Raw genomic sequence first — 72,089 nt, forward strand, 5'->3', positions numbered from 1 at the left:
GTTTTAATCTCTCTGCCTTCAGTCGGCAGCATGTGCATGGGCACATCCTAATTCTCTTCCATATTTGCTCATCTCTCTGGCCGTCTTGTCTACACCAGGAGCTTACAGCCCTCAGTGGTTCACTAGATGGTACCTTAAAACATTCAGAGATGTTATCCCAGGCAAAGAGCTGCCTCAAAGCTATTTTAAACTGCTTTTTATAGTTAAAGCAATTCTCAACTTCATCTTTCTCCAGTTATTTTTTAGGAACCGTTGCCTCTTTTACCCTGCAAATGCCAGAATCTCTGGCTTCTCTCTATTCCCCAGTTGTAGAATAATTCTCCTCCAGGGTCATCTTTCCCCATTGTACCTGGTCTGGTATGGCCAAGAGTCACCGGCACGCATGAGTCACCGTCCCGTGTCACGGCAGCACTGCCTGAAGTGGCTGACCTGCTCAGTGCATTGTCTTCCTTCCATGGGGCAGGGCAGGAACGACTGTATCAAAGCTCCCCAAGTGCATGAGCGAGTCCCCCTCTCCCCAGCCTCTGCTGGCACTTCCCTTGCTGCTAACCACGGGGCTCTGGGGCCAGTCTCACCAGGGGCAGGACGTTTATTAGACTAGTGACCAGAACCGGTAAACGGTGCATGTAGCAGCCATCAGCCGGTGGCGCCGCGGTGGCGCCGCGGTGGCCAACACCCTGCAGACCTTAGCGAGCTGCTGCCGCAGCCGAGTGTGGTGCCTTGCTCGCTTCTCCGCTGGCTCTGCAGGGCGTGCGACGTGGCTGCAGACATCGTCCTCTTTCTGGGATCTGGGCCAGAGAGGCGGCTCCTCCCCGGGACATGAGCTTCTCACAGGAAACCTGTTATGGCCAACGTATATCAGGGGATGGTTTAATCCACAGCTTCCTCTCCAGACTGGGAGCTCTTTGAGGGCTGGGCTGTGATCCTTAGCATTTTATCTAGCACATTCTAAGTAAGTCTGTGAGAGCAGTCAGTAAGTTGATGGCTCAGGGGTTTATATAGCAATGGAAAGCAGAAATGTATTATGTTTCTTGGGGGTCCTTAAGAACACGAATAATAATAAGACAGGGTAAAAAAAATGGGGAATGTGGAACGTTCATTTTTAAACCTAAGTACCTAAATACTCTGCCAAGAAGACCATGAGCTTGACCTGGTCAGAGCACAGCGCCCCTGTTGCTTCAGCACACATTTATCGACCACCTGCCGTGGGCCAGACAGTCCCAAGGGCCTCAAATTCATTGTCACCGGGGCCCACGTCAGCCTCTCCATTGCCTTCAAAGGGCCGAATGTCATGTTAGGACTGTGTACATGTAACTGCTCCTTAACTAGGGGCCAGGAGCTCGGCGCTGCTGCCGGGTGGAAACAAGGTGGAGGGCCGGGTTCGGCCCACACACGGGCCTTGTATGTGCCGCCTGTGGAAGGAATGAGCAGGCCTCATCCATTTTACTCTTCCAGAAATCATTTTCATCTCTTTTCCTTTGCTCTCCATTCCAAAAGTCACAAGGCAAGGACACGTTTTTAAAAGGCACAGCGACGTTTCCAAAAAAGGATGGGCCGGCGGCAGCCCCATCTTTGCATCCACAGGACACCTAGCTACCTGGGCAAAAGGCGCGGGGGCTTTCGTGCCACAGAAACCTGCAGAGCGACCTCGGAGGGCTGGGGCCAGAGGAGGCAGCCAGGGCTGAAACAGATCTAAATAGGAAGCCGTTCCGTTATAGAAGTCTCCTTTCAAGAGGTGCCTGGTATGAAAATGTGTATGCTTACATTCTAGGCTTCTATTATATAATTCGCAGCACTGCCCTTAATTTCTTTTCCCCCCAGTCTATCCTCAAAAGCACTTCAGTCGGCCATCTGGAGGGCCCTTAACTCGGGCCCCGGGTGAAGCTGTGGTTCTGAAGACACGGCCTCCAGGGGACCTAACTGCTGTCCTCGGAGGAGGGAGGGACGTCGGGGGAGGGAGGGCAGTGGGAGGGGAGAACAAGACGAAGAAGCACCAACCGACAGAATCGAAGCTGTTTTTTGAGGAACTCTGTTCCCTATGCAAAGAAAAGTTTTCAGCTTTCTAAATGCGATTTCCAAGATTGAAAAAGTTGTTTATACAAAAAAAGAAGTTATATTTCTAGTTTGCACGGAATTAACTTCAAGGAGAGAGACAGGCGTGTTTCTCATCTTTCTCCAAGGCATTTTAGGGAAAAATATTTAAGTCACTTCCAGACGTTTCTCAGACTACTAGGTTGGCAAAAGGGAGTATGTGAATATTCGCATTTATTTTCATTAACAAAATCTGAGGGAAATGTTTCAACTGAAAACCCTGCTTGCTCTATAAATACAGGGGTGGGCAGAAATAGGTTTACAGCTGTGAATACGCGAAACACGGAGTTTATTATTTTGCCCTACTGCCTATAATGGTATTCTTTTGCCCATCCTGTATTACTTTCCCTACCCTATAAAATGATACTTATTTTCTGTGGGAATAGATTACCTTTTTTATCGTTGGAACTGAGGAGTTCAGCCGCAAGGACAATTAACAGTTCAGGCTGAAAGTGCTAGAACATGAAGGTGAAAAATTGTGAGCTTCGCCGAGTTTCTCTCGCTTCTTTTTCTCACCTCCAGTGTTGCACTTCAGGGAGTGAAGACAGATGAGAGAGAAGCGTTTTCCCAGACGCTTCCCATACGCTTTCGATAATCAGAATAGTTACATGCAAACACCCTGTTTCTCTTGTTGCGCAATAGCCAGACATACTCCACATGAAGAGTGGGATGTGCGTAGGAAAATATTTTTCTTCTAATATGTCACTTAAAGTATAAAGAGATCGTGCAAAAGCATCCTGTTGGTTATAATTTAGTGTTTCAGTAATTGTTGTCATGTATATACTTGGGCATTAATAAAGAATTTCTTGTAAGAAAAGCTGGGGTTAAAAAAAGCCAATCGATTAGATTTCAGTACTATGTCTTTGGTAAGAGATGCCCCAAATAATGTGCTCAAAGTCTATAAATCAAAGTTATATTATTCAATATTTTAAAATAATGTAAAATCATTTTAAATTTCATTTTCTTCCCATAGGTGGGATGAACTTCAAATTTTTTGCCTAATAGATCACAGCTTAATTTATCATTTGCAATAGCCAGTTTCGATGTTATCTTTCTTATCGGGCTGGGCACGGGGTGACAAGCTTATCACAATGATAGGAGACTGTGGGATGGCTCACGTGCAAGAGGCAGAGGGGGCCGTGGACGACATGGAAGGACTTGGGCTTGCAGGACACAGGACAGAATGCTCTCGAGTTGCCCCAGCCCCCATCTCAAGGGACACGGAAGCTGCGACACTTGAACTCCAACCTCCATTCCTGACCAGCCTACTCTCAGGAGTGTTCCTCTCTCTGCATCTCAGGCTGGCTTGTGTATGAACTGAGAAGGATTCTTTCGTCCCAGCCTCAGGGACACCAGGAGCCTGTCCTGGCTGGGGCTGTCGGGAGGCCCTGGCTGGGGCACCGAAGGACCCGCGGTATAGGATGCTCCTCCAAACCGTTCGCTTTCCGGTAGTGCGTTCGCCCCGAGCAGGACGCGCTGGGCGGGGCCACGCGGAAGGGGGACCCGCCACGAGGGTCTTCCCTCCCACGCTTGCTCGGACGTGTGACTGTTGATAACCAGCTGCTGAGGCCTCGCGACTCTGCTCGCATTCACAGTCGTAAGCATTCCCAAAAGCACAAACCTGCGCCATGCATCCTAAAGAATCTGGTTTCTTAATTTCCTCAATACCCTTCCCTGTCTGCATAACAGTGTCTCTCAGCCCAGAGTATCCTGAGTGCATTAGCTTTCCGAAGTCAAGTAAGTGCACTGGCTTTGCCCAACGTTTTGATTTTTAGTTCAACCAAAATCCAAATGCCTATAAACATGTAGTGTCTTGCTCCTCATACATGTATGAAATTCTAGGAGTCATTGTTAATATTTGGAAAACAGCGGTATCACATCTGATATTCTTGATGTATAAAAAAATTCGACCTTGGGAAGGTCTGCCAGGGGAACCCGGTACCTGGGAAACTGTGGCGGGGGGGGGGGGGGGGGGGCAGTGACGTCGTCATCTGTGAGCCGCAGCAGGGGTTCGGGATATGCAACGCCGGGGCCAAAACCCTGTTTCTGTCTCTTAGTGGCTGCGTGACCCGAGGACGTACGTCACCTCCCTGTGCCCCGGGTCCTTTGCCTGTCCTCACAAAACCTTTACAGACTTCAGTGAAATGGTATTTATAAAGGACTCAACCGTGCGCCTGGTCCACGGAATAACTGAGCCCATTAAAATCGGCCTGTGATGCATACTTGGAGTGAGCGCTCACAGATGTTTGGGGTCGGTACCAGTCACCTGGACCTGGGGCAGAAATGCACTCCAGTACAGTCAGAAGATACCGGAAATGTAAAATCTCACCGTGCAAATGGCAGAGGGCGCCTCGCAAGCAAAGCGACAGGTGGGCTCGCTGTCTGCTGAGAACGTTGGAGGGGGAGGGGTCTCCCTGGCTAGAGGGTGAGGGCAGCTCAGATCCTGGGGTTGGGCCAACGCCGTCCTTTCTTTTACATAAATCAGATATATTTATTTCCATCTGCATCCATATTGTAGGCAAAGTACCAGGAATATTAATGAAACGTACAATTTGTGCCTTCTATAAACTCATTCAGAGAATGAAATCCTCAGATCACTTTATGTGGACAGTAAAACTTTGATGTGAAAAGTTAGCAGAGATACAAGAAAAGAAAATAATGGGCAATGTCACTTATAAATATGGATGCAAAATTATGAACAAATAGAAAACCAAATGCATCCATGTGTGAATAGACACATATGTAGCATGTCTGCACATGTCAACAGAGAGGCATACATATGTATGTGTGTTCATCATTTTAAGCAACCTACATCACACATTTTACAAACTTAAAAATATTGACTATATATATCATCATCCTGGTCAATACAAGAGACATCAACAAATTTCAACAATAACAGGATATTTTTAAATCCTCCGATAAAACTAGTAATAAATGGGAATTTCCTTAACTGGGTAAAATAGACTATTATATCTCAGCAAATGTGTTTTCAAAGATGCATGGGAATCATTTCCTTTAAAAATCAAGAATGAGATGACTAGCAACACTAATTCTATCGTTTTTTTTTCAATATTGCCCTGCATGTTTTAAAAGACACATTCAACTAAAAAAAAAAGAAATAAGGTTATGCAATGACTGGAAAGAAAGGAAAGCAATCGCCATTATTTGCATATAAGATGATTTTCCATATAAACAGTCCCATAGAACCACAAACTATTAGAACCAATAAAAAAAGGTTAGCAAGGTTTCTGAAACAAAATCAGTAATGAATAGTAAAGTTCATTCTACAAATCAGCTTTTTAAAACATTAGAAATTGTACAGGCACACACAGATGTATAAGCAACCAAACATTTTTAAGTCCCAATAATACATCTAATATAAATGTGTGAGGGGGGGATACCTTGGAGAATTCTGGAGAACGAGATGTAGATCTATGCTACCAGACATAGGAGTCACCCTAACTCTACGGTAATTAGCTCTCGACAAACAGGTCCACATGCTGGGAATGGCGGCCGCACACCAGACCTGTGCGTGCGTGCCGGAATCCACGCACACGACACGGGCGCATTGCAATTCAGGGAGGAAAGACAGGCTTTCGGGATTCCATCAGTAGCACCTGGGCAATTATTTTATTTGCATGGAGAAAAAATAAACATGAGTTCCCATGCTTTTCTATACATCTAGTTGCACTGCCATTAAAATAAACACCAAAATATGCAAACTGAAATTTTTAAAATCTTTTTAAATCAAGAAAATATGATATACTTATGATTGCTCATAAATAAAGGATTTTTTAAAGTGTGTACTAAATAATACGTGAGGGAGGTAAGAAAGTACAAATAAATAAATAGAGGGTTCTTATCGCTGCACACGTGTGAAATGACAGGCTCGCGAGGCTACTCACTGCCGCAGAGTTTCCAACAGCAAAACACAATGCGAGCCCGGGGTCTCATGTCTCACCCTCCGGGGAGTCCAGGAGAAGAGCTCTGGTCTGAATGTACACGTCCTTACACACCTATTGTGTCCCCCCACCTACAGCTCTCCAGCAGGACGGCGTCGGTGCCAGCCACGGAGGAGGCATTTTTCTTGACCTTTTTATGTCGTTCTTTATTTTACTTAACGCTTGGTGCCACCCCCTCCCGGGGCGATTGTCTGTGTGCCCTGGATTCCATATGGCTGGGGGGAGGGTCTAAGTGACAAGGACCGAAAGTAAATAGAGGCAATGCATGGACAGCAGACAATAATTAATATGGAGGCTGTATTTTAAAAAACTGCTACAAATAGGAAAAAGATGATACAACCAAGGGCAAAACATGTGAAGGCCTTTCAAACAGGAGGAAATTAGATAGGTGTAGTATGTATTTAATGTATATATAGCATAACACATACTTGTTCATCCCCATTAGAATGTCAAAACACTGACAAACCTACAGTGTCAAAATTGGTTAAGTATCTGGAACTGCAGGGACTCATATGTTCTGAGTTGGCTTAAACATCTTTAGCATCTTTGAAGAGCAGTTAGTCAATATCTGGGAGAATCGAAGAACCGTATCTTCTTGGGTCAGCAATATATTACCAGACGCTCATTTCAGAGAAAGCACTGTGTTTGTGTAAAAGAAATATCCATCCAAGAACGTTTATGGTTTCACAGATTATAGTTGCGGAATATCAGAAGCACTCTACATTATTTATGTGTGGAAAGAATAAATAAGTGACAGCAGCATGGAATACTCTAAAGTGGATAAAGCGGATGATCTGGAAAAGGAGGTACCGTTAATACGCCTCGAAGCAAAATACGGAGCCCGAACAGCAGAGCGGGCTCCGAGGATGCTTCTACACTCGACTGGAAACGTGGAAAGCAACCACGCAGAACTTCTGCTCGTGTAGGTGTACAGCGAGTAGTTAAAACACGCACAACAACAATAAAGGCCAGAGCAGGCCAGGGAAGGAGGACTTTCCACGGGGGGGGGCGTGGAGTTTTATCATGATGTTTCATTTTTAGGAAATAAGCAGATACGGCCAGTGCTGTGGCTGACGAAGCCAGGCGGTAGCTGTGTGGGCACGTTTTCTTCATTGTTTTTTATGTATTTTTGGACGTGGAAATCATTTCATCATAAAGGATTACTAACAGCCAAAAAAGACAGGGGTCAGGGAAAGGGTTCGGAGGAGAAGAGCCACATTTTGAGGGACCATTTTGGGCTGGTGGAAATATTCTGTATGGTAGTCACATAACTTCACGTATTGTCGAATGTCATGGAATGATCCACTTAATGGTGGTGACTTAATTGTGAATTACACTTCGTGAAGCAAATTAAAAAGAAAAATCTTCTCAGGCTTTCTAACTGTCCCCAAAGATCGCTCTCCCTCCTTCTCTTACTCCTTTCCTCTCACAGACTTTTCTCTGGTTTTCTTTCTCCCCACCCCACCCCTTTGTCTCTCTCTGTCTGTGTGCTGGTCACTCAGCAACTGCCTGTCCCGTCTTCTCTCTCTCTCTCTCTGTCTTCCACTGCCCCAACTGTCACGGAAACACTCAAATAATTTCACAGGGCCTTCACCCCCTTTTCTGCCTGGTGCCCCCACCACGGTCTGCAGCACAGACCCACGAGACAAGGTGTGTGGGGGGGGACCCAACCGGCCTCCTCTCTAAGGGAAGAGACGCAGTGGGAAGGACCGGGGTGATACGCTGGGTTGGAGAACAATCCTAACTTGACAGGGACATTTTTGGACATTGTGCATGATGAGGAAAACACGGAGAAACCATGTCCTTACTGGTAATCATGGCACAGACAAAGCAGAATCATCAGCTCTTCCCTGAAACTCCCCATCACCACCTAGAGCAGGAATGGCTGCCGCGAGAATGCCAAGTTCATTCTGAATCCTGTGCGTTCACACCTTGCCCCAGTGCCAGTGCCTTCGCATCCCACCAGCTGCTTGGCGTATTAGCCCTGCCTCCAGCTGTTACACTGTGCGCTGCTCGCTCGCTCACTCTCTGTTCTGCGACTTCGCCTCTTCACCCAGGGCTTAAAGTCAATACAACCAGCATGTGCCCCGGGCACATTCCGGGTACTGGGATGGAGGGGAGAGAGCTCACTGGGATGGAGACACTGTTTTTAGCCTTAACTCCCCCCGCAGTCTGGCGGGGAGATGCACTCCCTCTCCTCACCGTGACTGTGAGACACTCGGGTTAGCAGCGGTGTTTGCCGTCTCTGACTGACCTCTGCAGTGCCCCCTTAAGACGCGTCCCCCAGTAAACCCAGTTGTCATTCTGGGGAGACACTCGGGTTATAATGAGTGAAGTGTTCAAGAAGAGTAACCATGACACCAACTAATTTCGTTGCTTTCAGATTCTGATGTAGTATGACGGAGGGAAAAATTAGTAAATTGGATGGGGATTAAGGCCAGGGCTTAGGACCGGCACAAAGAAATCATCTCTTGATTGCCTTTTGCTTCCAAAGCCTATCACCCCCATTTATCCTCTCACTGCTCCCCCTCTTCATTGAATTCCTTTGATTATGCCTTAAATGTATTAGCTGGAAACTGAGACCAAGAAGGTGTGAACAATTTACTGGATTTGGGCATGACTGTTCTACTCCACAGCAGACACACGATGTACAAGTGTTTTTATAGACTTTAAAAATATTAAACCTGTCACGGACTACCTTTTAGAGAATACTTTTCAGTATGAACTATAATTCTGTATATGGTTTTCAATAAAAAGTAAAATGCTATCCATAAGCAAAATAAAAAGAAACACAAAAGTTTACCTTTTCTTTAAGCATTATAATGACCACAATAAAAGAGAGAGAGAAAATAAATAACTGTGACTGTAGTAGCAGTATTAGCTTATTAATTTTCTCAATTTCAAAATCATCATTTTTAGCTATGTGCACTCATTTGTGTTAACTTAAATCTCCTTTAAAAATTACTGACATGAATGTAAGCATACCATGGTTTTTCTTAATTAATAGGATTATAGCTGTTAAGGCACAGGCATTTGTGGAAAGGAAAAAGATCAACTCTAGGTAACTTTTATTTTTATTTTTAGCAGTGGCTCACATTAATTAGAGAGTTTGATTAATTTTCCATGTAAACTTCATCTCAAGAAAAACCCACAACGTTGTTCTAAAGAAAGCCACTGCATACTGTCTAACTTTATCTGCCACATTTTTATATTAAAATCATAACTTTTCAGAATCCCCAAACTTGATTGCGTTTAATTTTATATTAATTGAACTCAACTATTTCACAGGGAATGTGCTAGCTAAATTGTTACAAATTTCTAAAGAAGAAAGCCTCTATGCTATGACTATTAAAAATAGCACTATCGGATCTCAGTCTTCTGATGTTATAAAAGCTAATTAGAAGTGACACATCATCCCTCACTGTGATAGTAACATGCGCTTCTTGCCAAGATCGGGCATGGATAGATTGTGGTATATGTTAGAACGTGTGAATTTGAAAATTGTGTTTAGAACGTAGATCAGGGTGTATAGAAATAACAAACACGGCAGCAACTGTTCCCACAGCATCACTGTACTTACTGGGGCCATCTCTGTCTGTCGGCCGTGTTCGGCACAGCCGTCAGGCTCCGCAGTTCAGTATTCTGGAGAAGCCTCCCCTTGGCGTTTACGGCGCAGGGACATAGAGCAAACGCACTGGAAGTCACGTCACAGTAGTTTGTTCGGTTTGGTGTCTGGTCACAACTCTCCATATTAATGAAATAAAACGTTTGTTATAGATCAGCTCCTAAGAGACCCGGGGCCCGGATTTCGGAGCCACAAAGTCTGATGAAACCAGAGAAAGGGTGTAGCATGATCGCGGGGTCTCCGACGGCTGGCCAGCCAGCTCATCTTCCCTAACAGCTTGGCTCTTAGCTCCGGTAATGTGCCCCCTATTTGATCACAGCTCTGAAACGAGAGACGCATATCTGAACACTCAGCCACAGATCAATTCAATTTACTGTATGTCTTTAGCCGCTAAACTCGGGATGAAGCTCCTGTTTATATAAAACACATACGCAAAGTCAGCAGTGTGCTTTTACTTTGACTCCAAATAAAATTATACGGATATTTAACTGGATAATAATTCCAGGATAGGAAATTTGAAATTCAAGAGACTTTTGATGGAAATAGATTGCTTTTATTGACTTTTACTATTTGCAATTCTGAGTCACGTTAATGTAATCCGCCATCTGAAATTTCATTCCTATACATCTTGAGCGTGCATAAAACTGCTCAGTTGAAAAATGTATTTTTATCAAACTATATATTCTACGCATGCTTTCAAAGAAAGAGATACTGTTCTTACCTTCGAGTCTAGCGAGAAGAACACGAAGCCCATGTATTTAAGGTTAGTTAGCTCTTTAGCGGGGAGACATATTGTCACCACAGTTTGTCCCCAGGAGAAAGTGCTCTGGGTGCGAGCAGTTGTCACATCTGAGGCGCTGCGAGGGGTGAGGCAGCCAGGATTGATAGATTGTGGATGAGACGCCTCAGCCGGGGGTTAGGCACGCTCGCCCAAGCCCCCTCACGGTACTTGGAAAGGATTGTACTTGCTCAGAGATGTTTCCCAGAGTGCCGGGGGCAGAGCCTGAAACATTTGCCCTTGACCTGTGAAACTGAAGTTCTAAGACGTGGGCACAAGCACCCGATGTAAAAGAGTGGATCAGGAAAGGAAGACAATTTCAGAGAGGGCGATATTCTGCTCTAATAAACCGGCCGCAACCCATTTTTACAACGTAACTATATTTAAACGTGGATCCGTCCAAAGCATGCAGCACAAAAAGTGACCACAGGCTCCGAATCACCTGATCACTCAGTAAAGGTACATGATATGAGGTTTATTACCTTTTTGTATTTTCATTCAAAGATAAAGTGTGTGGAAAGGGCCCATACTTAAAGCACCCATATTTGGTCTTCTCCAAGAGTCATGTATCCCAAGGCTGTGATATAAACAAAATCTACCTTGTAAACCAGGGCAAGGATCAGCCACAGGGCATATCAAATCTCCTGCAGTGGCGGTTCTCAGTGGCGGCACCCAGTTAACAGGGACGAGTCTGTTTCTCAACCAGTAACTAAAAGGGAGATGAGTGTGAACACCTTTCCCGCCGTTCGTTTACCTTCACATTCTGCTTATCCTTCGATTGCTCTTCTCCTTTTATGGAACTATCTCTTCTGTCAAAATGTCTCCAGTACTGAACGCTAACATTCTTTTCATTCATTCACTTAATGAATATTTAACAGTGCCTACAATGGGTCAGGTCCCGTGCTAAACAAGACTTACAAAGATGAGCAATTATGTTCTTGTCACTGCCGAGCTGACCGTCTCCTCGCTGGGACCGGAAACCTGACTGCATGTCAAAGAATGCGCTTTGATGCACAGTGATCACGAGCCATGCCCAACAGCCAAACAGGTTCAAGCATATCTCGGGATCCGTCAGGTCTGACTAGCGGTCCCTGTGCCCTTACATTGCCTGGGCGCCTACGGGGAGAGCAGGAGAGGAAGGAAGGGGAGAGACACGAGGAGAAAATCCATGGAGCGAGGAAGCCGATCCTTCTCTGTGCGCATGAGCTCGCGGTGGGAGGAAATGGAGCGGTGCAGAGCAGGTGACTGGGGAAGCACTATCGCCGCATAAACTGAGGGAGCAGAAATAGCTAAGAAAAATCTATCATTAGTGTTAAGCTACTTGGCAAAATAAAACTGAAATAATAATGGAATGGCTACTCGTGAAAGTGTGTATGTGTAGTTAATTCTCTAAATGAGGTCGAATTCACCTCATTGGACTCTTCATGTCTATAACCCATCTCTGTTCATCTCACTGTGTTTTTACATACATTTCAAAGCTTAAACGCCTATTCTTCGGGTTGCTGATATTTATGGAAGTGGAAATTTTAAGTCCTATGTTCTTCACTTGGCTTAATTTTGCTTTTAATAGTTTTTTTTATCATGTAAGTTTCAGTGGTACCACATTATAGTTCAACATCTGTAAATACCACAAAGTTATCAAACCAAAAAGTCTAGTTACTGCTGAACATTTTTATTGTGGTATAGTCGACACAAAATTGAAGCATACAAATCTGATATGTTTGAAGATGCAGATGCACCCTTGACACCATTATTGCAATCAAAGCAGCGAATATACCCATCGCCCCTGCAAGGTGCTTCATGCTCCTTGACAATGCCTCCTAATTCCCTCTCCCCCACTCCAGGCGACCGCTCATCTGCTTTCCGTCACTGTGGATTCCTTTGTATTTGCTAGAACTCAAATAAATACAGTCATTAAAACTGTACTTTTTATGTCTTCTTATAGTCGGCATAAGTATTGTGAGATTTATTCATGCTGTTTTTAACAGTTCATTATTTTGTCCCTGGGTACCATTCCATTGTACGGATACGTCTTGTTTACTTCTGCAGCTGTTGGTAGACCTTTAGATTGTTTTGAATTTTTGGATATTCTAAATAAGTATGTTGTGCAAATTCATATGTAAGTCTCTGTGTGGACATGCATGGTCACTCCTGATAGGTAAGTAGCCGGCAGTGGAAACGCTGGGTCATTGGATGATTTTCTGATTTACTCTTTGAGGAACCGTGTTCCAGAATTGCATTTTACACTCTCACTGGCAGGGGCTCCACAGACTTGCCAACGCTCACTTTGATAAATCTTTTAAATTCTGTCTGCTCTTATAAGTGTGTAATAATGCCTCATGATGTTTTATTTTGCCTTTTCCAATGAGTCATGGTGAGAGTGCCTCAGATCCCTTTATGTAATGATTTATCATCTCGTTGGCTTCTTAGATGAAATGTCTGTTCCAATTCTCTGCCCATCTCTGTATTAGGTTGTTTGTTTTTATGCTAATTTGGTTTGACAGTTCCCTGTACACTCTGTACATAAGGCCCTCATCAGATTAGTGATTTGAAATTATTTTCTTTCAGTCTGCAATGTTGCATCTTACAGCTTCAAAATTAATTTTTAAAAAACCTGATACAATGCAAGAGAAATAAATCTGCAAGTATCCTGGAAGCTTTTAATAGCCCTTTCTCAAAACTAGCAGAACAGCGCACAGGTAACCAGGGAGGACAGAGAAGACCTGAACAGCATTATTGGACAACCTGACCCGTGTGGCGTTCTCAGCACATTCTACCCAACAGCAGGGAAATACACATTCCGCTCAAAAGCCGTGGTACAGAAGAGACCAAAATTTGGCCCATACATTGTCTTTCAATAAATTAAAAATATTCAACTTATACTTAGGATGTTCTCTGAATTAGTAATCAGTGGCAAACAGATGTCTGGAGATCCCCCTTCAGAAATTTGGAAAACAAAGATAGAACCCTAAACAGCCTGGTGGGAAGCATTTCGTAGTGAATGGCAATGAAAACATAACCTGCCAGGCAGAGGGGAATTTACAGCCCTAAGTGCCTGGCTTAGAAAGGAAGCCAGGTCACAAATCAATGGCCTCATCTACCACCTTAAAATATAGAAAAATTCAAGAGAATTCATTTCAAAGTAAGCAATACAAAGAAAACGAGAAAGGTCAGACGGAGCAAAAATCATATGAACAGAAAATAGAAAAACAATAATTAAAATAAATAAAGCCAAAGCTGTTTGTTTCTCTGAGATTAATAAAATTGATAAAAAACTTAACCAGACTGATTAGGGAAAAATATATCAATATCAGGAATAACAGTGGCATTATCACGCCAGGTTCTACAGACATTAAAAGGATAATCAGGGACTGTTATGAACAATTTATAACAATATATTTATTAACTTAAAGTGGTCAATTGCTCGAACAATGCAGTCAAAGCTTACTCAGGAAGAAATGCATACAGTAAATAGCCCCAAATATCCATTAAATAATTACGTTGAACATCTTCCCATAAAGAAAATTCAAGACCCACATGGAAAAGGAAGGGATACCAATTCTAAACAATGCTTCCAAAAATGCAAGAGCCAGAGTACTCCCAGCTCATTTCATGAGATCCTCCTCACTCTGATATCAAACCATATAAAGTGCCACAAGTGAAGGAAACTACCAACAATGACCATCATAAACCTGGATGCAAAACTTCTAAAGAAAATTCTAGCTAATTCAGTCCAACAATATGTAAATAGAATAAAACATTATGACTAGGTGGGACATATCCAATCCCCATTCTATTTTTTACATCAATAAACAAAAAAAAACCTGTTGGGAAACTAACAATAAAAAAGAACTTCTGTCTCGTAACGGACACCTACTGATACTATTGAGCTAACATCATGCTTCATGTCAAAAGACCGGATGCTTTCCCTCGAAAATTAGCAACGAGACAAGGATGTCTGTTCTCAACGCCCCTGTTCGACATTGTACTGAACTCTCTCATCACTGAAATCAGGTATCAACAAAACACGCGCTACAAAACTTTAAAAAGAAGTGACGAAATGTTATTTGCATAGGGCGTTATTGTCAACATTCAAGGAAAGGTACTAGAATGAGTTTAGTTAGCGAAGTGGCCGGGTAGAACATCAAATATGTGGAAGTTCTGCCCCATCTTTATGGTAGCAGTGAGCAGTCAGAAACTGAACTGAACAGTGGTATTTTCAGTCGCATCCAGTCTGACGGCTCTGGACCAGCCTGACAAGACACGGAACGCACGTTGAAAACACTGGGGGGTCATTCAGAGAAGACCCCAGTGTGCAGGGACGTGTCGCCATGTCCCTGGTTCGGCGAACTCCGTGTACGACACAATTGTCCCCAGACTGCTCTGTAAATTCCACACAGATCTGCTGGTAGAAATCTCAGCAGGATCTTTTGTAGAAATCAACATTATTTTTTTTCTCAAATTCAAATGGAAAATCCGAGGATCTTGAACAGTTGAAATAACTTTGAGAAGTGGAGGACCAGAATAAAGCAACAGTAATAAAAAAGTTGTGGTTTTTGCCTTAAATGTAGTCAAATAGATCAAAGAAAAATAGATGCTCTAGAAATAAATCCACATATATATGAGCAGCTTAGTTTTGGAAATGTAAAGGCAATTCAGGATGAAAAGATAATGATTCTCAACAAATGGTACTGTAACCATTGAAAAACTGTACCAACAAAATTAGTACCACAACAAAAAACAACTTCAATTAGTATCTTGCGCTACACACAAAAATGAACTCTAAATAGATCATAGATGCAAATGCCAAACCTAAACTATAAAAATGCTAAAATAAAATGTGGAACATTTTTTTTTCTTACCTTGGCTTATGCTAAGATTCTTTAGCTACAGCACCAAGAGATTAATTCATTATAGAAAATTTTTGATGAAATGCACTTTCTAAAAATACAAACTTATGCTTTTAAAAGGAAATAAAAAGACCAGCCAGAGACAGAGAGCATACTCACTAAGCGTGTTTCTCATATCCAGAATCTGTAAGCAAACTCTCAACTCAATGAGCAAACAATTTTTTAAATTAACATAGGCAGAAAATTTGAAAAGACACCTCACTAAATAAGATCACAGATAGCAAAATCCATAGGAAAAGATGCTCAGTGTGGTCAGGAAAAAAGCAAATTCAGACCTCAATGAGATGTATCTTCGCACGTACGTGGATGAATGAAATTAAAAACTGCACCCAGTAGGGGGACCCCTCTGGACAATGGGGAACTCACCCTGCTGGCGAGAAGATAAAATGCTACAACTACCGGGAAAAACAGTTGAACCGTTTCCTAGAAGTGAATCCTATACATTCTGTATGACTTGGCCAGTCTACTCTTGCGTATTTACCTATGAGGGGAGAAAAGCGTATGTCCATACCAACAAGTGTGCACAAATATTTATGGCAGCATTATTTGTAATAGCTAAAAGCTGAAAAACAGCACAAACATGTGTCGTGGAGGGACGGACAAACACACTGTGGAACAGCCCGTCCTCATTATCTGTGAATTCTGTTACTGGCTAAAACTGGCGAGTAACCCCCAAATCAGTACTTGTGGGGACGCGTGTGAGTGCAGAGCCGTGAGACATTGGAGGTCAGACAAGGGGACACTCCGTGACCACCTCGTTTCAGCGCTCGTACCAGAAACAGGCTTTTTTGCTGTCTGTTTAGTACCATGGTTTTTTGCATTTTTATGGAGGTTTTTTGGGGGCTGATTTTGCTGTTTAAAATGGCATCCAAATACATTGCTAAAGTGACATCGAATGCCATGCCTTTTAGAGAAGACACGTGTGTCAGATAAGCTTCTTCAGGCATGAGGTGCAGTCCAGTTGACCATAAATTCAATGTTCATGAGTCAAATAAATAAGGTGCTCTTAAACAGAAGCACTCATAGAGCAGGCTTACGTATTGATTGGGTGGTGAAAACGCTGGGACCGGAGGCTGACAGGGGCAGTGACTCAGTATTTGCTCATTCAGTCTTTTCTGGAAATTTATAGAATGGTAACTACCATGAAGAATGAAGGATTTGCTGTATTTCCTACCACGGACTGCTACCTGCAATGAACCAGAATGAACTGAACTATTGATATACACAACAAGCTAAATCTCATAATGATTATGCTGAGTGAAGGAAGTCAGGGGGAAATGAGTAAATACATAATGATTCTATTTGTATGAAACTCTAGACAGCGCAAACTAATCTTCTGGCGACAAAGCAGGTCAGTGGTGGCCTGGGGAAGCAGGGGCAGGTGACGCAGGAGAGAGCCACAGGGAGGGTGTTGAAGATGGGACCGTCTTGATTTGGGTGATGGTTTCACAGATGTATTCACACATAAGCAAAAAAAGCACTTCCTGTAAAAAATATGCATATGTCAATTACACTACAGTGGAGCAGTTTAAAAGAAAGAATGGGTGTTTCATAGGGTTCTAATACAGAGACAAGAGTCTAATTATATAATTATATAAAGCCACGAAGACCTGGACTTTGGGATGGTTGTATAATAGCTGAATCTCATATGTTAAAACACAGCCTTCAGCTCCTGCTGGAGTCGTGTTTCTTAGCACTTCCTTGTTGCCGGGTTTTCAATGTTGTTGCTCTCCGTTTTGGTGTGCTGCCGTGTTATCTCCGCTTCTTCGTTTTTTGGATGTCCCCAGTGAAGCAGAGCATGCTTTTAAGTTTAAAATAATCCTCTTTAGAAAAAATTAACATTACGATAGTCAGATTAATTTGCTACATTTATGCAAAATTTGTTATGTAAGCTACTATGTGTTAATTGCATGTAGAGGCAAAACTGCATTGTTCAACAAAAAAAAATGAGATATTTATATAGGCATTTTCCCCCTTACCTTTCTGGTTGCATTGGGCTGACCCAAAAGTTCATTTTGTTCCATAAGATAATCCTAGTTGTGCATTGTTGTCTCTAACTTCATTTGAAATAACTTTGTCAGATTGTATTGTGACAGCTGTCATATCAGCGTGCATTTAAAAAAAATCAAAATTGGTGAATTTTTGTGTAGCCATTTTAATATTAAGATGGAAGAAAAGATGCAATATTCTCAGCGTATTATGCTTTCTTATTTCAAGAAGAGAGAAAATGCAACTGAAATGCAAAAAAAAGAGATCTGTGCAGTGTATGGAGAAGGTGCTGTGACTGAGTGAATGTGTCAAAAGTGGTTCTCGAAGTTTCCTGCTGCACATTTCTCGCTGGATGATGCTCCATAGTGGGTTAGACCAGTTGAAGTTGATGGTGATCAAATTGAGACATTAATTGAGAACAACCAACATTATACCATGCAAGAGATAGCAGATATACTCAAAGTATCCAAATCAATAAAGTTGTTGGTGAAAGTGTTGGTTTAAAATGGAAGAAATGAAAAATGTTTCTTTTATTTTACAGAAAATGAAAAATAATAATTTCATTATTTAAAAAAAAAAGAAGCAAAGAGAATCCACTTGTGCTAAAATCATGTCAGGTCTGCTGATATTTTACATCTATGGAAAGAAAATATTATTCTTTGTATTTTGATCCTGTAGGATAATAAGGAAACTGAATCACTCCAGTTTCATCTGAAAACGTCCATGTTGAGAGGCTTGCCGGAAGACACAAACATTACGGAAGCCTGTGGAGTGAGAAAAAATAGGTTAGGTAGCCTCAAAAGCCAAATGCTGAAATTGAGAACCCATAAAAAATATCTCACCGTTGGGCTTCACAGCGAATATTTGGCGTCGGAGAACAGGCTAGATCTAAGAAGAGAGACGTCATGCGCGCAGTGGGGGTAATAAAGTTGTTGGCGGTCTCTGTGCTGGCAACTGGTCTGTCACCTCCAGCGCTCCTTTCTTTAACGATATCTGCAGCCAAAAAACATCTCTCAAGTGAATTTATTGACTAAAACCAGTCCCACAGAACCAATTAGTATCTTACACAGGCTGCCCTGTGAGGCTTATGAGGCTATCCATCACCTGTCCACTTAACTATTTAGCATTTGTCCCAGCAATTTGTCACCGTGTCAGAGTGCTAGCATTTCAGAAGGAGAGTTTTTGGTGGAGAGAAATCTAACTCAGATACGATAGCTATCTCTCCTTTAAAAACACTTGCAGAAGAATTAGGTTTCTATCATATTTCATCTTAAACATCTTCTCTGGGGGGTGAGGTTAATTCTTTGTACTGCAAACCCTTCAAATTGAAATCATATGTTTTATGTGAATTTAAAAATATGCAAAATGGGTTTTTTTTGTAGTTTAACAATATAATTCAGAGTGCTACCTTTGCAAAGTACCTTTCCCCAGGGCTTCAGTGATTACATTTTATTACTTTTCCAAGTCAGTTATTTGCTTTTACATTCATTTCTTATTCCTTTCTTCATTTCACACTACTGGGTGAATTACATTGTATTTATCACTGAATTAAAGACAAAATATCTGCATTGTTTTTAATATTATGCAGCTCAGGAAGACTTGGAATTCGAAGAATATTGAATGGTGGAAGGATCACTGTAACATTTCAATTAAATTACATATAATTTCCAATCAAATGCATGCCCATTTCAAGCATAGATCATTAATTACAATAAAGCTTGACTGTTGATTACAGATCACTGTAGAGTGCTTAGTTTTTCTCTCAAAATGTCAAACGATAGTATACTACAATAGATAACCTGAAACCTGCTGGCCACTTAGCATAGAATAAATTGACCAGATTCACAGGGCAGAAGACTGCAGCAAACATATAATTTATAAAATGCATCCACATAGTAGAACAATTGTACAAAATAGAAGTTTGACATTTAATTCAAAGAACTAGCCATGCCTTCGGCATGCCAATCAAGTAAAAAAAAATATTTAGCTATCTAACCTTTGGATTTGATTCAACAGTGGGATGCGTTTTGCGCCGGGGAAAGCTGTCCCGTAGATGATGGTCTCTTTTGCAGCCGCCCCGCAGGCTCACCTGGTTAGGGTTTCTCGCGCCGCAGAGGCGGGCGACGCGAGGCTCAAATGCCATCTCTGCATGTGAATGCTGTTAAGCAGCTCCCATGGCATTTCTGGCAGCCTTCCAGTGTGTGCTTGTCACCAACCTCAATCCCAGAGATAAAACAGAAAATGTAAACCCCCGAGGGAGGGGACTTGAGGAAAAAGCTTCCCAGGTTGCTCAGCGCGCCCTGCTCGCTCACCAAGGCTTCCGCCAGCCCTCTCCTTCCTCTCGCTTTCCCCGGGCAAGGGGTCCATCACCGTGCAAGGGAGCTTAGGTTGGAGTGAGGGGTGCACGATAAAAAGATGTGTGAGGGGTGTTTACACATGCGCACCTGTAAGTGTTCACACTCATCTCCATGTTTAAGGCATGGCAAAGCCCATCACCTGTGTCGATTCCTGGCAAGGTGCCTTGCTACTTACAAAATAGACTTTACTAGTAAGGCAGCCCTGAAAAGGGAAAGAAGAACGTTTTTAGGGATTATCGGTTCGATATTGCATGCGCGTTGGTTCAATGTCACATACGTACACCTACATTATGTACCCATAACAGACACACGTATCATCATTTCCACAGTGTTTTTGTCATTCTTATTTTCAAAATGAGACTAGAAAAGAAATAAATAGGGTGGTGGGTGCACAATGAAATACACAGATCATGTGTTGTAGAAATGTACACTTGAAACTTATGTGATCCTATTAACCAATGTCACCCCGATAAATTTAATAAAAACTGGAAAAATTTTTTTAAAAAACTACCAAGGTATTTTCCCACTGGTACGTAAAATAATAACATCAAGACTTTTTTTCCCCAAGGTTTTTTTAAAGAAAGAACTTATCTGACAAAATTGTCGAACTTAAGTCTTAACTTAAGAAGGCTACTAGAGGTTGCAATTTCTCAGAGGCTCTCCAGCTGCTTGTCAGAAGTGGGCACACTGAAATGCAGCACGGAAGGAAGAAAGGGCACTCAAACATCCTTGGGAGGTGGACCCCTTCTGAGAGTGAAGGGGGTGGAGAGACGTCACGGCAAGAGCAGGGCGAGAGGCGACTGAACGAGTGTGGTGCATTGAAGCCCAGGCAATCGGAGTGTCTTGGACAGTCTCGTAGCAACGCGAGGATGGAGAAGATTTGTTGGCGCGGGAGGCAAAGAAGCGATGTTTCTGCTGCTTGGGGAGAGGCTGTCGTTTTCGTCCCGGAAAAATTAATCCCTGGTGTGTAATTACAAGATGAGCTCCCTGCCTGAAAATAACGACTAGGACTGGGGAAAGGGAATTGATCCGGTACAGATGCTGATTGATTTCTTAATCTACTCCAGCATAGGGAGTGGGGGAGTTTTGTTTTCTGGCACGTGTGTACCAACTTCACAGACGTAGCAGCTGTAGAAGTTGCCTCGGGGTGCAGGAGGCTCCTATTGCTTATTACATACAATTATAAGAGCTACTTGCTACCCTGCAGACACTGTTCTTTCTGCATGGTAAGTAGTCCAGTCCTTCACCGTCTCCAAGAGTGGGCGGGGTTTGTAAGTTAGGAGGTGCAGGTAGCTCAGTGGGGTGTGACTAGAGCCCAGGGAGCGCTCGTTCCCAGGCTCTTCAGCGCGGAGTGATTCACTGTTGACAGAAGCAAAGGGACCAGAGGGGAGGGGGTGGGGGGTCGTGGGGCAAAGGAGGGGAAGGGTCAAGTCAAGGAGTATGTATAAAGGACCCATGGGCAAGGACAATGAGGGGGGGGGGGACTGAGTGTGAGGGGGTAGGGCAGGTGAGAGGAATCGGGGGAAATGGGGACAACTGTAGCTGAACAATAAAAGATTTTTAAAAGATCCTTTCTCAATAAGAAAAAAAAGAAGCAGAGAGAGACGTCAGTTACTGAGTTGTCTCATTGTCACTTGGCAGTGGCTTTGTCTACATGTTGTCATTTAATACACCTCGTAGTCGTATCAGGTGATTACAATTCTCCCAGTGCAATTAAAATAAAGTAACTTATCAGAGGCAGTAACCCTAGTCATTGCCCGAGGACAGATTCAAATCCAGGTCTCTGACCTCCAAGTGCGTGTCTGCTCGGCCCTTCAGGGCCTGGACAGAACACTATTGCCCCCACAAAGTCTGTTTCATCTTCAGTTTCGTGCCGGCCTCCCCAGGACGTCAGAGCTGGGTGTAGGAACACAAGTGAAAATGATGAATACCCACCTTCTCCTTATGGTGGTTGGAAATCTTTGGGCTTTATAGGCACACATCTCTCTCAAATGAAAATATGATTTGTACTATGTATCTCCAAGTATTATTTTGGAAATTTATGTTAAAGCTCGGAGGAGAGCAGGCACAACGAGAATGTAGATTTTCTTTCTTCTCATGAAAACCAGCTTGGAGTGACCATCTTAAATCTCCTTTTGCAATCTTCAAGACAGAGAGAGAAATAAATTTTCTTCATGAGTCACATGCAATGCGAGGCTTAATTAAATAATGAATTTATAGGCATGTCTCTAAGGCCATTTCTCAGCTGAAGGGGAACTTCCTGAGGGCTGGGGTTCTCTCCTCGTGAGCACGGTGTGCACTGGATCCATAATCACGGCTGTCACGCAGTGTGTACTCACACTGGCCACATGCCGACGGAGAGGGCGCAGCCTGGGTGTGGCCAAACCACGTGGAAACAGGGGAACCACATTGCTTGTTAAGCGTCCCCATTAAAAGGATGCCAGAAGCTCCATTTGTTCTTGGGATGCTTTTGTAACTTTGTTGGGTGGGGCCAGGTGGGGGTGGCAGAGAGATGGGGGAGGGAAAACACTCAAATCCAGCGTCCTAATCTCTGAGTGGTGATCCTTAAATTCTATTCTAGGAATCTGGTGTCTGGCCACACACCATACTGTGGTGACACATCACGACTAATTAGGCAGTAGGAGGTTTATACAATGATTTGTGCAGACGACCCCTGATATTTTATTTGGAGACAAAGCAGGGAGGATGTGGTCTTAACAGATACAAAGAAAATTGTGTGTGTGTGTGTGTGTGTGTGTGTGTAATTTGAGTGTGCATGTGTCTGTGTAATGATGGCATATGTAGGTGAGGATGCTTTAAATATCAAAGTTTTTCTCTCCCCCTATAAGTAACATTTGACTTAAGCCAGAGCTAATATTGTCAAATGAGCAAACATTCATGGATAAATGCCTCCCATCTGGCCAAGTGAAGTTAGCTGACATTTACTTGGTACAAAGGAGCAGGGATTAAGTCAGAGAGAGTCTCACAGGGTCTAATATTGGTATTTTTCTCTTGGTTTTTTTAGTTGTCTTTGAAGAAAAGTAGGAAAATGTATTATCAACTATGAGGTTAAAAGGGGAAAGCATATATTATTTATCTTTTTAACTTATTTTTCTTATTATGTCAATAGATACATGTTGTGAGAACACTGAAAGCACAGACATGGATTGTAGATAATGTGGAAAGAAAGTAAAATTGCTTATAACTCTTAGTTCCAGGAGAAATACTTAAAATTTAAATGTATTTATTTATAGTAGTTTTGTTTAATGTGTTTGGATAGATAGATGATAATGTTAAAAGAAATTAAAAGAGACCCAGGTAGATAGATGGACAGAAGATAGATAGATTTACATATATGCATAACCATTTTTATAAAACTAAAATCAAATTATAAAACACTTCGTGGCATGAATGAACTGTAAGTATATCCTAAATGTTCTCCAAAATCATTTACAAAATCATAGTTTTGTAAAACATTCTTAGTGATTGTATAGTATTCCATCACACATATTTTATCTTATAACAATAGGTGCCACTGGAAGATGCAAGAAAAGGGACAAGTGCGCTTTTGAAAGAGCACCGTGTGCCTTAGAGCGGGGCGTTTGTCTGAGGAGTGCACGTGGTGTCAGAGCAGTGTGGGTGGTCTCGACCGCGGATGCTGGGGAGCGAAACCAGCATCGTGCAAGCGAAGACTGAAGGGAAAATAGAAAGACTGAGAGGGAGAAAGAACCGTGTGGGCACCTGGGTAGGGGACAGTGCCGCCTGGTGTTGACTGGGAACACAGGAAGAGGCGTTAGATCGTTGTTGTCTGAAGGAAGTCACCATGCAATGGTCACTTCAGCTGTTGCAGAAGGAAAATCAGACAAAGAAAAACCCCGACCATAATGGTAAAAGTGGGGTGAAATGAAGAATAATGTAATATACTCAACAAAGAAGCTGAAGAGAGAAGGAAGGCAGCTGAAGAGGAAAGCGTAAAGGGCCTGGAAAGTGATGACTCATACAGGATTTCAAGCCCATGGAAGAATAAGTTAAAAAATGGGGGGAGGGTAAGAGGTTATAACCAAGGAATGGAGTCTTGAAGCACAGAACAGAACGAGTGTCTGTATGTGCAAGTCATGAAGCGTGCTAGTACAATGAACCCAGGAATCCCAAAACTCAGCAGAAGAAATACAAAACATCACTCATTGAGTAAACTCGTGTCTTCCTTTCCTATTTCATCCTCATACCCTCTAGAGGGAAACGTCTTCTGGGTTTTTTTTTTAAAGATTTTTATTTATTTTTTTATTTTTTTAGAGAGGGGAGGGAGGGAGAAAGAGAGAGAGAGAGAAACATCAATGTGCAGTTGCTGGGGGCCATGGCCTGCAACCCAGGCATGTGCCCTGACTGGGAATCGAACCTGCGAGGCTTTGGTTCACAGCCGGAGCTCAATCCACTGAGCTACACTAGCCAGGGCCGTCTTCTGGATTTTTTAATGTATTATTATCTTGCTTTTAAAAATATATGTATTCACATCAAACACGTTTCCCATTTTTCTGCTCAACATTGATTCCAGGTCTTCAGCCTTTTAACCGTCTGCCTAGATTTGTATGAAATGATTTCTTTCAAGCCACGCATCTTAAAGAAAATCACCATAATTGATACGGACATTGGCACGCTTCCTTCAGTCTTTCTTGGACCCCTGATGAGCCCTTTCAATCTGTAGGCATGTGACTTTCTTTGACTTTCTTCTATTGTATTTGTTACCGCAGCTTCCATTCCATTGTGCTAGGAGGTCTCCCCAGGGAGCACCAATTATCTCCATATATCAACGTTTAATTCTGCTCTCCGTGCCCCGACATCCCCTCTCCGCTTGTTATTTTCGTTCTTTTGCCCCATCCTCCTCATCCTGGGCGCCCTATTTTTTCTTCACCTCACTCTTTATAGTAGCAACTCTGCTATTTCCTTTTCCCGAAGAATCAGGGATCTTTTTTTGGTCCCTGCTGCTGCATTTAATTTAATTTTAATATTTCCCTATCTCATCCATCTCTGTTGTATTCCAATCTGACTCTCAGCCAGAGCTCTTGTCATACGTCTTTTGTCTTATCATTCCACATTTCATCTCTTGTTACGGAGCATCCAAGTTGTATTGAATTATATTGAAAGCCCAGACCAATGTATTCTAGCGTTTATTCTTTCTTCTTACAGCAGAGTTTTTTTTCAAAGCTGCCTTTTTGTCTTAGCCTCAAATGGTGTAACCATCTCTTTTTTTTCCCAGTAGCATTTTTTCATAGGCTAAAAATGAGGGGTTTCCTCATCTGTTTAATAATATGAATGCTAGCAATATTATTTGAAAGGTTCAGGGATATGTATAATTTGTGCCGGGTGAAAACGTTCGGCTGCTTCTCATTCCCTGGCACACTGCTAGTGGACTCTGCAGCCCACCGTGCGCCACAGCCTGGCCCAAGTGTTTGTTACACGTAGGTGCGTGAAAGCCTGACAGTCGCCATCCGGAAAACCTCCGGTGCAATAGCTCACTCGGATTTTCCCTGGCTGTAACTATCCAACGTGATAGCCCTAAACAATAGGAAGAGTACATCGGAGTTAAAGAGAACGTGAGCTCTGATATAATTACACATTGGCATCTTTCCCTCGCTTTAAAAAAAAACACATTTCTATCTTTTTTGGTATTAGAATTCATATGTATGAATAATTTCTATTTTTCTAATAGTAGAATTCCATATGCATGTGTATGTAAAATGTATGAGCTCCCTATTTCTGATGGCAGAATGAAGAACTCAAAATTGTGAACCCGGGAACTGACAAACAGGACATTTGGGGTTCCGGCGATGATGCATTTTGGAAGGTGCTGAAAACCGAAATGGTTCTTCATCTTCCTCAGCATGCACGCCAGGCAGGGAGTCATCGAGGCCACAGAACTGGCGCGAGAAGAGTTGCGTCCTGGATTCGGGAAGGGAAGGCACAGGGCCGAGAAGCGGCCGCCGTGAGCGGCGGCTCAGCCGTCCATCAAGCCCGCAGGGAGTTGCTCCCTGGCCTGCAGGGCACTGCCGAGGTCTCCCCTCCCCGGCCCGGGCCGGGCAGCCGGCTGCCCGCAGTTCTGTGCCTCACAGGTAGGAGCAGCTCTGTCTGAGCAGGAGCGAGGGACACGCGGTGAATGTCCCTTTATTATATAGGAAGACATTTCCCCAGAGTTGCCCGGGAAGGTTCCACTGGTCAGGAATGGGCCCATTGCCTCCATCAATAATGACAAAGACCAAGGAAAGGCATATTCAGCATTTTTAGCCCCTGAGAGTAAAGTCGGCCGCCACTAACGAGGGGGAACCGTGTGGCTTAGTCAGAGAGAGCCAGACTCAAATGTGTCTTACCCTGGGACCCTGAGGAGACGTTCAGATACATCATGTCACCAGTGAGGTCGAAGGTCTTTGAAGTTCCCACTACAGAGAAGCTTGCATCTGATTATCAAGAGTTTAGAAGACTAGGCCTTCAGGTGTGGCAAATAGGCTACTATATTACCCTTGAACCATCTTTTGGACATTCTTTCAATAAATATATTTTAAAAAGCCAAAGAATCCTGAACTCACAGAGACTCATTTTTAAAAAGAAGCCGTGTTCACACTGATGTCATGCCCAGAACAAGAAAAAGGCAACGATAGGTTAATTTCCCGTGACTTCTGTGCTGCTCTGCGAAACAGTATCTCCCTCCGTATGTCATGAAACGAGACGTCGGAGCTGAAGACGAAGGGCATCCAAAACAGGAGTGTGGGGCTGGAGCCGCGGTTGGCATAACACGGCATTATTGAGTCAAAGGCCTCGCCACAGTCCCTGAGGTGAAGCGGAGCAAAACCCGGAGGGACATGGCTGAGGAGTCTCATCGCTGTGCCCAGCCCTCCCGGGGAGGCCGGGAGCTGTGAGCCTGCAGGGCAGGGCCCCACGCCCGCCTGCTGCCCTGCATCAGAAGGAAGTTACTGGCAGGAGAGAAACAGCTCAGGGGGCGGGAACACAGACCAAGTCAGGGGCAGGTGCTCTTGCACCTGTACAGATGAAAAGCATCATGGCAATGGAAAATATTTTGGAAAGAATTTCAAAAGCAGCTCTGGCATGTGCAAAGCTGAAGAGGTCAGTAATTAATTGCCAAAAATGACTGCATGGTTCTCTGTTCTTAATCTCAAAGGAAATATGGTCAGAAACACTCGCAGCCTCCAGTAAAGCAGAACATCCCCAACAAAATCACTCACAGCCGAGCGTGGGAGCGGCTGGGGTTTTCACGGGAGCCCAGCACCTCTTCGGAATGGCACTGCGTGAATGAGTGAACTCTTGAACACAGAACCCGGTCCCAGACAGACAGGGCATCTCGTTTTCTTGTTTGCAGTCGGAGAGGAATAAACCTTTCAGGGCCAAGTCCCCAAGTTATAAGACAGGTTAATTCCTTTCTCTCCAAGAATGAGTATTAACCCTTTTCTAATAAGAGGCTTTTCTTGGATCTCATCCCTATTGTCTCCACTTGGGTCTTCCTGGAACGATTATCTGTTCGGTTTCCAATGATTGAATCTCTTGGAAATTTGGCTTTTTCTCCCTTCAGTCCACGGTCATTCTTTGTTAATCATTGTTTCAGTCTTAAATTTTTATCTCACCCCAACTTTACACCCTCATCTTTCCTTTAGCACCAAATTCCTAGAAAAGGGCCATTGTATTCTTATACCATAATGGAGAAGGATAATCATATGTTTTGTAACAACAGAGAAGTGTTTGTTGCTGTAAAACCAGTTCAATGGGGAAGTTTTATATTCAAAATTAAATGTTCAAACTATTACCTCTTCCCTACTGTTTCCTCTAAATTTTTCCTCTAAGAAAGATTATTTTCCTGATTAAGAGCTGACATGTATGAAGTGCTATGCCGAGTATTTTATACGTATTATCTGATTTTGTGCTGTCATAATTTATTCAGAAATATTAAACAGTATTAGGTCAGAATCAAAGCTTTCAGACAGAGCTAGAGGTGATCAAAGTTGCCAACTTTGAATTCAGCATCCAAAGTCCACCTTCTGCTGGAGCAAGCAGACCAGCAGAACGGCAATAAAAAGAAAGAATTGTCAGAATATTTTCTTAAATTTCTTTACCTGGCCCATGACGTTCAGAGCTAAAACCAAAATTTTGACAAAAGCAATTTTTTTTGGGGGGTGGTATCTAGTTCCTTCAGGGTTCTAGGATAACCCCCACCCCCACCCCCACCCCAGGTGCCAGAAGGGCACCAGGTGTCCCTGGTCACCTGACAACTCTCTCGTTGATTAAAACCCAATCCAAGCGTCCCTCCCTCTGGCAAAGTTCACCTGACTCCCACACGTATTCTGTTTCTCCTCTGTGCCCCCAAGACAGTTTCTCTTATAATACTTTCAACGTGCCGTTATAATTTTTGGTTTTAATAACATGTTGGCAAAGAATGCTAGTTCGCCGAGGTTGTTATTCATCTGCGTATCCACGAGGCTCCGTGGAGAGTCTAATGCGTAGCAGAGGCTCACGTGCGGAGGAGGAGGAGGAGGAGGAGGAGGGAGGGAAAGGAAGAAGCAGGGAGGGAGAAGAACGAGAAGAGAGCAGGTGACCCAGTTCTAAAAAAGCCCAGTGTGGTTACACAGGGCGTGGCTGCGGCTGGGAGCATAAAGTGAGCGAGAAAGACCGGAAAAGATGGGCAACAGAAAGAAAAGCAAAGTTTGAGTTTACTAAAGATAAGGAGTTTGGCTTCTTGGAATTTCAAAAGGCTGAGAAGTTGTAAGATATACATTTCTGAAGCTCTGTGATATGTCAGGAAATAGTAAACACGTATTAGGAACTATTAACATACACAGTGATGTAGCTTAATGACAGCTCCAAGCCCCGTTATACATTCAAATTATATACTAGAGTTTAAAGCAACATAGCAGGAAATGAACCGCTTGTATCATGAAAATATATTAAATATTTAGTTTACTAATTAATTGCACTTCCTTTTCCAGCAATAATTAAGGTCTGTGATTTCTTAATTTTGTGTACACGGATCCCGCTGTGTCTGAGGAGGTAGAGTGTAATTTTCATTATCATCATCATCACGATCACACCTAATAATTCCTTTATTTGAATACTCTCACCAAAAAAAAATGAAGCCTTATTTTTTATCCTTCGCTAATCTTTCTCACCTGCTTCATCTAATTAATATATCCGTGCATGACGCTTTAACAGAGAAGTCACTGTGTAGGTATTACTCAATCTTACGCTCTCACCACTATAGTCATCTGCCCTTGTTTTGGGTATTTTCAGTGTTACAGTCATTATACATGCCGCTGCAAAATTAATTTTCCTTTCCCCAAGCTCACGTTACTTTCGTTACTTAAAGAACAATTTCCTGCTCACCAGAGGATTGGGCTGAAACTGTTATTTTTTGCGTTTTTGAGTTTCTGTTGAATGGCTCCCTCACACACAGTTAACAATCTGTGTCTGCACTTTTAAGGGAGCTAGGCAACCTCCCTGCGATCCCACCTGGGCCCGTTCCGTTGTTGAATCCGGGGCGTTTTTCTCTCTGTCCCTCTCTTGATGATGTGCTCTACGATTTGAAGTTCAATCATGTGAGTTATTTAATTACTTCCAGGCCCAAGTTCCAGCGCATGCTTTCCGCCCCACAGTGCGTGCTTGCGTTCGTCCGCACGCTGAGCGGGCTCATCTCGCTTTCCCCACACGCACTGATTTTCTGTAGCAGTGAAAGATGGGGAGGGTCCGGCACACAACAGGTACGTAAAGTAGGGAATGAGTGAAAGGATGCAGGCATCAGTATAACTTCCGCGGTTGTACTATAATTTATAGTAAATTCTAGAACACTTTTATTGGTTTCCTTAGTGCTGCCATAACAAATACCACAAACCTGGAGGTTTCCCCACCACAACTTGATCATCGCGCCGTGCTGCAGCTGAGAATTCTGACACTGGCCTGGCTTGGCAAAACTCAAAGAATTCTGACCCCCGGACTGTGCGCACCCCTCGGTGCATGCCCCTGTCCTCCTTCTTCCTTCTTCACACCCGGAAACAGTGGGTGGAGACCCAGACCCACCGCCTTCCCCCTGGGTCTTGGCAGCTGGGGATGGGTCTTGCATTTAAGAACCTGCATGGTCGTCAGAGGGGAGCGGGTTTGGGGGACTGGGGAACGCGGGGAAAGAAGGGGAGGGATGAAGCAGTGCAGAATGGGAGCTGCAGACCAGGCACAGAGATGTGGATTACACGCAGGCAATACGGTCAATGATATTGAGATAACTACGTGTGGGGCCAGCAGGTACTTGCAGCGCAGGGCAACCACTCTGGAGAGTCCACGGCTTTCTGACCACTTGGCTGCACGTCTGAAACCAGTGCAGAATAATATGGAGTGTAAACTGTAGCTGAAAAAACGAAAGGCCCCATGTGATTAGACATTAGGCAGGCTCTCCTGGCTAATCCGAGCTAACCTTCCCACCTCCTCGCCTTATGCTGAATCAGATCCGCACAGTCCCGGGTGCCCTGCGGGGCGGCGTATTCCCGGTCGCAGGGACTAGGGCGGGGCCGTCTCAGGGGCCCCCTTCTGCCTCCTACACCTGGGTCTATAATCGCATCGGTGGCCCTGGCCAAGGACGTCTGGGTGGTGGAGGTGAGGGTGAGGGACTGTGCTGGGCACGTGTCACCTACTGCAGTTAAGGACCATTCTGGGAAAAGCGGGGGTCTCCACATACTGCGTTTGAAGACTTTAATCAGAGCAGTGGGAAATGGAGAAAGTTTCTGTTGGCTTTTTTATTCTCCGGGACAGCAGTGCAGTGATAAGTGAGGGGTGGGGCGGGGTGGGGCGGGGTGGGGCAGGGTGGGGTGGGAGTCCCTGGGCACCAAAGCATCCAGCCTCTTCCGGTGAGAGACTGTATGTAGTAAACAGGGTCACTCTGGGAGCTGGTATTCACACACACTCATTGCCCACGCAGACTTCTCCAAACACTGTTTTATTAAGTCAGCACTCTGAGCAAAACTCTATTTCCATCCTCTTTTTAAAAAAGATTTTATTTATTTTTAGACAGAAGGGAAGGGAGGGAGAAAGAGAGGGAGAGAAACATCAAATGTGTGGTTGCCTCTCACGCACCCCATAGTAAGCACCTGGCCTGCAACCCAGGCATGTACCCAGAAGGGGAATCGAACCAGCGACCCTTTGGTTTGGCAGGCTGGTGCTCAATCCACTGAGTCAGTCACACCAGCCAGGGCACCATCCTCTTTTCTTTTTTTTTTAAGCATAATTATTATGAGGCCTTAGTTAGGGCCTTTTGATTCCAAGCGACAAATATCCATAGGAGCTAGCTTAATTTAGGAGGCTGTCCTGAACTACTCAGAACCACCGCACAGCACCAAAAAAATGCAGACAGGTGTTAAGAGAAACTAGAGGCGGGAACTGAAAAGCATCAGGAATAAAAGCATGTGTGTCAGGGAACAGAACCTGTTTTATACCAGTCCATCAGATGGTTTTTTTCTGTGCCTAGTAAATTTTTAGACTTTCAAACCATAAACCATACCCCAACATCCAAATATTTGCTGTGCCTCGTGTACAGGAGAAGGGAAAGCAGCCAAAGTGCAGCAACAATTTCCACTTCCAAGGCTGGAAAGGAGAAAAGTGATAGAACAGCAGCACATATAGGTCATCGGTTGATTTCCTTGTATCCTCCAGGGAGATACATCGAGAAAAGTGATGGGGCTGGCGTCTCTCGTGGGCCTCGCTGTGTTGACCTAGCTGTTTGTGGGGGGCGGGGATGATGTTTGTTGGTCAGCAAACCTGGTTGCTCTGGGTTCTGACAACTGATACAAATGTCCCTTGCCTAGTTCACGTAATGTCAATGTGGAGGGGCAGTGACACAGAAGGGTGTGTGACAGTAGCTTCCAGCTAGCATTGACGTGCTGTGTTCTGATGAATGAGCTTAGCGGGGCTCCGAGTAGCCAAGGTCCCCTATTGTCTTGGTGTGAATCAGGTAAGGTTCATGTTCAGTAACAGCTGGGACTTCTTCCGGTTTTGTTCATCTGTAACTGGCATATTGTATTAGGCCAAGGTATATAGCATATGGTTTCAGATATTTATATACTATAAAATGATTAATACAATATATTTAGTAAACATCAACCACCACATATGATTCCACATTTATTATTGTATTGAGAACTTTTAAGATCTACTCTCTTAGCGACTTTCAATATTTGTGGGGGGGGGTTGTAATGTGATAAAAACCACACAGTACTTGGAAACTTCTTTTAGCATTTCTTAATAACTTTAGTCTAAAGATCTATATGGAACACAATGAACTAGTCCAGAACTGACATTTGAAATGGGTTTACACAAGGGGATTAATCTCCACATTCCACTGGAGAGTTCAACGTAGTTACAAAAGGTGTTTCGGGGTCTATTATTTCATGGTTCTACCACTTCTCATGAACCTTCCAAAGCATTTTCCTAGGATTTCACTCATTTTTAGTCAAGGATCACCCTGGGCCATAGGCACGGATAGGAGGGGATTTAGTCATTTCAGTTCAGCAAGGCACGTGTTTAATTTCTTGTTAATGTCCAGTGTAGACTGCAGTTTAAATTGTCACCTCTGTTGTAAAAGCAGATTGGAAATGAAGGCCATCTCTCTCTTACTGGGTGAATTTCTTCATACTCCAGACCTCAGTGCACTCAGAGGTATGCGAAGAATGGTAAACTATTCTACCTTCTTGCATTTTTGTGAAAATTAGATAAGGCATTTACATATAAATTACTTGGCCCCCAATAATCATGCATGTAAACTACCTCTATTATTATAATTATTATCGGTCAAATTAACTTACATCTCAATAATTTCAGAACACTGATCTGCTTTCCTCTCTGCTTCCAGCCTTTGGATTTTAATTGTACTCTTTTCTGCTATGTAGGAATCTAATACAAATAGGTTATACATTAGGCTTCCGAGTCTCCTAAGATGCTATTTTATAAGGGCGTGTCACTTGGGTGCCAAAGACAGGAGGAAATCCTTCCGCTGAAGCGCACGGAGAGCCTGCCTCCCAGGCCGGACCTCGCTGCCCCTGCCCTCCCAGCGCCCCAGCCCGGCATGTTGCGGGTGGTACCTTACCTAACACCTCAAGCTCTGATCAAATGCTTAGTTAGGAAAGACTTTGTTGGGAGGAAAACTCAATCTGGCTTAAATGAGAACGAGGAACGTATACTAACCTACAGAGCCTAACCAAACAGTTCTGGCAGAAAACACTCAGCTCCAGATGCAAAAATTAAAGAAGAAATAGGAACAATGGCAGTTGGTACTCATCTCTTTGACGGTGGCCTTTGGAAATCATGTGCTTTCTGGCCTCTGTGTCTCTCTCAGCTCTCTTGATTTCCCTTTCTCTTCCTGCCTAATACTGTTTGCTGCTTCCTAATCTTGGCCTACTTAGGAGAAAGGCTAAGCTGCTATTTAAAAAATAAAAGGGGCCCAAAGTAAAGGAGCTTAGAAAAAAAGAGGATTTTTTTCTCTCTCAGATATAAAAGTCCCAAAGTGAGCAGCCCAAGTTGGCGATTGCTCAAAGACCCAGGTTGTTGCTAAATTCTGATTTCTGTATAACCTCTCATCCTGTCTTCTCTTCAGGCTGGATGATAAATTTCTTTTTATGCTTCAACATTTCAGGAGTCATGGGGACATATGTCATGTAATGTCTTAAAATCGAGGAAAAACGTTTTAATGCTGAGAATTTAGTCTGGGGCCACAGCTGGTACCAGGGACTTTGGAAAACATTGTCTGATTCAGGCAGCCGTGTGCATTAGTGTTTTCTGCCGTATTATCTGCGGCCCTCGAAGTCAGTCTCAGCTCCTGAACTTATTTGTCTCAATTTCCAGAAATCAGGGAAACTGACTAATCTCTTTGAATCTTGAGTCTGAATTTCCATGAAAGAGATCTAAATGGATTATTCTTGATCCCAAAAGTTGAACCAAGATAAGTGAAGTGAAACAAACGTGGTTTTTGATACCCATAGCTAAAGTCACAGTGGTTCCATGGAGGAAGTTATAGGCGGGACAGGTAATGCAATGGTTATTTACTAACTACGTATGAGAATTTCAGTTTTGCGAAGGTACCACAATGCCAGTATCCAAACAGGGTAATACGCTCACAGGCGGAAAACCACAGACCAAACACATTTAGTTGATGAAAGTATTGTTATCTGGAACACAACCAAACTAAATCTCGAAAGGCACACCAACAGTAAAGCTCTGAGTCCAAGTAAAGTTCACTTTATACACTTAAAGGAATTTATAGAAGGACTTTTTCTATCTTTATTATATAGATGTGTCAAAGTAGGAAAACTATTGTTACTGTTTTTAGTTGATGAAAGGACACTTGAATGAATTCAACATAGATGTTTCTATTTAAAGACATGGTGTTAGAAATAGGTGGACTTACCATTGAAAAGCTAGCACACCTCAAAATGTTTCAGTCTTTAGTTAGATCTGAGGATGCTTTCCAACTCGGAAACCCACAGAGTGCTAATCCAGCATGATACATAAGGCGGCCATGGGACCAGACCTCCAAAACATGAATGCCGGGATCTCTGGCCTCCTCCTGCGCTGTGTGTGTGTATGTGTGTGCAAGTGTGTGTCTGAGAGAGAGAGGGAGAGAGAGAGAGAGAGCAGGCAGAGGCTTTGTGTGTACATGGAATACGTGGAAACATCTGGAATTTTATTTACAAAGCTAATAAGTATCCTGGATATTGATGGTACCAATCAAATTTATTACTATTTTTTTGTACCATTCAAAAATAAAAAGAGAAAAGCTAAATATTTTGGAAAGTTTTGGGTACTTCAGATAGTTTATTGAATGAAAATGCAAAAGCAACTAGATTTTTCCCAACTGAGAATCTCTTCCTTTTTTGATCTTTCCCAGTATCAACTAACTCCGAAACTGAATGGCAAATCCCAGCACTTAAAAACACTGCCCGGATGTATGGCAGTTTGCAGTGAGATCCTCAAAACATAAAGTATAGCACTAAGCTATTCACACATATTATTTGTTCTTATGTGAGAAGCAGTTATTGATTAGTGTGTCTATTAATAAATCAGTTTTATAGTCATGCAATCAAGGCTCAGTGAAAGTTTCTAATTCAGACTTGCAGATACAGTAGACATAAAATATGTCGAAATCTAAACAAGCAGCACTGGTCTCCACACTCGCATTGCTAATCTTTCAAGAGATTAAAATTCCTTTTCCTGTTATACAAATAGCCTGCTTCTGAACCCCTTAATACACATTAGGAAAATAACCATGCTTTGAATGAAAAAAAAAAAGCAGTTTTCAATTTCTTATACATATGTTGCTATCTTGGCATTGCTGAGCATTAATTTAGTTACCAGTGTTCTAATTGTTTGTTTGTACATTTCTGAAATGCTGAGCTAAGGGGTGCCCTGCCAAGGAAAGCCGCGATCAGTCGCTTGCAGGCCTTGGGAGCACCTGCTTATGTAAGCCTACAGACAGACCATCTTTACAGCATCCCGATGCAACTGCGCATACGGGGTGCTGAGTCACTGTTATGTAACCGCTGAGCGATGGAGCTGGAGGATGCTGATGGCATAATAAATTGTATTTAAGAGTCTGACATTAGATCCAGCCATTCGGGCTGGAAAATACAAGTTTTGCAAACAAGCAATGTAATTCTGCTGGCATTTCAGGATGACTAATGGGGAATAAGAGAGTGTGTTGGCTAAGCCCCAGATTCCTGCCTCTGGGAGTCTGGAGAGATCTTACCTGGGAGGGAGAATTTCATCATCATGACCAAGCCCATCACGTCTCCATTTAGGAAACTGGGGAAACAGAAAGCTCGCTCTTTGCACGATGAGCTCCCCTTCCCCCCAGCTGGACGACGCCCTCTAGTTCTTACAGAAGGATACATCTAACATATTTTAGTCAGCTAATTCCTTGGAACCTATATGTCATTTTTTAAAAAATTTATTTATTTTTAGAGAGGGAAGGGAGGGAGAAAAAGAGAGAGAGAAACATCAATGTGCGGTTGTGGGGAGCTGTGGCCTGCAACCCAGGCACGTGCCCTGGCTGGGAATCGAACCTGCGATACTTTGGTTCTCAGCCCACGCTATATGTCATTTTTGGCAAACATCACACACAGCCCTCAGAGGCACAGCTGGAGTAGCACGCTCTGACACAAACAGTAGAAACCCAGTGAGGGGCGTGAGCAGAGGAAAGGGAGTCGTCAACACCACATCCTGGAAGAGACCTTTGCGGTCTTACTACTGGATCCAACGGCTTTATAGCCATCATCCTCTCTCTCCAGTATTCTCTGCCGTAATTCATTCAGCACACTACTTGCAGGTTATCGTCTCCTCATTGGGACATTTCCTGTGGCACAATTGTGTTTACAATCTTGGTAACTTTTTAAAGTAAAAAATATATATATATATATGTATATATATATATATATGTATATATATATAAATGTTCATTAAGTTTTATATTTGTTAATGTTTAGAGTGCATTGTCAGAGGTTTTGTTAGCCAGGTACAAAAATTACTCCGTAAAAATTAAACTAAGAGACCCGTGTTGGTCGCGTCACTACTGGAGACAGTCCCCACTACTCAGTGATGCACGTTGATTGTATCCAAGGTCAGTGACAGAGAAGTCTGAAGGAAGAGCTATTCAGGGTCCATGAAACATGAGCTTTTTGTATCTTTTTCTTTCTTACCATTTGCCAAGGAGGAAAGTTAAATGACTCCAATGGGAAGGCGAATTCATCGAGTCTGGGCACACTGTAGAAGGAGTAACTCTTAGAAGTTAGGAACCGAGTATCCCACGTTAAATTTGTTCATTGTGGGCTGTCAGATGGGCAGCTGAAGCTGGAGCTCAGGGAAAAGGAAATCTAGGTATTTGTGTTTTGGTGTCGCCAACAAATAGTCAGAATCTACGCCCACAGAACTAAGGTGGATTCCCTTGGAAGAAAGGGGAGGGCAAAAGCACCGAGGACCTGATCGGGGCCGGCAGGGGGGGGATGCTGTTTTTAGAAATTAGGAAAAGACTGTACGGATAACAGTGTCAGCAGCAACAACAAAAGACTGAGGAGGAAAGGAAGATAATTAGGAGACAGCATCTTAGATTGCTGAGATTGCTTAGATTACTGAGGCAATGAGAAAAAAAGGAACCTAAGGAAGTGGGTCAAGAAGGAGAGGTCGGTCAAGTGTCAGTGATTCACAGGGAGATCATCCCTCCAAGACCGTGTACCTGGACTGAGAAGGCGGGAGATGTTGACATGAGCCAGAGTCGTTTCAGTGAGTCGTTGGGAGGAAAGTGGGTTCAGGTGAAGATGAGATGTGAGGAAACAGACTCAATGGGTTCAGAGAAATCTTTCAAAAGCTTTTGTAATAAACAGACAGAGAAAAAGAAAACGAGGAAGGGAAGACTGAAGAGGGATATGAGGGTGACAGGTTTTTGTTGTTTGGAGTTCTGATCAGCTGTTTGTTCTACAAGGGGACTGCGGCAGCACGCATGTCCACTGGTGAGAATAATGCAGGAGAGGGGGTGCATTAATGATGTGGGAAGGGGGACGTCTCAGGACAGATCACTTCAGCAGCAGGGTGGATGCAATCCAGGGCACATTTGAGAGAGGGAGTTTCCTCACATTGTCTGCAGGTGGTGAATCTGCAAAGCAGGGGGGCTTCTTAGAGATGGGATGGTTTCTTCTTGCTCTACTTCTTACAGGGAGGTAAGAAGCCAGACCATCACCTGAGAGTGAGGAGGAGGAGGTGGGTTATAAAATTGTATAGAAGAGAAATATTGAATTGCTATTTGGGAGGGTAAACATTTTGGGGTATATATATCTACTGGAGTTGTTGGACTGTGTGGGGTCTTACTTGAAAGGCGTGGTCCTGAATTTTAAGTGTCATCGGTCAACATGGTGTCCACCCAACGTGTTAACTGCTCTTTGAAAGACATGCAACAATTGAGCACTTGGGACGGTTAGAGCTGGCGTCCCCCCAGGCAAATATTATGGTGGATATAGGCTGTGATGGCATTCATAGGATACTTGTTACAGTAACAGATCGTGGCATCTCAGTTGAGTCAGGGAAACACCGAACCTGAGTTGTTAGGGACTGGGGAAAGGCTGAATAGTTCCAGGTAATAAAAGGTCAAGGAGCAGGGACTCTCAGGGAGGCTGAAGAAATGCTGGAATGGAATATTGAGTTGGAAGGGTAATAGAAGGTGGTAAAACAATCAGAGGGTGTACATCAAGACTTGGAATGAGGTTCTGTTGCTGGTGATAATGTCAGAACTTATGGCTGAAGAGTGATGGATAAATGTGTTACTGAAACGAGGGAGCTCAAGGGTCCAGGACCTTCAGTAGATGGTTGACTCATCTTCATGAGTTTTGACATGAGATAATGTTCGCAGCTGTGCAGGGATGAAAGTAAGGGCAGACGGGCCACCTCAGTTGTTGGCTTCTGAAACGTCACATAAGAAAAAGAGGAATAGGACTTAGAAACTCTACTAAATCAATGCTAAGCAGTTAGTGTAATGTTCACAGACAAAGGAGAAAAACGACTTAATGGATGTTAAAGTGGCATTTGGTAGCATTACTAATAAATTTGAAAAATAGATGTATGCATCTATTTTATCACGTGTATAAACCCATTTATGTGTACTGTCACCATTATCTCTCAGTTTTGCCTTGAATATTCTAACTGAGGCGATGAGAAAAAAAGAAACAGAAATGAGATACAGTGTCAGAAAGTAGAAGGCAAAACAGCACACATTCCTATTTCATCACTTACTGCTAAACTGGGAGGAAAATTTAAGCAATTTCCGTGGTCACTTCTGGAGTGAACAGAATGCCCAGGACCTGCAAAAGGGCCAGGGTTAGTGTACCTCCAAGGCCGTGTGGTTTTGGACCGGGAGAACCAAATAAAAGCACTGTTGATTACAGGGGATCTTTAGCTGCACCCACCTTAACCCTCCTCCCAAATAATCTGTTTTGCCTTTTACGTTTGATGCCGCGTTCTCTGCACACACCAGCAAGGAGGGCACTCACTTCACAGGAATAGTTTATACACATCAGAATAAAAGCTGCAGCTTGCCTCCCATGGTTTCCCCTCCAACAGTTAAATGTGCCTTCATTTCAGCGATGGTGGTATGAGAGCGTCGTGGAAGGGGGGTGAGGACAACTGGGGGTTACATGATTGGGCTGGTACAGAGGATATTTGACTGGCACTCTAGCTAGAAAATGTGCTTTCTCACTTTGATGTTTCCTTCTTCTTGTCCTAATTTTTCACTCTTCTCTTTTTTCCTCCATTATGGAATCATTATCTGACATTGCCAAAAAAAAAGTCTTTTAAGTTAATATGATAGAATCACTGATATACTCAACACGATTGAATGCATGTAACCACCCAACACTAAGAGGTCTCCAGGTATTCTGGAACCAGCGGAACACCTGTAAGTTCTCACACAACAAAATGCCCCCGTTTGATCTGTGCCTCCAGGACAGGATGGGCATTATCCAGCGAGCCCGAGCAGACGGGAACGGATGCTCTCCTGAACACGATGCTGGAGGCCAGCTACCTCAGCCCCAGCTCTACTTCCTAAACTCTCTTCGTCCCGTTCCGGGCCGAGCGCGTGAAATGAGGTGTCGCCTCCTGCAGCGTCAGGGAGGGCGGTGATTACAGCTGGGGAACGTGTTCCCAGCAGGATGGGTACGTGTGTGTCTGCAGCCCCAGGTTTCCTCTCTGCTCTTCTTATCTCGCTCGCTCCTCTTTGGATTCCAAGTTTGCCCGTCACTGGATGTGCCGTGCCCTGGATTTATCTGCCCTTCCCCGTTCCATTCAGAAGCAAGAGCGCCGTATGTGGGGATCAGCCGAGCTAAACACATCCGTGTACACTTTTAATTTATAACGTGAGTATTAGTCATGCGAGCCAAACTGGAGGGTATTTTTATTTTTTGTCATAAAACAGCTAAATAGGCTAGATTAGTTACTTTCATTACTTGTTGCATATACTGTATATATTAAGCGCTGCATATGACTCATAAATAAGAGAGTCTATTCTTATCTCCATGGTATTTGTTTTCTATTATAACAAGACATTTATGTAAAGAAAAATTAAGAGAAACATGATAAATATTTTCTTTGTGAAAAAGAAAAACACAGCAGTATAGATTTCAGAGGCGTAGCTCAACTCTGTGAGGACTCAATAAAAATGTGGGGAAAAAGACATGGAAAGACCATTTGAGTAATGCGTTGAGGGGCCGCACTGCAGGTGGTCAGGTGGCGGCAAACCTCAGCGTTGGAGACGGAGCGCATGCACCCACTGCCTGGGACACGGAGCAGGTTCTCCGAGGCGGGCGGCGGCCGGCCCTCAGGGGCTGGAGGACACTGGCCAATGCCCGGGGTTTCGGGTGTCGCATCCATTCATTGTCACTGGGAGCCAGCCAGACAGGCTGCATGGTTTTCAGGGCCCGGTGCAGCAGGAACGTGCACAGCCCCGTGTTTAAATGTGGTTCGGAATTCCAAGACAGCTACATCGGGGCATCAGACCAGTGTGGGTCCCCACGGGCCTTCGCAGGGCACGTGCCCCAAGGCCCTGCGTTGGTCAGTCACTGTCTGTCAGTGTTGGAGTAAACGATGGGAAGTTTTCCTAAGGAAACGGGTCTAGGGCAGAATATCTGAGATGGCCCGGAGGATGGGGGGTCGGGAGGGAAAGACAATGGAAAGGCACTCAAATCATAGACAAGAGTTTGCAATAGCCTAACAGTTGGGAATAAAAACTAATGAAAATTTTACGATATGTAGTGTGAAGTAAAATCCATCTGTATGACTTGACCAATGGCAGTGAACTAAAGAGACAAACAGGAGAGTGGCGTCACAAATGACTCCAGCCCTGAGCCTGCGGCTCACTGGGGCGTCGTCCACAAAGTGAAAGGTTGCTGGCTCAGTTCCTGGTCAGGGCGTGGGGCTGGGTTGCAGGTTCGGTCCCCAGTTGGGCCGGGGCGTGTATAAGAGGCAGCCAATGGATGTTTCTCTCTCCCTCTCTGTCTCCCTTTCTTCCCCTCTCTCTAAAAATAAATAAATAAAATCTGAAAAGAAAAATGAGTCCACATTTCATTGGACTAGGATGACTAGGAGAGGAAGCAAAAACAAAAACAAAAAAACAGTACAGAAAAGTCAGAAAGAGAGGCTGATTTTAGGGGAAGGTTGGGATGATGTCGATCTTAATTGAGGGGTGCCAAAGTGAAACTAGCTAGAAAAGTACACAAAAGGTAGCTGGGGTACAGGATAATATCTCAGAAAAAAAAAACAATTAGGAAACGAGATAAAGATCCGAGAGCTATAGAGCCCAAAGGAGAGAATGGTTGTCCTGTTTTAGGATGAGCTGTTCAAACAATTAACCCTTCCAGTCGGGGGAATAAATTAATTATCCTCCGGAGCGGTGCTGATGTTCTCCTCCTGGACTTGCCCGCTTGTCCTGTAGAGGAAGGGCAGAGTCAACGGTGGCAGGTACGTGGAGTAACTAATGAAGGGATATTTGAGTAAGAAAACAATTTAGACTTGAACCTGGAAGGTACCAATGAGTCCGGGAGAGGAAAAAGAAACAATGAAGCACATCGTAAAAAAATGAACAGAGTGGCAGGGAGTCGCTGAAGCTGTAGGTGGAGAGAGTTTCAAGATGGAAGTTGGGGGAGACGAGACGGGAGTCAGGCTGTCCAGCGGTCAGGAGGACGTCTCTTGTTGGGAGCTCGTGAACGGGGCAAGGGGGCTGCTGGTGCCGGTGTGTGGGCCCGCTGTCCCAGGGGCAGGGTGCAGACAGCCCGCTGATGGAGAAGGACAGCCCCTGGCATGTGCGACCTGGCGGGAAGTTCAGCTTCTAATGTGCATTTTGGAGGTGCGCCCATGGCGACTGAGCAAAGTGGGCAGCCAGAAATGACAAGAAGGTGGTGACCATGACAGGTTATATGAACTGTGTTAAAAATGCAATACAAATTTCCAGGGAAGGAAAAGGTGGGTCTAGGGGGATAAAATGGGGAAAAAATAGATGAGTTGAAGAAGAGAAGGTTTAAAGATATTGATGACACCAAGGACCGGTTCTAAGAGAAAGAGGGAGGAAAAAAAGATGGTGAGAGAAAAATGAGAAAAAAATGAAGATATTGTGTAAAAAATGAGAATTTCCAGATTTCACGACTATCAAGACAAGGCAGAGTTAAGGGTTTTTGTCGCCTTATAAGTTTAAAAGAGGCCAAAAAACAAGTTGTAACATGCTTCATTTCTCCTTGTTCTGTGGAAATGTTAGTCTAGGGTTAAAACATGGTTGACATACTTTTTTTTATTATTTTGTTGTAACTTAATTTTTTTTTTAGTTAAGCCCCTAAACTTCAGCTTTCTGGCTTCTTACTTTAAGTTCTATACACAAAAGCTGTACTCTGACACTCTTGCTCCGAAGCTATTTAAAGGAATATATTTAGCAAGTGTTTTCTGCAATCGGAGAGCTAATGATGCCCCTCTTCATGTCCGCTGTCTTGTCGAAGTTTCAGTCTTATAAAAAATCGGAAGACTTGGGTTCCTGGGAAGGGAGAGAAACTCAAACAAATCTCTGCCTTTTGACTGTTCTGCTTGCATCGTAATAAATCAGGGTTCAGAATTTACAGTGTATTCAGACGAGTGCAGACAAGGAGCCAGAGTTATCTTGGCCATTTCTCCAAGCTTATAAAATATATACACATCCGTAATTCTGACTGGGAGACACAGACGTTTTGTGTTCTTCCACACGCGCTGTTGGGAAAATGGCTTTTGGTAATCCTTCAGGGTGAACAAGGTCACATCAGGCTGCTGAAAATACACGGTATACCTGCTGATATTTTAAAGGCATTTAAGAAATATCTCTCTGCTTTGTTGTTCCAGATGTCAGAGATGGCATATGTGCACGCTGGGAAAAAAAGGGAACGTTTTCCCTTGGTTTTGGCTATCATTCTTGGTTTTTTCCCCCCTGCTCTGCCCATTGCTTCAACGGTAGTACTGTCACTGAAAATGATATTACTTATTAAAGAGTATTCATCTACTTCTTTGGGTCTACCTTTAAGTGTAGACCTCTGATAGGAGGGTTATGCCCTAATGATGTTGGTATCAGTAATTTCTAAGACAGTATCTGAATCGTCATCGACTCGCAGCATACATTTTGAAAGTTAATCTTCAATGTGCACCCATGACCCAAATTTTGTGAAATAATGAGGTCCGTTTTCCAATGTCTCCCAAACCTAGAGCAAGATTCCCCACCACGGGGACCCAAGTAACAGTTTGGCATTTGTCCCATGTACAAATGGTGACCTTCAAAGTCTCACAGATGTGAGAAACCTTAGGCAGAAGACTGGGACATCCTGACCCCTGTGAAGCCAGGCGAGGAAGCATGATGAGAATTCACGAAGAAGTGGAGTAAGGGATCTCCTCCTCTCCATCAAGGGGTCATCTCAGAAACGTGTCTCTTCTCTCTAACACATCTTTCCGTGCAATATTTCAGCACCTGGCAATGGGAAGGAAAGACACCCAACCTAATAGTATACATGCGCCTACTGAAGCCGTGGAGCGTGGGGCTGAAGCCATGTTTGGAGCATGCGCAGTAGAGCGATGATGTAGAGCAGGTGATGCAATCGCCCAAGCACGAACTTGAGAGCAATGATGTAGGGGGTGGGACGCAACCGCCCAAGCATGCGCAGTACAACGTGGCGAACAACGGGTACCTATTGGGACTGAGGAGAGCAACCTGTGCTGATGGAGACTGAGAAAAAATATTCTGCAGAGAGACTCTGCAGAAACAACATGACTTTGAAACCAGGAGCAGCAGGAAAGCAGGAGCCTTCGGACAGGCAGCTGAGATGGCCCAGAGGGAGAGAGCCACGTCGCGCTGCCCAGGTCAGCGCTGCCCAGGTCAACTTGGCTGCAGACTCGGCCTTGCAAGATGCTAAGCGACTGCCTCCCGGATGGGACTCTGATCAGGACCCTGGGGCCTCGGGTTTGTTACCTCCCAGTTCTCGGGTGTGATGTATTTGTTGCTGATGGTTTCTGGGTGATTGTTATCGTCCTTCGGTTATTATAGATTTGGACTGAATCTGCATTAAGAAAAGCTGAGTGAGCCCTGGCTCGTGTAGCTCAGTAGATTGAGTGTGGGCTGCGAATCAAAGCATTACAAGTTCGATTCCCAGTCAGGGCACATGCCTGGGTTGCGGGCCAGGTCCCCAGTGGGGGCCATATGAGAGGCAACCACACATTGACGTTTCTCTCTCTCTTTCTTCCTCCCTTCCCCTCTCTAAAAATAAATAAATAAAATCTTAAAAAAAAAAAGAAAAGCTGAGTGAAGAAAAGCTGAGTGAAGAGCCTAGTACCTGCGTTGATGCCCCGTTGGTCCTCAGTGCCGGCATTACCTGTAGGGCTGGTGGTCCCACAGGTGGCCAGGTGCTTTTGGTTGCTCAGGCCCAGGTCAAACGACCCAAGTCGGGGGCGAGGGCTGACTTACAGGAAAAGATGGTGAAACATTCACTCATGACCACCAGTGTAGCTGGCATTTTCACAACATAAATTAGTTAAATTTTATTCATGACAACAAGCAAGGACATAGGCACTTATTACATGTGAAATGTTAAACTCCTGAATTTTAAGTCTAGAATAGTGAGTGTTAATTTTTAATTGGCTCTGAAATCCTGAAAACAAACCAGATCCTGGTTTGCGGTGTATGTCTGTTTTGACATACGGTGCCTGCTACCGTGGTATGTTGGGGCAGGCATGTGTTATAGGCCGGACGGCCACGGCTGATCTTAGTCCGAGGCTAAGGCAGGGCACCAGCGCCCAGGCTCGTCCCGGGCTCACTTTGCTAACCACGCCCGTGCAACTGGCTGGTGAATGTGTGAAGAGTTGGCGAAGCTGGTTCATTGTAAGACTGAAAGAAAGGAAGCCAGGTTGCTGGAAAACACTCATCGGTACAGCTGCTGAAGGCGGCAGATTGAATGATATTAATAACTCGCATAAGGTAGCCACCAAAAGTGTGTACAAATGTTAGCCCTGGGAAAGGAGCGGATGAAAGAAGGGCCAGACCGTTAAAGAGAAAGCCAGTACCCGCCTGCCGGTGGGAGCCCTCTGGGGTGAGACTGAGGCGCAGGTTTGTAAGCAACTGCCCGAAAAGACGTCGAGGACGTAGGAACAGACCTCACTGTTCCACGGAAGGTGGAGCCCCGCAGCCCAGAGTGGGCAGAAAAGAAGCACCGGCGCTCCTTCTGAGCACGTTACCCCAGGCGGACGCCGGTGGGCGCAACGGTGAGCATGCAGCGTGCAGAGTTACACCGAGAAGCAAGTCTGCAGATGATGGCAGGGTCACTTTCAGCGATGACGGTGACATTGACCCAGGGAACCCTCGCTGGAGGACCCAGGAGACCCCACGGGTGGTGACCTGTGGGGAGACGTGTGTGCCGTTGGCCCAGCAGTGCTAGGAAAGCGGGCAGCGGATTGTGGTCTCGGGCCGTGGACCCCACGGTGCTCAGAGGAAGGAGGGGAACACACCAGACAGGGAGCGCAACGTAGGAGAGCGGGTTTCCAACAAAAGGACGTGGCCGGCCTAGACTGGCGGCCATGGTCCGGGCCGAAAGCGCTAGCATTATATTATTACCCATGAGAATGGACATGAGACACATTTCAGGAATCTCGGAACAGAATGCAGCGAGTCCGGCATGGCCAGCGCTCACACAGAGAGGACCAAATTAAATTCTCACACTGCGGGGTTGATTAGCAAGGACTCGGAGCAGCAGGCCCGACAGGGGGCGCGACAACATATGGGCGTCCTCGGAGGGTGGCAGATTTGAAACAGGCGATTAACATCACCAGAAAGCTGGCCGCCTTGTCCCTGGTCTGTGATGGGACAGGCGCACACACGCAGCCTTCCGGGCATCTGCGGTGCCAGGTGCGAAAACGAGGATCCTCGGAGAAGCGCCACCTGCCTTCCAAGCTCCAGATGTGCAGGCCCTGGCCCGCTCGGCTGCGAACACAGTGAACTCGTTCAAATTATCATCTGGACTAAACGGCCAACCTGAATTTACATGCAATGCCAAAATAAGACAAAAAAGCAAATCAATGCCTCAGAGATTAAATAACACCCCGAAAGTAAATTACATTGGGGGGGGGAATAACAAGAGAAATTGGAAGCCACCCCAAAATAGAGATTTGCAACAAAGATAGAAACTGGCAACCCCCGGGGAGAAATTGGATACCTAATAAAGGGAAGAACAGACCTATCCCAGAAGGGAATAGCAGCACAGGGCAGAATTTTAAGTCTAGACAGAGCAGCATAAAACAAACGCAAGGACAAGTTAGGAGATTGCACAAAACTTCTTCTCAGAGAACAGGAACCCCTCCCCCCATCGGCTTTCAACTAGGGCGATAGACAACACACACCTTATATCAAACTTAAAATACTTATAAATACTCAGGAAAGAGTAGTTGAGTTCCTTCTAGGTTGGGATCCCAAATAACTCTAGTAAAAGAAGACTTTAAACTAGAAAGAGGCATGACTATTAAGGGAGAAGATTAGGTGGACCGATTATACTGTGTTTTACTATTAAGTTCTTCATTCTTACCTATAATTTAGAATCTTTAGAACTAAGAGGATGTACCGCACCTATTGCTGAACATGTACTAGGAATGGATAATTCACCAGTTTTATTAGGAGATTTTATTCCATACAAAAATCCTTAAATGGTTTAAGATAAACCCAGCACAGGTAAACATAGAGCCAATGGAGCTTTGTAAACCCCCCAAAGCTACGTTTACTAAACAATATCCCCTTAAAAAAGGACACAGAGTGGTGTATATAAAGAGATTTATTATTAAAACAGAAAAAAAAACATTTAGCTCAAGTGACTGCAGAGGCAAGCGAGCCCCAAGATCTGCAGAATAAAGCAGCAAACCAGAGACCAGGAGAGCTGACAGTCTAGCTTTAGTCTTGAGTGCAATGGCCTAAGACCCCGGGCAGCCCCTGAGGCGCCTCCATCAGAAGGGCAGGCGGCTTGCGACCCAGGGGGAGCTGGGGACTCACTTCAAGTCTGAAGGCAGGAAACAGGCTGATGCCCCAGCTCCGAGAAGGTTGGGCAGGAAAGAGTTCTCTCTCAGTAGTCAACCTCTTTGTTCTCTTCATGGCTTCCACCGACTGGATGAGACCCACCTACATTCGGGAAATCCATCTATGTGACTCAGCCTACCAGCTGAAGTGTTAGCCACCTCCAAAGCATCTAGAGAAATGACCGACCAACTGTCTGGGCCCCCCATGGGTCAGTCAAGCTGCCACATAAAATCAACTGTGATAATCGCAAAGAAACCCCCCTCTTCCTCGTTTCTCTGTTTCCAGCCTCTCCACAGATGTCCCTTGCAAACAGTCATCTTTTCTCCGTCTTTATAGCTTTTTCATTTTTGAGAACATGAAAATATTGAATCATACAATATGTAACTTTTGGAGAACTTTGTCACTAAGCATAATGCATTGGAGATCTGTCCAAGATCTGGCATGTATCAATAGTTCGCTATTTTTTATTGCCAAGTAGTTTTCCATTGTATTACATTCCACTGCACCAGAGCGGGCTCAACAATTCGCCTATTGAAGGACATATGGGCTGTCTCCAGTTTTAGGTTATTATAAATAAAGCTGCTATAGGCATTTGGGCATAGGGTTTTTTGTGCAAAAATAGTTTTTGCTTCTCTAGGATAAATGTCAGAGACTACGATGGCTGGATTGTATGGAAGATACATATTTAGTTTTTAAAAAACCTGCCAAACTCTTTTCTAGAGTAGCTGTACCATTTCACACTCCTACCAGCATGCATGTGAGACCCAGTTTCTACCTATCCTCCCCAGAACCTGGTATCATCACAATTTCTGCCATTCTAACTGACATTGAAAAGCGAATATAGTTAATTTGCATTTCCCTAGTAGCTAATGATGTTGAGCATCTCGTTATGTCCTGGCCGTCGGTTTTCCACTGTGGGGAAATATCCATTCCTGTTCCCCCCACCCCAGATTATAGTTAGATTTACTTATTTTTACTATTGAGTCTTGAGAGGGTTTCTTGATACTCAATATATGAGAACTTTGTTGGGTATGGTTTGCAAATATTTGTCCTAATATATAGCTCTTCTTGCCATACTCTTCCTAGGGCCATTCACTACATGATATTTTTTTAATTCTAATGAAGTTCAATGTATCCTTTCTCTAAACTAACCACACTTTTGGTGTTGTGAAAGGTTCGTATAAATAGCCAAAGTAAACCAAATGAGTCATCGAAGTAGTAATTAGTAAAAATTTTCACGCACACCCCAGAAGGACAGTTTGCAAACCGGGAGCATTTAACCAAAACATGCAATATAGCTCAGGGGTGTGTTCTGGTACAGGCGGACCTTGGAGATACCACGGATTCCGTTCCAGACTGACACAATGAAGCATGTGTCGCCATAAAGCATGTGTCCCAATAAAGCGAGTAGGGATCTCTTTGCTGATGGAGGGTCTTTCTTTCAATTTATAAAAAACGCAACATCCGTGAAGAGCGGTGCAGCGAAGGGAAGCAGAATAAAACGGGTTCCTCCCGTCACACAGGCTGCCCGGCAAGAAAGCAGTGCCGGCGTGGCCTGCACTGGGACTGGCTGCGCTGCTGCGGTTCTCACCGGTTCCCTCCTGCCCACCCTGGGAAGCAGTTCACGGTCTGCTTATGCTTCCCGGAGGCACAAGCCAAGGAGGAGCCAGGGTCGAGCTGGTCTTGCAAAATAAGCGAAACGCAGCTCTGCCAGGGAGCCACGCTGGTTTGGCGTGCACGGGGAACCTTGACGGCTGGTCTCCGTTTGGTTTTGATCATTTAAGTGTCCTGTGTCAGAACTCTTCACCCAGCCCCAGCCCCAAAGAGTCTTAAGTGTTTTCTTCGAATCCTTACTATTTTATTTTTTTAAATTATTTTTAGATTTTACTTATTTTATTTTTAGAAAGAGGGGAAGGAAAGGAGAAGGAGAGGGAGAGGAATGTTGATGTGTGAGAGAAACATCCACCATTTGCCTCTCGCACACCCCCAGCTGAGGACCTGGCCAGCAACCCAGGCATGTGCCCGGACTGAGATTCGAACCAGTGACCCTTTGGCTCTCAGGCCAGCACTCAGACCACTGAGCCACACCAGCCAGGGCCAAATCCTTAATATTTCAAACATCACCTGTCCCAGTAGTTTGCTGAGATGCGACAATACGACTTGCAGCAATTAAGTGACGTACTAAGGTTTAGTTATAAATTGAGGTATATGAAAAATTTCCCGAAAGATGATACAATTTAACATAAAAATCCTATCATTTCATTGTCATTGTGTTTTCCAGTGAAGGATTGGGAGAAAAATTGCCAAAAGTAAGAAGAACTTTACTAAGTAGAACATAGCCAACAACTTGAACAAAATTTTCTAGACCTGCTTTAATATAACAATTTAATTAACTAATTTGCTCATTGTTACCACCCATTTCCAGGACACACACATGGATAATCTTATAATTCATTAATTAAATTACCCCATAAAAGGTGTCACATTTTTAAAAGTGAGGGTAGACAGTAGTATTAAGAAAAAGTAGGTTAAGCATAATCACTGCTATTAAGCATAAAAGTTAATTCTGTATTTCCCAGAGTTGCAAGTATAATTAATTACAAACATTTTGTTATTTGTTAGTAAGAAGAATAGTAGCTGGTTAGGAGAAATTGTCCATTCCCTGTAAAATCTCAAAAGGACTAATTACATAATTTTCTTCATCATTGCCATCAAATGAGAAAGGAGCATTATTTCCAAATCTCATTTTACCAATGAACAGAAAAGATAGTCACATAGGCACATTGACCCTTGGTAAGATCAGTTTTCAAAAGAGGTAAAGCAATAATTTTTAGTTACATACATTTCTTAGTGTTGGCATGTCATATACCAAAAGAAAAGGGGTCCAGAGGAAGAACCATCCCATTGGTAACTTCTTCAGAAATATTCCAGTTAGCTCATGCATGTTTCTGAGAGATCAGACTGTTGAAGATCGAAGTCACAGCAGACGGGGGGGGGGTGGGGGGAGCTCACATTCTCCATGCGATGCGCCTGCTGTGTGCTGTGGTGGCTTACTTTCACCAGAAAGTATTGGGCAGGAAGAGGCTGTAAGGAAAATCTGTTCCGGTTAATGTTCTTCAAGGGATGCGAGAGTGTTTAGAATGACTCTTTTTTTTTAAGATTTTTATTTATTTATTTATTTTTAGAGAGGGAAGGGAGGGAGGAAGAGAGAGAGAGAAACATCAATTTGTGGTTGCTGGGGGCCGTGGCCTGCAACCCAGGCATATGCCCTGACTGGGAATCGAACCTGCGATGCTTTGGTTCTCAGCCCACGCTCAATCCACTGAGCTACGCCAGCCAGGGGTAGAATGACTCTTATTGTACTGTTGTGTTATGTGGATGAACTTCTTTGCATGTAACATCATCTCAGTTAGATCTATGTTCTGATTACACTGCCGAGCCATGGGAACGGATGTTGACCAAGGGGGAAGTCTATCAAAAGGGCACTTGCTCTTCAAAGTGTGACGCCAAGACAAATTTTCCTTTTCGTTGTAACTCCTCAAACTTTGACGTGATGCAGCGACGGTTCTAAACATACGTGGGGAAGTCAGGCAGTGCTGTGAGAGTATTACTGTGATCGTCATCATTCTGGGAGAGAAACCTTGTAGGACTCGACTCAGACACAGACGTTTACGGCAAACTGTGAGCCCTTCACCCTGGAGAGATGTGAGTATCTTCAGAAGCTGTGAATCAGAAACTAGATTTTACCTCGACTTCTGAGGGCACTGAGTTAGGTCGACCCCTGAGTCTCGTTTTTGATGGAGCTGTTGTGTTACCTGACTAGGTTAATTCATAAATTCCACCTGACCCCTAGCTATGAATAGTGGGGTGCACCAGAGAAATGAGACTTGCTGTTTTGCTTTTAATTAATCACCTTAAGTATTCTTTCACATACACACACACACACACAAAATAAGAAGAATAATTTAATTAAATAAAGGTACCAGAAACTTTAAAAAGACAATGAGGAATTCTGCAAATTTCCATGCTATAAAAATTCTATAAATGTGCAACAACTTAGATAAAATGAACTAATACTTCAAATGCCACAGCGTACCAAATTTCCCAAAAGATGGCATAGCTAACATGAAAAATAATACATAGAGTGATTAGAAGAATTATACTCATATTTTGAAACCCCCTGGAGAAAATAATTCTGTAGGCCCTGATGGTTTCACTGGAAAATTCTGTCACACATTTAACAAAGAAATAACACCGATTTTTCACAATCTCCTCCAGGAAACAGAAAAGAAGGAAATACTTCCCAATCTGTTTGTTTAGGCCTGGATTATGTCGTAACAAAGAGAGAGAGAGAGAGAGAGAGAGAGAGAGAGAGAGAGAGAGAGAGAGAGAGAGGATGCGAACACCAGACCAATACTCCTCATGAACACAGACACAAAAACCGTCCACAAAATGTCACCAAACTGAGCAGAGCTGTGGAGTTACTCTTGGGAATGAAAGGTGAAAGTCTGGTGCAGTGTTTGAAAAGTGGCCTGAAGCCCTGGCTGGCGTAGCTCAGTGGATTGAGTGCGGGCTTCGAACCAAAGCATCGCAAGTTCGATTCCCAGTCAAGGCACATGCCTGGGTTGTAGGCCATAACCCCCAGCAACCACACACTGATGTTTCTCTTTCTCTCTCTCTCTCTCTCTCCCTCCCTTCCCTCTCTAAAAAGAAACAAATTCTAAAAGAAAGTGACCTGAGTGACATAACATATATTTTAGCAGACACCCTTTCTGACCTGGAGTTAGGCGAGTGGTTCTTCAATACGACGTTAAGACCATGATATAAACAACAGAATCGGTGAATGCTCTCTTCCTGGGGGAAAATGGGCCACTTCATATAGCCCCTCCCCCGCCCTGTTTGGGAAATGCCTTATATAGTCGTAGGTGGAAAATATATGTGAAATAAATGAGCTTAAAGACCTCATACAAATATTTAACTAACATTTGCATGTGATTTTTCAATGCATTTTAAATATCCCAACTGAAAAAATAAGGGTTGACTAATGAAAGTGGTTCTTTGGATGCTTTTACAGGGACCATTCCCAGTCACATTTCCCAAAGTCCAGTGAGATGTTTGTGGTGGAATGCAGAAGGACTAATAATGTGAAACAGTATCCATGAATAAATGGTGCGAAATACCTGTTTATAGTTGACCCTTCAACAGCATGGTGTTGGGGTGCTGGCCCCCGCCCCAACACACTCAAAAATCCCCCTGTGTAACTTTTGAGTCCCCCTCAAACCTTAACTACTAATTACCTATTGTTGACCAGAGAAGCCTTACTGATAACATAAACAGTTGATTAACGCATATTTTACGGGTGATGTGTGTTATATACTGTATTCTTGGGATGAAATAAGTAAGACAAAAGAAAACATTATGAAGAAATTTGTAAGGAAGAGAAACACATTCACAGTACTGTGCTGCACTTATTGCCAACACAAATTTATGTTGTCTGCCTGCAGGACACGTCATCTGTCTGTTAGCAGCTACATCAATATTGTTGTGTGTGATGCAGAAGAACACTGTGTGTATGGAAGACGAATCGCGGACACTAGGCATCAATAGTGAACAGGCATTGATAACGATAAAACAGCAATCTGATTGGGTGAAAGCCCCTATACCTTCTATAAATATTATGGGAGTCCAATGTAATCTCTGTGATGGCTTTATGGTAATAAGAAAATATCTAAAATGTTTTTGAATATATTTAGTGAAATAAAATCTGTGTATAGGTGGACTTCACAGTTCAAACCTATGTTGTTCCAGGTCGACTGTGTGTTTTTCCTAAGTTAAATACACCTAAGAGCATGTAGACAGAGAAAAGAGCAACAGATATATATGGGTACAGAGAGAGAGGAAAGAGATGAGATATTTGTGTGTGCGTATATATAATTTACATTTAGAGATGATTGACAATCATTGGCACGAATCATCTTAGAGGAACTGTCCTGAAATAAAGCGAAGTGTTGGTTCTGTTGTAAAAATACATTCAAAATTGAACTAACATGTGTGTTGTCTGTGCGGGCTCAGTGATTCACTAATGTATGCGAGTGTACAGGTAAGTGACATCACAGCGACACTCTGCCCTTTGGGTCCTTTCTCAGGACTTTGTAGTTTCATTGGTTTGTCGGTTCTCCTGCCATTCATCTGAGCACGGCATCCTTGCACCAGCCCTGCCTTTAAGTTAACAAAATCCTTTCCTTGTAGTTCTCCGCCGCCCCTTGTAGTTTAATTTTTGTGTGTAGAGCAGAAATTTAAAATGAGAATGACAAGGGGTCAATATCTGAAATTCTTGCTCCGTTGTTAGAATAAAAATTGGTCGGTTTCAAAGGTTGTGGAAAGATCTAAGAAAAGCTATTTTACTTAATTTCCTGAATTAGAAAGATGTAATTGGTCTTCCTCTGGGAATTGGAACACTCGTAATTATTTAATGGGCAAATGATTTAATGCCGTTTGTGGTAAATCTGCAGTAAGCGAAGTGAAGGCTCATCCTACCCACATATCCTGTGCAAAATTCAGTCACCTTGCCCACTGCCCGGCATTTGGTGTCTCAGGGCATCCTATTATTGCATGAGCTGGAGGTTTTGAAGAGCCCTTGGTTATAATGAACAATCAACTTAAGAGTCACTGTCTATGAATTTCTCCTTAAATTAATGTGGAATCCCAGTTATCCTCAGTCACAGGAATTTTCTCAGTCAAATGGTCATCAGCGTCACTGTAATGATTTTAATTTCTCTGGATGTTTCCTGAATTTAGCATCCCTAGACGGATACAACATGTGTTCAAAATCTTTCTTCCTGGAGACAAAAATAATCACGTGGTCAAAAAATGAGCTCAAAACAGAACTACTTTAATTTTTTTTACTTCAGTATACGCAAACAATGACGACCATAGGCTAATGCAAAAGTAAACACATATAAACAGAAGTAAACAAAAAATATTTTGAAGGGGAAATTCAAAGGAGGGATTTTTCAGATAAGTGATATATTGAAGTGGCAATTCCCAAACCCATGGCCTATAAGATATATAAAAGCTTAAAAAAATACTCTTTTCAAGGAACAGAGAGACTGCCGAAATGTCGGAGAATCATCTGAACTTCACAGTGAAGTAAGAACAGCATCCAGGACGGGAAGGGAGTGGGAGGATCACTCAGAACACCGGGACGGCACGGGGCCGTGGTCATAGGGCTCATCAACGCCATCACATTGCAGCGTGGAAGAGAGGGGCTGAGCATTTTTAAACTTGGCTTCCTCGTGTAGGTAAATGACAAGGACGCCACATTTAAAGATTGCATGAATTCTAAAACTTCAGGTTCCTTTTTCTCTGCAACCTCTCCAACACTTGTTGTTGTCTTGTTAACAGCCATTCTAACAGCTGTGTGGTGGAATCTCATTGTCATTTTGATCTGATTTCCCGAATACCTCGTGAGGTGGGATACCTCTTCCTGTGTCTGTTGGCCATGTGTACGTCTTCTTGGGAGACGTGTCTGTTCAGGCCCTCTGCCCATTTTATTCGACAACATGAACAGATCTTGAGAATATTATGCTAAGCGATGGAAGTCAGACAGAACCAGCTAAGAACCATATGATTCCACTCATATGGGATATAAAATGAAAGCAACAAATGAACGGACAAGAAAAACAAATGAACAAGAGCTCGTAGACACTGACAACAATATGTAGGTTACACAGAAAGGGAGCTGGGGACAGTGAAGGGTGCGGGGGCCAAATTATGGTGATGGAAAATTTTACTTCGGCTGGTAGGCACACCATGCTATGTTCAGATCATGTATCACAGAATCATACACTTGAAAACTATATAATCTCATTAACCATTATCACCCCAATAAATTTAATTTAAAAAGAAAAATAATATAAATAAAAATTGCAGAGTCTATATTTCTTGGATGGTATTTAAGAACAGAAAAATCTATGGTTAATATGAAAGTACCGAAAATGCATCTGTAAATTTGAACCATTTCAGCTTTCTCACATTTTGAATTGATACATTTGTCCTAAGAAGCATGTAGGTTTTGTAACTGAGCAAAGAGTCCAAAATCCATGTGCAAGTTACCCTTTGTGAGACGTTTGCATTGAAAGGGAAGCCTCCCTCTGGAAGGATGTCTCCTTGGCTGAGCCAGGGAGAGGGAATAACTAAAGCTCCAGGCACAGATCAATGGAGAAGACACAGGACTCGAATCTGCGTAACAACCCCAACTCTCCCAAGCTCTCCCCCAACCTCAAAATCCCTTTGTGTCTAGCTGGCAATGGTATTTAAGGTGATGACATGGGCTGTTGGGGGTTACTAGGATTCCTGGATATCCCAGGTATACAGGAGGTATGCATATTATTATTAAACTTCTTTTTATTTTGTGTTAATCCATCCTTTTATCACAGGGGTATTTCAGCCAAACGCCTAGAACAAGGGTTGATGGAAAATGATTTTTCCTCCCCCTCAAATGCAATTCACATTGTTCCTTTGTGGGTGGCATTTCAACACTTTTGTTATCACGTAGCTTGCCAAATATATTCTAAGACTGGTCAGTGTGCAGCTACAAACAGAAATCAAGCAAAGTGCCGAGAAACAGAAAAGCAGAAACATAAAAGAGATACCTTTATTTTACTTCTTACCCTCTTTTTTTTTCCTGGCCCATATGCTTGCTTTTTATTCCTTCCTCTCCTGAATTGTACACTGAACACCAGTAAGGTAGCACCAGGGTCAGCCCCAGCCTCTGATGCGCATTTTAATGACTTGGGATCTAAACACCTGGCATTTATTTTTAGTTGTAATTGGAAGATTATATAACTTACTAACAACATAATTGGTAACATTACCCAGCTCAGGATGTTTTGCAGCTAATGCTAAAATGGAATAGAAATGTAAATATAGTTGCAATTTTGATATGTAGCAATGAGTTCTAATATTTTTCAATTTAAAAAAAGCAAAGTGGAAGAGCCAGATAAAAGAAATTTAACTAAGAATTTAGAGTAAAACCTATTTCCACACTGGATATTGACTAGCTACCACGTAAATCCAACACTATGATTTTTTTCATCTTTATCATACAATAATATCTATTTCTAATTCTAATAAATGGCTGATATTGTTATGCAAAAAGGATCCCAATATTTTTTTTAAAAAATCTGACAATGTTTGTTAAACACCTGGGGCATTAAAGTGGGCCAGAGATATGTGCACAATTTTTTCGTCTGTGGAAATATTAGTGTTCAGAAGGTTTTTATTTTTTCTTTTTTACTTATATGATATGCTGAGGTCTTTTGGCACAAGAGAATTTACTTTCACTTGCACAAAGAATTCTTCGCACCATTTTTGAAGCGCTAACTGTATGTATCAGCTTCTATTTTCTGCAGCCGTTCCTACTGATACCAAAGATAAATAAACAAGTGAAATCAGCAGCTAGAGGATTGTGCTTCTTAGATTGAGTTCAGCATCAAGTCGGCCCTCTCACCTCTCTGGGTCCTCACCTTTTCTGTGGTGATTGGCATATCTGATCTGACATTTTCCAGCCCGCCCTCCCATTGGCTGCGTTTCTCTGTGAGCCCTCCCAAAGGCGCTGCCTCTTAGACCCCGGGCTTTGTCCGGCAGCTGTGCAGCTCGGGAGCAGCTAAGCATTTTCATGAGCAAAGGACAGAGAGGTTAGGAAAGGATGTCAATCATCTCTAGTTCTATTGCCGTCCCTGCTGGTCTGAAATACCACTTAAGTGACTTCAGTGTAAATGCTACTTTGTCCCTTTATGTCTATAGAATTATATTGTCTGATCTAGTCCGGTAAATATAATTTGTGGAATTAGGTCTATCTCCAGTAATTCAAAATATATAGGAAATTGGTGGATTAATGTAAATAAAAGTACATGTGATGATGAAATAAAACCTTTTAGAAAGTGATCACAGAGTTCCTAAAATACTTTACGTATGTGCATATACTTTTACTAAACTCTTACAAAAGATAATTGTTTACTTTAGGGATAGGACTCTGTATCTTCTGTAAGGGAAGGTTAATTACTGAAGTGCTAAAGCAAGTCATCTTCCCCCAATGACACAAAGGAATCTTTCAAATGCTAACATGTATTACAAATTAGTATATGGAAGAGTTTGTCCCTTCAGACATAGATTGCTTGGAAATTTGTGGTTAGATGTGAAAAAAAACAAGAAATACAGAAATCAGAAATAACTATATATTTTTCTGAATTGTTTCATATAATTTTGTCTCAGTAATATAAAGTAAGCATTGAATTAAAATATATTTCTAATATTAATAAAGCTAAAAATATATTTTAATTCATTGTTTCTGAAGTATTAAAATATTCAAATTAAGGAATAATAGAAATTTACTTGAGAGACAAAATTAAAGTCTATTAATATGAAATTATTTGTCACATCTAAACAAATATACTTTGTGAATTTGTGTTTACCTGTATGTTCTGGCCTGAAAAAAAATTCAGGATCCACACAAATTAATTGCAGTCACAAAAGGCATTAAGATAATTAAGTTGAAATGTAGCACTAATGTTTTCTTCCATTGAATCTTTTCTACAAGGTCTACAAGATGTTGCATTTCCTCTTATACGGATTTCAAAACCACTCTGGTGGGAAAATGTTTACTATCCACACACTAGCAACGCTGATACAATTATCGCGTTGTTAGGGGCGGCGAGGCGGCGAAGTCGCGGCCTGCTCACTCCGAGGCGGGGCTGATCTGGAAGGCATCAGCTGTCACCTGTGCAGCCCGGTCTGCCAGTTCACACCTCCCCGTCTTCTCTGCACAGCGCTGCTGAGCTCCGCGTGAGCCGCGCCGTATGCACGCTGTCAAAAAGGCCTGACACACCATTAGCGCCGGATTCCAGGTCGACAATCAGCACGTAAACCAAACAGCACGGCTCATTTCCATGAGAGCCCACGCGGATCTCCAAACCTTTCCAGCCAGCAGTGTGCAAAGCGGGTCCCAGGCACACTGTGGGACAGACTGACAAGATTATAACGCTTACCAATCCGCATCTGTCCGCATGCTACAAGGCTCCGTGTGATTATCTCGGTAAGGCAGGCAGGAGGCAGGCTGCGCACTCTGCAGGGGGAGCCCCTGGCCAGGATTCCAAGGGGCCCGGTCTCAGCGGCCCTGAGCCTTTAAGTCCCTTGCAGCTCTGGTGCTCAGGAGGACACCTGCTGCCCCGGAGGCACGCAGGTGTGCATGGCATGTCCTGCCGGGCTCTCGAAGCCTCCCTGCCCAGCTGCTCCCTGGGCTACCTGAGTGTGAAGTGCATGGGGAGGTGCATGACACGTGACCCACAGCAGGAGAAAGCCAGCAAGCGTGGCGTCCATCGAAACGCTGTGCAGTGGTGCAAATGAACCAGGGTTCCGGTGTCTGCTTTTTTCGTTTCAAGACTTCACGGAGCTGGGTCACTGGGGGAAAAAGGGTCTTCCTGGCCCTGTTACTGCCACCGGTTACCCACCCACCCACCCTCTCGCCCCAGGAGAACTGTGCACAGAAACTTGGGTCCTGACAAAGTCTATTCACCAAAGCCAGGGACACAGGCAGTGTCAAATTGTCACATCATGCATTCAGCACATGTGGTTCCTGGAATCTTCACTCAACTCATTCTGAGGGAAGGTGCATTTTAAGGATGAAAGGAATGGTTTTAAATATCCAAACTGCCTGTGTCTGTATCTTAATACACGCACTGATGCCTTACAGAACAAGCCAAACGTTCCCAGCAAATTACGTTGGGCCCCTTTGGCAGAGCGTTAAATCTCTGAGGTGGCCTGGGTCCTGCCGCTGAGGTGGCTGCTCCCGTGCACGCAAAGGTGGCCTGGAGAGCAGCTCTGGGTTTGCAAAACGGAGTCTCTGCAATGCACTCTGGGAAACGAGCTCAGTGAGGCATGGCTGCTGGTGGTGACCCGCCAGAGCCACCCGCGAACTTGGGAGCTGAGCCGTCAGACGTGGACGGGCTTGCTTTGTGCAGAGCCACACAGACAGCGACTCATGTCCCCCCCCCCTCCACTTCCAGCCACCCTCACATGCACAGCAGCAGCACAGCCAGAATAACAACACTGAGGCTGGAAACACCAGGGATATATTTTTAATTTTTCCACATTGGTACACCTGTCCTAAGTTGATGCAAGCTGCATACAGGGCTTTGAAATCAGCTCGACCTTGGTTTAAAGCCTGTTTTTGACGGTTACTGTCCTGTGACCTTGAGCAGTTCTCATTCATTCTCAGTCCCTCCTCTGTAGGACAGTGGATCCAAATTACCTGACTAAGGTGTGGCTTGGACGAGATGCATGTGAGTAGGGAGACAGTATGAGTGGCAGAGCCAGTGCTAATTACAGATTTGGCTGGGGACGTCTAGATTTCCTGAGAGCATTATATTGTGCTAGATGCTCAAACTATAAATACCACTGAGATCGTACCTGGTTGATAAGACTGTTTTGATTTTCATTTTATGGTGTGAATGGTTGGACTTCTCCAAAGCATAGTTATCTCAGTTTTTTAAAAAATTAAGCCCTTTACTCGATTTTCTCTTTCTCAAAAAATTGAGGATGACTAGTTAAAGGCAGATGCTGACCACTAGGCGGAGCCCAAGATCCCCTCTTCCCTTTATTCATTCCCTTGGGGTGGGACACAGCAAAGGGGAGGGGAGACGCCAGGTGCCCAGGTGACCCGAGTGCGTTTCTCTCTCTCCCTACCTGAGGGTTCCTCTATTCTCCCACTGCAGCCTCCCTTGAGATTTATCACCCAGGAGCCCTAGTCTCCCAGGTAACTAGGAGCTAATGGGGTAAAATATGGCCAATTTGAATAAGAAGAGGCCCATCTCTGAAAAAGCCTAATATGGGTGGATCATCTAGTTCTGTTCTACCCATTGAGGAGACGAAAAAAACAACATTTCCCCCCTTTATTCTCCTTTAGTCTTCAATTCTCCCTGGAGTAGTAATTTTTCGAGGACTGGGATCTGGAAATAGGTTTGGGGCACAGGCGGCAGACACAGGCCCATGGGCCAAATCCAGCCCTCCACCTTGTCTTATCCGGCCTGGCACCTTGTTTCTACCCAGTGGCAGTGCTGAGCTGTCGCTTAACTGTTAAGGGGTAGTTACAGGTATACAGTCCTAAAGTTACATTCAGCAACCGTGAGGCTGATGTGGCCCCCGGTGAAAGTGAGTTTGACACCCCTGGTTTAGGGGGATCTCTTGGCACTCTGGGGAGAGTCCTGGGTGGAGTTAGGCTCCAGAACTTGTCTGTTCATTTCAGTGAGCGGAGACTCGGCCTCCGCCAGTGAACAGGGGGAAGGAAAGACGAGGAGATGCATCAAGAGGCCCACACAGAACTTAGACGACAAGAGCCCGTATTAATCGGCAGAAGCTACCCCGTGACTTGGTGCTTCAAGAGACTGATTGCTGAGTGTTTGAGCCCTCAGGATCCTGGGCCCCAGGCAGAACACATTCTTCCCTCCATGGGTTTCTCCCTGGAGGCAGCGGGAGTGTTCGCTCGGCCCGTGTGCCGGCGGGAAGCAGCAGCAAGCACATAGATACACGTGTCCGTTCCAGGACTGTTAAGGAAAATAATAAAAGGTAAAGAGTCCGGCAAGAAAGGCATCTCTGAAGTCGAAGCTATGGGAATACCGGAGGGGAATTTGTCTCTGGCAGGAGGAAAATACGGGGCCCACTGTCTGGAGATGGTGTGTGTCGGGCTTGCGTGAGGCCTTGCAGAATGTCCTGTGTTGTTGACATCAGGGAGCAAGGGGAGAGCGGCAAGAGGGGTGGTCAGAAAAGACCAGGACACTGGTAACACAGTGGCCTTTGGGGCCATGGAAAGACGTCAGCTTTTCTTCTCTGCGTGAAGAAAAGGTGCGTGCCCTTGAGCAGAAAGTGACAGGATGTGACTCCCAGTTTGGCCACAAGGAAGAGTGGGTGCACGGAAACACCGGGAGGGGTGAGAGCGGAATGGCCGATGGCGATGGCTTGGGCAGGGGCAGGGGCAGGGATGTATGAGGACTGGGGAAGAAAGAGATGAATCACAGCTCTCCCTGGAGGGCAGCACGAGTGGATTGTCTCATGGACAGACTGCATGCAAGTGTGAAGGGGGAGATTTCTCTTTGGCCGAATGACAATGTCGAGAGAGGGAAGAGAGTTCTGTTTGAGATGCTTCTTGGCATCAAAGGGCAGAATTTCAGGAAATTCCGATCATTGCTAAAGTCTCCAAACCGCATTTGGGGCGCAGTCAGAAGAACGGCCGTTGTTTCTGTTACCGTCTGTGCCCCGTGACCTGCCGTACCGTGGGCAGAGGAGGTGAGTGTGCTCCAAAGATCAAGGTTAAAGGCTCCCGGGGAGGGCAGGGCTGCAGCTCAGGGAGCTGATGCTAATTGGGGCTGAATCCCCCGTGGAGGCTGCAGCATCTGGTGTCTGCAGGGTGAGCACTTACTGAAAAGGCCGGAGGCATGGAACTGGGGGGCTCGGACACTCCCCGGTCAATTCTTCACAGGCCTCAGGGTGGACAAGATTAGATCCATAAACGTTATCTTTATTTTTAAGTAATTGCTCAGAGGAAAGTAGAACCACACATTTTGATGAAGTTCTATAGTTTATAACCATCTAATGTTTTTTTTCTCCCTGTATAGTCAAAACTATCTTTAGGCCTAATAGAATATAGGGGGTGGAACAAAAGGAGGTTTATAGTTGTTCGTATGGAAAATAATACAATAACTAATGAGTAACGATATGAGAATAAGCTCTGCTGTGTGTACTTACAACTGTAAACCTGCCTTTGCCCCACCCTGTACTTCCTAACTCACCTAGAATCCTCTACTGTTGTCCATGGTGCTTGTACTAATGTGAATCATTCTGTGCCAAAGACCACTGCAGCGGTTTCCATCCAAACAATCTTTCGTGAGAGAGGCTGAAGGACTTTCAGCATAAGCAGAGATGTGGGCGTTAATTAAACTGTGTGTTGAATTTTGGGAGGAGACATCCCTGACACAGATAAAGGCCTTGAAGACAAAATCATAGATATGCGTGCCCTGCCCACCCCACCTCATCAACTATTAGCGTTTTTCTATAATCACTCTCAAATGCTTGAAGGCATAAAATACAGACCCAGTGGGGATCTCTGAGCTCCCTGCCCAGAGCTCACTCCTCGCCCAGCCCAGACATAGAAATGACCTTGATTTGGTGCTTATTTTCCCCCAGGCATCTTTTTAGCGTGGTATTACCTACGAGCTCAACTCCGTCTTTGGTACCTTTGCAAGCAGATCGCTGTATCTAAACAGTAACAGGCCCAGCGTCATCGTTTCCACTCTTCTTCCTCTCGGTACAAGTTATCCGTGTCCATACCTGGGCCCCCTGGTCATTTATTTTCATTCCGGAAATATGCTACAATGCACTGCCGTAGTGCAGTGTATTAACTCATTCTGCTGTTTAGAGACTTGCTAGTCGCTCCGGTTTTTCAATATTAAAAACGAGGTTGCCAAGAACTTCCTCCACAGTGTCCTTGTGCCCGAATCCACCCTTTTCTCTCAGGCAGAGAATCTTCCTGGTGGTGTGACACTGATGGGTGTGGCTATGCCACCCAGCCCAGACCCTCTGTCCTCTGAGCAGCTGGGCGCAGAGGGAGGGAGCCCAGGCCTGCGGCCCCCTAGAACAACCAGATTGACATCTCGAGTGGGTCTTCACTTTGTGCATTTTCCACAGAGCTTCCAGGGATCGGTGTGGGGGCAGTTACCGCAGCATACCTGACTGTTGTCATTGGAGAGGCATGTTTATTGGGGTGGCTCCTTCCCGGCCCCTGGGAAGTAGGATTGCAGGGAAGATTGGCCATTGCCAGAACGGACGGGAGTGGCTCCCTGCACCTGAAATGTCTGTGTGCACGACATGGTTTCCGCTGAGCGTCTGATTTCCCTGTGGGACGGGAGGATGTGGTGTGTGCTGGGCAGAGGGCAGCTACGTGATGGGCCCCAGGAAAAGCCCTGAGCACTGAGTGTCCAAGAGGCTTTCTCGAGAGATAACCTTTGACTGTGCTGTGGCAGCTGGCGGCCTTGGGAACCAAGCGCATCGGGCATGACTCCCCCATGGGGAGAGAACTCTGAGGGGTGCACCTGGCTTTCCCCAGAGTCACCCACGTGCCTGGCACCCGGCCGCCTTCCCTCCGTGTTCTTTTTGCTTTAATCAGCCGTGCCCGTGAGTGTGACTCCAGGCTGTGTTCTGTGGGTCCTCCCGGAGAACCGTCCCATCTGGTGCCCTCGGGGACACATGGGGGGTGGCTCCCTTTTCCTTTCTGTGCAAGCCTCACAGAAGCCGGTCTGGGGTCCAGGTCCGCTCTGGCCTGGGCGTGCCCAGAGCCTCTCGCCCTTGGCCAGGGGCCTGGGGCCTCAAGAGCAGGTTCTGAGAAGGGGCCACTTCCCCCCGGGGGCTGACGCTGTCAGGGGCCAGCAGCCTGGCGCAAGCAGGGGAGCTCCGGCTCGTGGGCCGCCTCTTCTGACAGCATTCCCAGTCATCTATGTGTCTGTTCGCTTGCTTCATCTCAGGCCGAACTATTCTCCCGCTTCAGAAACGCCCCCGTGTTTGGGTTTCCAGCCCAGGCCCCCTGCCAAAGCAGCCCTCCTCTCTGTCACCACTTGTGCGTCAGCAGCTCGCTTACGGTCACTTCTCTTCTTGTCAGCCAGGGCCCCGAAGACTAAAGGCCTTTCAAGATGTCATTTACAAAGAATATTTTGTCTCATTAGTTTAAGAATATCAACAATTTTAACTGATTACTTTTCTCTTCACAGTGCATCCATTTTTCTGTTCATAGCCCATTCTGAGTGACAGATGATGGATAGGTGGATAGATAGATGGATGGGCAGACAGACACGAGGCATATGCTGTGAGATACCTCAGTCCACACCTAAGAGCAGCGAATTACCGTATTTTTCAGACTATACGACACACTCCCCACCCAAATTTTGGAGGAACAATGGTTGTTAATGCTGCTAATGAGTTCTGTTTACATTTACATTGGTGAAATGTGTTATTTATGTTATTAACTATTTTACCACATTTTTTTGCTTCAAAAATTTTCCTCCTCTGAAACCTGGGTGCATCCTAGGGTCCAAAACATGCAGTGATTATTGACTAGAATTAAGCATCCTCATCTTTAAAGGAAACAGTTGCTGATTGGTTATTTAAGAGGCCTCGCTTGGGACAGGGACGCCAACACACCCACAGCTTTGATTCCTCTCTTGCTCTTCTCTCCAAGAAATTGTTGCGCCAATGCTCTGCGAGTTAAAGACAAAAACAAACAGACAAAACAAAACAAAAAAACCTCTAGTCAAAGAAGTTTTCTTCAATAAAAAATTAGAGATAAAAATGTCAACGGGAGGAGAATTTTGGAGTTACTACTTTTCTGGCTGCAGGATGGAGTCAGGCTGCGAGTTGTGCTCTCCGCGCCAGGCTGCGAGCCACATCACTCAGGCTCGCGCGTCACCGTCCCGGAGAGTGAGCTTGGCGCCTCCGTGCCTTCTCCGGTTGTCTCCTGGCTCCCGGATGCTCGTAGCGACATGACAAGTCTCATTTTCCCAAGCAGGCTGTACCTTCCTGGAAGACACGGAGGCGTGATATCGCATGAGGTGTCGTGACGAGGCTGGCGTAGTGATACGTGTACAGTAGCCCCACACACATGCACACGCGCACACACACACGCACCGGTGCTGAGTGTGTAAATGCGGCAGTTACCGTGGACAGAAGAGCAGAAAGTACAGCGGGGCCCAAGTAGGTTTACGGCTGTGAGTATGCGCAGCACAGTTTATTCGTGTCCTATTATTTATTCATTATTGCATCATTTTCCGTGCAAACAACTGTGAACCTCCCTTTGCCTCACCCTGCGCACGTTTGCCTGTTTGCTGCACGCACGCAGATGAATGACTGAGGGACGACATCTCGCGATGACTCTTCTGCTTCTAAATTTTTGGCCAGACTCGCTCGCAAGCACCCCTCTGACGACCCGAGCCTGGGAGAGCCAGCGTGCGGCCTCGCCTTCCGGGCATGCGCAAACAAGGGCACCTCTCTCAGAAGCGATTTTTCAAAGCGCTCTGCCCCCACGCCGCCCCCAGGCCCCGAGCGGTGTGGTCCGGCTCCCTTCTGTCTGCGGCACAGCACCCACCCGCATGCCCCGCCGGAACCGTTCACGGAACTGCCGCTGAGAGCCTCGCGTTGCCCCGGGGACGGAGCCCACGTGGCCTGCAGTAGAACTCGCTTAAAAGGCAAGTGCTTAGATGTCAGAACCCCGCAGACCTCAGGGGCCCGACACCTAGGTCTCAGCTCAGTGCCATTATGCGGGCACAACCGCTTCCAGCGGAGTCAGAACGAATTCTGGATGATTCCACAAAAGGAAACCTTACAAAGAGAAGGTTAATACATGGGCAGCCCTTTTCCCTGTGTACTTGACTGCACGGAGGTGAAAAGGGAATGAAAAGAAGGATGCAGTTTTTGAAAATACGATGAGAGCTAGAATAAAAATCGACTTGTTTTAGTGGTGGCGAGGGTGACGTTCATAAATTTGGCTAAAACAATCCATTCACTGAGTGTCAAGGAATCCTATAATTTCAGATCAGAAGAGTTATGGAGGATGTCTGGTTCGAAGGTTTCAGAAATGTTTGAACATGAGAATCCTTTTTTAAAAAAAAAATTCAAACAAAAATTTGTATTTTCAATTCCTATCGATTTGGAAAACACTCAAAGATGTTTTTAAAAAATAGTATAATTTCAATAGTGCTATTAAATGTATACACACATTTCCGAGGTGTTTTCTCTACTCATCACTTGGGGGACACATACAGATTCAACTCCCCCCGACTCAGTTACACCACGGCCCTCCTCTTCCTGGCTCCTGCAAAGCCCCTGATGGACGAACGGGGCCTGTGACGTGGGACAAAGAGAATCTGGAATCCAGGCCCTGCGTGGCTGATGTGCAAACACGGGTGTTCCTGGGGGCTGAGCAGGGCTCAGCGTCAGTTCTGACTTTTCCAGGCCTCCCTCCCTCCCCATTGGCTCCCACTGCAGCTGCCACTCGGGGTCATGGCGGATGACCAGAAAGGCACAGGTCAACCTTAGCCAGACTGGCATCTCAAAGCCAAGAAAACGCCACCACTCTGATCAGGCTCCTCTTCATCTGGCCTTTCACTCTCCAGGGTCAATGATGGGTCCTCCCCAGGACGGGGAGAACCAGGTACACAAACGGGGGGTCGAGCCCACAACATCTCTGGCCCTCTCCTGTCCATCACCTGCCCTGGCTCATGGCCGTCCCCTTCCCCCTGTTCTGAGGGCAGCCACTTATAGGGGAAGGGTCTTTAGTAGTAAGAGTCTCTAAAGACTTATTTAGTAAGGGTCTTTACTTACTAGTAAAGAATTATTTAGTAAGTACCCCACTTTAGTGCTTACATAACTCACTTTTTTTCCCAATGAACTGACATCTGAAGTTCACCCTCCGTGTTGTCCGCTTTGTGGCAATGAACCAATGCACAATGACAGGTCCACTTTATCCCAGCGTCGCTCAGAGAGTCCTCACTGCTCTAAAAGTCCTCTGCACCCCGCCCGTCTACCCCTTCTTCCTCCGTAACGCTGGCGCCCCTGCTCTGTTACATTCCTTGTAACCGTGCCTTCTCCAGAGTGGCACACGCCCGGGGTCATGCCATACGCAGCCTTTGCAGAGCAGCTTTTTCCACCCAGTAATAAATAACGCGTGAAAGTTTCCCCTACACCTTCTCATGGCATGAGAGCTGCGGTCTTTGTATCAGTGAGGAACAGTCCAGGGTGCACATGCCTCACGGTTCATGCACCCCTTCACTCATCTTTTGAAGAACTCAGGGGCTCTGGCGTTTCGGGAACCACGGACGAGACTCCCTGGAGTCAGCTGCCTGCAGGTTTGTGTGCCCTAAGTTTTCCCTCGCGTGGGTAGACAGCACCCCTCGTGGCTCTGGCTCTAGGACTCTGTCTTCCTACGAATGGCATTAGAATAAAAAACTAATTAGTTAAATAGTGGTCCTGAGCCATTCAAAGCAACACCTTACACACTGTATTTTGAAGCAGACATTCAGGAGTGTGTCAGGGATGTTTCAGGTAGATGGTAAGGAGGGCAGCCGTCTGCAGGGGTGTCCAACCTTTTGGCGTCTCTGGGCCACACCGTAAGAAGAAGCGTTGTCTTGGGCCACACGTTAAATACACTGTGACACGTAATCACAAAAAAAAATCTCATAACGTGTTAAGTAAATTTACGGTTTTGTGTCGGGCTGCATTCACTGCATGCAGCCCGCGGGCCGCAGGTTGGACACGCCTGTTTAGGGGATAACGTGGACGATTCTAACTATTCGCTGTGGTCGGTTCTGCATGCGTGTCTCGCACACTGCCCACGGCTCCGCGGGACAGTGCTCCTCGGGGGAGATCCCTGCACGCCTCTGATCACAGCCTCTTAATCAGCTCTCCGGCTGATCGGGACCAGCTCCTCTCCTGTGTGTGTTTCCCTTGGAAGACACCCCATTTACTCACATTGTGGATCTGTTAACTTTAAGTCAGGGTCAACAGCACTGCAAAAACTCACAGGTGAAAGAAGCTTATGAGAGACACATTGCCTTCACCAGGCACAGCACACCTGTCCACAGGTAGGCGCGCTAGGCGGCACCTCAGCACGATGCTGGGGGATGGGTGCTACTTAAGCAGCGACAGCGCCAACAAAGAGCACAAGAACGCAAGCAGCGCGGCGCCAAGAAGACCACGAAAAGACACTTGTTTGTAGCATAAGGAAGCGATGGAAGGCGGAGCACTGCCCAGGAGGCGAAAGCCGCTTTGCCCACTGTGTGTGGGACTAGCAGTGACTGTGGAAGTCCTGTGTATGCTGGTGCTGAGGTTAAAAAACTGAGGGGAGCAGGCAAATCAGCAAACACGGACCCTCTACGTAAGGAGGACCCACTGCAGAGGGAGTGGGCGGGGCCTGTGAGCTGGCGGTTCCCCCCACTGGCGGGGGCTCGGCTACATACACCAGCCGTGTTCCCCTCGATCCCCGCCGCCTCCCCTCTGCTTCTTGTCTGCACCCGTCTGATGAGCAGCCCTAGACATAGCCTGGCGGGGAGCTTAATGTTGCTTAACATTAAGGGTGATTTTGAGTTATGACACAAAACGGGAAATCACCTACTCAATGTCCAGCCAGAGGGACTTGGGTCAATTTTGTTCCCTCCGGTCAATGACTTTGGTGCTATTCTTAATATTGATGTCCTCCGATTATTAAATATTATGATGTGCATGTATTGAGTTTATTGATATGGAAATAGTTTTATGCATTTCAAATGATAGATCCAACCCAGGGTAGAGAATAGTGTGATCTATTTTAATAACTTGCTACTTTCACATAAAATATATTTTACTATTAATAGGACTGGAAGCTTTTTCACCAAAGTGTCTATTATTGTCACTCCTAGGTAGTTAACTCGGAGGTGTTTTACTTTGAGTTCCTATTTGGTTATCTTGATTTTTCTATGCTTAATACAACGACTGTATTTTATTCATGCATTCTTATTCATGCATTCAGAAATGTGTGCGACACAGAGGAAGTTTGAGGGATTAAGATGAATTCAGTGAATGATTAGTCATAACTCAGCATTGTCCACATTGCACAACAGTTGGCTTTCCTCCCCTTCCCAACGTTTTATCTCCTCGTCACTTCCACTGCACGTTTTGTGGCCGCATAGCCGCATCACGGCACTGTCGGCCAGACCCACGCCGGCGCTGAACTGAATTCACACTGACGTGTTTGTGGCCATGGGGAAAACTGAAGTTTGGAGGCCCTGATTATAGGCTACGCACAAAGCTAAGAACATCGTATCGATAATGTGATGTGAGCTTTAAAAGAATTTTGGGTAATGGGTAAATATTTTCCCGTTTCTGTATAGATGTGAAATGCCGAAACGCGATCGGCTTCATCTGTCCGAGCCCACGCAGCTCGTGAGCGATGCAAGAGAGAGGTGGGGTGGGGTCGGGGCCCCGCTCCGGGCCCAGACACGAACAGAGGTGGCCACCGCCCCCCGGGCTGCCCCCAGGAAGGCTCCTTGCCCCCCGCTGCACTCGGTCCCAGCCGGAGACGCCCTGGGCATGTGAAGAGTGTGGTTTTGAACTGGACATTTTTCCCCTGTTGGTGTGAAGTCTTACAGGAACAGCTCAAAGTTTGGGGTGGGGTGGGTATGGCATGTTGAACAGGAAGGAAGGGGACTGGAATTCCCCTGGACTCTTGAAACAATCTAGCAGCTCCATGAGAGCCCGCCCTCCATCTACCAGAGAAAAACAGCGAGGGGCATCATAGATGTTTTGTTCCTCGAAACCTCATTTGATGAATGCTGTTAACGGAGGAGCGTGAGTGCCCGGGAGCCCATTTTGCTCTGGGAAGCCCCAAGACCCAGCCACCAGGGGATGCTTGTGGGAGAACAGGGAGGTGTGTGCTGTTTGTGGGCAGCACTGTATGTCGTGGATGATAGTTTGTTTATCTCTGGCTTCGAACGGGAATTCCAAAAATGCACACGCTGTGGCAGACCGAAGGAAGAGAAAGAGGCCAGCGTGTGATAAATGCCACCCTGTTTCAACAACAGTCTGCTGTCCAATGCACCCGTCTCTTTAAAACTGTATGGGAGCAAACAGCCGCTCGTGAGCCCCTGTCGCCGGCGGGAGAGAAATTAAAGGGCGCCCACAGTGGTGTGGACACCTCGTTTGTGCATTAACGTTGTATTTGGGGAAGCTTTTTTATAGTATACTTTATAGAAAGTCAGTAATTGTGCTTTTTTAGGGGTATGACTTTTCCATGTAAGAGCTCAAATGCAATAATAAAACCTTTCAAGATATCCATACACCGCAATGTGAGAAGACACTGAAATAAAATGAATTTAAAAAATGCTGATGATCTATTGCGGAGCGCTGTCCACGGGCCTGACCAACCACTGACACCAAACCTGGGGCCGTGAAGGCTGCCAGAGTCTCCACTTCGCTCTTTGGGATCACTTCTCCCTGGGAGGCACCAAGACTCTCTGGAGAAATGACTGTCGCAGGGCTGAGTCGGGAAAGGTGCAGAGTAAGCCTCGGGTGTCTTCCTGTAACGTACAGCAAAGGCGCTTCACAAAAACTGCAAGGGCGCCATCGAAAGGGTGAGGGGCCAGAACTCGGGGCGTGCCCTGGAGAGCACTGCAGCAGAGCACGTGCATCTCACGTCATGGCGTCGGTCACTTCAGATGACATGGGTCACTGGCATTGTGAGGTGAGAACCAACGGCCTCCACAAGACGTACAGACTTTAGTCAGTAATAATGTGTGGACAATGGAATACTATTCAGCAGAGAAAAAGGAGCTCCTACCCTTTGCAACAGCATGGATGGAACTGGAGAGAGAAACAAGGCAGGTGTGAAAGACAAATACCTTATGATCTCACCTTTAACTCGAACCTAATCAACAAAGAAAAAAGCAAGCAAACTATAACCAGAGACACTGAAATTAAGAACAATCTGACAGTAACCAGAGGGGTGTGGGGAGGGGACAATGGGGGGGAAGGGTTTTCTGAAACAACTACAAAGGACCCAAGGACAAAACCAAGGGGGAGGAGGGTGGAAGCAAGGGAGGGAGGTGGGTTTGGCTGGGGTGGGGGCGGAGCGGTGGAGAGTAAATGCAGACAACTGTAATTGAACAATCATAAAATAATTTTCTAAAAAATTTAAAAAAATAATACAAGAAAAAATTGGCTCATTAGTTTTGTGATAAATGCCATACTGTTGTTAGGCCTTAGCAACGGGACTACGGGTGTACGTGAGCCGTGCGAACTGTTTCTGGACCTGCTCTGAATCTGACACGGATTGAAAGTAAGAGGTGACGCAGCAAACAAACAACGGAGGCTGATGCCATGCCGGAAAAGGCCAAACTGGTTTACGTCTGTGGCGAAAGGGCAGGGACACAGCGCACAAGTTCTGGCCCCCAGCCCCCTTTCTTGAACTAGCTCATGACTAGTTGTAGTCCTTGCGCAGGCCTTACTGTGTGATGTTTCCCGTTGAGGTCTTCATGGGGATAACGCCTGGGGAAGAATTAAACACTTTTATTCCCTTAAAAAATACTAAGAGTTTCTGAGGTTTTCTTCAGAACAGAAGCATCATTACCGCTGCAAATTCATAATAGTTTCCTATTTTTCTCTGTGCTTCTTCCCCAAGGATTAATTCATGATGTAACCAGCGCTACATTCTCTTCTTCAGGCAAACCAAGGGGACCTCTCTCTTACAGCAGATCAACTATGTAGTTCGGTGCTCCGTAATTTTTTTCAAGTACGGCTTGTAATAAATGGAAAGTAGAATGAGTTTTATTAACCATCAGATGTGTATTTTTTCTAAGAAATCTGGAATAGGGAGCCAATTTGGAAGGCACACATAAGTCTCATAGATGGATTGGCAGAGAACCGTGAGCAATGCTTTGAAATACATTATCTCTTATCATTTGATTACCTTCAAGTGGACGGCTGTGCAGAGCACCTAGAAGGGTATCTGGGACATCATCCTCATGGCTCTTAATGTGTTTTCAGGGCTACCCACGTATGGAGTCATTAGGAAACATAAAAATTTTTAAGTACTTTGCATACAATTTCAGAAAGAGATTACGTTGCACAGTTGTCTTTAGAATTTCAACATGAACTGAAGTCTGCATATTCTAGTAAAATACAAACCACTTCTTAGTATAATCAAAATGTCCTGATTAATTACTAGAGAATTCTAAACAGCCCTAGCTTAGCTCAGTTAAATACAGCTATTAATAGTTAATAGAATTGTGAGCCTCAGTAGCAATGTGTCCTGACGTTGTGTGCACAGTTGACACATGAGAAACATCTTGAACACCACATTTCCATCAGGAGTCACGGGAAGAGGAGTTGTTTTCTGTTTGTTTGTTTGTTTGTTTGTTTTAACAAAAGTACAATTGAACTGCAGAAAACATTTGAACATGAGCAATTGTTCCTGGTGCTTTTATTAAGAAGTACCAGTCTGTCATTATGCTAAGATCTACAAGTTATTTGTTTAATAATTATAAATGGTTTAATAAAATTTAAAGCTGCAAACGTTTTTGAGCATCAGAATCATGTCTGATTACTGCACTTGCGCTGGCCTGGGCACGTGTTAGGTACTACCTGTGTGTGCGTGTGTGTGTGTGAATCTGGAATTCATTTTATCTTAAATGTAG

Source organism: Phyllostomus discolor, chromosome 14 (assembly GCF_004126475.2).
Source record: "Phyllostomus discolor isolate MPI-MPIP mPhyDis1 chromosome 14, mPhyDis1.pri.v3, whole genome shotgun sequence".
Classification (NCBI taxonomy): Eukaryota; Metazoa; Chordata; class Mammalia; order Chiroptera; family Phyllostomidae; genus Phyllostomus; species Phyllostomus discolor.